Here is a 72,089-nt window from a genome sequence, read left to right on the forward strand (position 1 = left end):
ACTTCTGCGTTGGGTTGTCACAAATAAAAAGTTATTACATTCACACAGATGAGTTTTCCATCACGATGTTGACCTCAGAAGTCCTCATTGCTTCGCTTGCCATTGAACATCACTTTGTAAAAGACAATCAGAGGAGGATTCAGAGATGCATCGAAACCCGATGCTGTGTTTCTTTTGAGAGGGAAGCAGTGTGGGGTGAAAATCAGCAGCAGCCTAGAATATCCATCTGTGCATGCTGGGCAGATAGGAGGCTGTCAGGATTCTTTAGCCACAATAGTTTTACCATTTGTATTTCCAACAGAGAGATCAACAGCATGACTTTGAGCTGACAGAGCAAAGGTGCAAGAGAAAGCTGCAGACGTGAGGGAGCCCACCTGTCACCTTCTCTTCTGCAGGACATAATAAATTTTACTTTATTGTATGAGACCTGGAAAAAAGCTCATCATGTGAAAAGCTATGAATCAACACGTGAAGTCTGAAGGGGAGTCCAGATGGTTGGGAACAAGAAATATAAGAAAGACAGTAAAGTAGCATGAAGTATGTTGCTGTTTAAAAGACGTAACAATTTGGGGATTTTTGTCACACAAATTGTGTTATTGTTGTCACACTGTGTGGTGCCTCATCCTACTGCTGTGGTTAGTAGCTGAGAGGAAGTAGTTTCAAATGTTATCTCCATGGCAGGCAACAACTTAGCTAGCTACATGTGGTTTATTTCCAGAGGCAGCACTAGTCTTGGACATGAAGAGCATTTGTCTGCACTTCCTTTGGTGCTGTCTGCCTCACACAGAGAATCTGAATGTGTCATTACCAGTAATGAACGTGAGGTCTGTACATTGCTCTCTCATTAAGATGCAGGGACACTGCACAGTAACTGTACTGTAAGACTCTTCTCTTTGCAGTAAAACCACAAAAATCCATATCTAGAAACAATATGGGTAAAACTAAAGAGAAGTTGAAATGAGATGATCCACTACAGGATACATGTGGATCTCTGTAGGTTACAGTGTAAGCCCATCCTCCTTTTCTCCCTATTTCTCTGTGACTTGCACTGTCACTTGCACTCTTATGCTCACCATGGCCTGGCTGCTCATCTTGAAAACAGCTCTGGCCCTGGATGGGAAAGCGGGGCAAGGTCATAACCACTGAAGTATTTTGTCTTGTAGAATGCATCTCTTTTAGGATGAAGCTGCTGTAAGTGGTGACAGAAAATTTTGAGACAGGAAAATCAAAAGACAAAGAGTGCTGAGATAGAGGGATGACATGGGCAGACTCACAGCTGTCTGCTGACCTGAGACAGGTGTGTGGACTCAGTGGTTGGCTGATTCTGTGGTGTGCAGATATAGCCAGTCTATAGGCTGATGCAATTTACAGCAGATGTTAAAGAATGCAACATAAATCTTTATAATTAATGGTTCCATGAAATGATGTGTATTAATTGCAATCAACTGAGCAACCCCAGTTGCCTCTTTCATTCTGCATGTGGTTTGACTGTAAAGATACACCAGACCTTATCTAAAGAAACAAAAAGGTGAGGACTTTAGGAATCTTGCTTACATTTCTTAAGACTTTATTAATTAGTTGGTCATCTGTGTGAAAGGGTAAAGTCAGATAAATCTTCCCTTATAAAGGTGAGATGTCAAAGGATGTTTTTACTCTTGAGACATTTGCATTATAATGGCCTTGAAATTCTGTTCCTTTACTCTCTTTCTGGATACAGTACACACTGGAGCACCCTTGGAGACATGCGTGTAAGGAGCTGGCCAGTTTGCTTTGCCTCTATCACTCAATCCAATCCCTGCTGGATTGCATGTGTGTTTCCTGGGAGTGGGGCCCCCCATTTTCCTTCTTTGTAGCAGCAGGTGTCCCAGGGGAGCTCTTAGCCTCGAGGTATTCCACCGCTCCGTAGGTCAGCATGGACAGCACAAGCACAGACAGTACAATGTAGGCTTTGATGTAGACTTGCAGTTTGGTGCTGTAAGCAAAGGCGATGACAAATCCAACTGATTCCCAGAGACGGTAATTTGCAAAGGCAGCCTCCTTGTTTTTCTCAAATAAAATGCCATAAAGTGCTGGAAGGAAGGAAGAAAGGAAGGAAAAACATGTCTTGTGAAGATTAAATCTGCAACCACATATTTTCTGCAAAGGGAATAAATAGAGCACAATGGGGAAGACAGACACTCCCTCATAAATGTCAGAGAAAGGAAAATACAAGCCTTGTCTTAAAAAGTTGTTGTGCTTCTGTGAATTGTAACAAATGAACTAGCAAAACAAACACAACAAAATAGAGAACATGGAAGAAAAGGGGAACAGAAATGTGAATAAGGAAGAAAGGATGTGAGCTAATGAAGATGGCATGACTTCTTTTTTCAAATTATTAGCTACAAAAATCAAGGGTTTTGCACTGATGAACAAGTAAGTAAGGAGAAAAAGCAGACATTGACATTGTAGAGTCTCTATGTATAACTATTGATAAGCTCATACCAAATCCCTACAAGCTTTCACAACATAGGCCCAGATTAAGTGTGCAAGTAAGACATGTCTCTCTTAATCAACCAGTTTTTCAAATTTTCATCTCATGGATGGGTTAGCCTTAGAATAGAATAGAATAGAAATCCTTGATGCATACAGAATCCTTGATAGAATAGAATATCCTTGATGCATACAGAACTTCGATGCAGCAACTGGAAAACTTACTTGATATTGAGACTCAGTTCAAGTGATCGTCCTAATGCAGTTGGGAAGGTCCCAATGAGCTCAGTCAGTTGCACACCCACCACTGGGATCCAGGGAGGGATTCCAGCCTCCAGGTCTGACTAGTGAAGCACACAGGGAAGGGCAGAGAGTTTGCTTTCCTCTGGCTGCTGAGCTAGCATCAGCAGTGACAAAGAACAGGACATTTACTCTCATTCAGACATGGTGTGTGCAGAGGGAAGAAGAATATAATGAACTTTGACTCTTTTCACCCACTTGTCTAACAACACATCTGTTTGAAATATGTCCATTCAGCCAAAAGGCAAAGAGGAATGCAAAGTTCTTTGAAAAATCTGAGTAGATTTGGCTACCCCTTCAGTTTTGTTAAGTAGGGGGAGACTTCATCTGTATGAAAAGCTTATGTGTCCTGATGACTGCAAGATGACATTTACTGAATTGTTTCAATTTAGGCATGATGGAAAATCTGGACAAGTGCATCACAAGATGCACTTAGTTCATTAAACTGGTTGAGTGGAGTGTAGATATTATAACCCTTCATAGTTTTGCCTAATAAATAAAAAAAGTACAAATTGTTCGTATTAATTTCCTGATATGCCCAGTGTTATCTTCTAGAAAGATATTAGGAAGGTTTCTAATGCCATGGCAGTTCTATGTCAAAAGGTTCTCTGGTTTTCAGCTGGTACATGTTTGCTATTTTGAAGCAAATTGCCTGGATGATCTTCAGCAGGACCTGCTGGGCTGAGTGAGTGAAGAGACTGCTAGTTCTGAATTTTCAGATTTCACTTCCATGGAAATTTTCCTGGGTTTTTGCCACTGCCTGTTCTCCTACTCATTCCCCTGGTACTAGTAGGCATGAGTATATAACAGGACTGCTAGAAATTATTTGAGTCCGGGTTTATAAACTCTTTAGACTAATATTCTTTCTAAAGACACAAATCAGCCTGGAAAGAACTTGGTTTTACTGTAGTCCACCTGATAGTTCCATGCTACACAATTGTTATGTCCCAGGTACAATTTTTGTCAGTGGGCAATATCAGCATCTGTGCTCAAGTTAGGTAAGAAAGAGCACTACATGCTCTGAAATGAAGTTGCTTTCATTGGAAATAAGTGAGAGCCCCCCCACACAAACAAAAACATGTCAGGAAAACTTTCTAAGATGAAGTGACTCATCCACTGTGAGCCTACATCTCCTCTAGGGGGTACTCGAGTATCAAATATCCACAGGAGCACAAAGCAAACCAAAGAATGCCTGAAGTACGTGGCACTGTGCCATTTATGTATTCACTGGTTCATCTACTGGCGCCCAAGCAGCACTCATGGGACTTCAGCAAAGGAAGGACCACAGACCTTGTAACCCAATGTTATTTTGGAGGTCTTATCTCACCTCATAGTCTTTGGTGCTGGGAATTTCTTATGTGAGGCATATCTCTATAAAACTTTTGAAGGCGAGAAGACATTCAGTCCTATGTGGGTATGTAAAACTGAAGATCCTATTCTGGGATGCAGCATTGTGGGGTAGTGTCGCTGCACCTCTCTATTCATCACTTTCATGTCATCACTTGATGTTTCATTGTGACAATGTGACAAAGTGAACTTTGTGTAATTTTATAAATGGGAGCTGTGAAACAGCTGAGTAAGGTACAGACCAAAAAAAAAATCACTACGCAAGACAAAAAGAACATTTGGGTGTTTTCCAAATGTGAAAGTTTTCACACAAATGTGAAATTTTCACAAGTATCTCGCAGGAATCTGGGAATGGAGATGACCTGAAACAGTGCTGTAAATAGAGATTAATCCAGTCACATAGCTGCAGAGCTCACTCAGCATCAAGTAAGCATGAAGCATTGTCCATTGTTTTTGCCTCATTTGGGGGTTTGGATTCTACAGTCACTTTTCAGCCACCTTCTCTAATACTCAAGTCCTCTGTACTTACCTCTTTCTTCCCTAATGTGGGCATCAGCTGCTTTTTTGTCAGTCATGCAGGGACCTTACTGAGGAAGCATGCTCCTCAAGGACATTTCAAATGTATGTAAATGCTAGAAGAGGGGGTACAAAGCCCAGCTCTTTTCAGTGGTGTCCAAGAAAAGTGGGCAAGAGGAGATGGGCATAAATTGAAATACATGTGGTTTCCTCTGAACATCAGGAATTTTTTTTACTATGAGGGTGACTGAGCACTGCCACAGGTTTCCCAGAGAGGATGTGGAGTGTCCTTCTCTAGAAAATATCAAAGGGTCCCTGGGCATGGTCCTGAGAGAGTGGCTGTGCCCAGATGGCCCTGCTTGAGCAAGGCAGATGAAGTCCAGAGGTCCTTTCCATCCCTAACCCCACTGTGATTCTGAAAGAAGCACAATATCCAAGGACAAGGCTTTCTGGATAAGATGGAAGCAGGACAAAGGACAGGTCCTTTATCCCAGTGGAAGACTAAGATGAGTTCTCAAAAGTGTTAGGAAAAAACTCACAGAGCAGTCAAAATGACTGTGGCTGAAGAAGCAGGAAATGAATGAACAGCTTTGCTTAAGAGAGAGCAAATCCCCACTGATGTTCTCCTTCCATGGCTCTAAGTATTACTAAGAGCACTGGTTTAAAATTTTTATCTAAGGCACAAGCCTCTGGTAAGGATGTGAGATAGTGAGACGGTGTCCCTTGATGTGTGTACTAGCTCTCCTCTAGGGGATATGAGCTGGAGCTGCTGGAGGGGCAGAGAAGGATGCTGGCCCCTGTGTGCTAGAGGCAGGGACATGTGTTTGAAAGGAGATCACTACCAGTGCCAGGCAATGGACTGCCATGTTTTCCATCTGGCTGTCTAGTAGGAACATGCCACTTTATCTAGTGGGTGAAATCTTCTAAGGCCCTAAAACAACCAAAGGGATCAGAGGAAGGAAGGCCAAGACACATAACCTCATGTGTGTCCAGAGGAGCACTTTCCCCTGAAGTGATTTTGTAACAATGTGATATAATTCCAGCTTAAAGTTTTGGCAATGAATTCCATACTTTGTTTTTGCATTGCGTGAGAAATAATATTCATTTTGATTTCTATACAGGCTTCTGCCTGATAGCTTTATCTAGTGCCACTAGTCCTGCTTTTAGGAGATATCATTAATGTCAAGTCACCTTCTCCATAAAATTAATTACCTTACTGACTGCTTTCCATACTTACCTCTTGTCCAGGCTAAAGATTTCTAGCTTTTTAGTCTTCCTTCAAGGAAAAGTGCCCCATGACCTTGCTCCTTTTTATTGCCTACTTATGCGTTATCACACTGGATTATGAGTTTTGAAATGAAGTAAATCAGAGCTGTATGAAGTTACTTGGCTACATAATATTGCTTTCTGTGGTTTTCTCCTACATTTTTTCCAATATCTCCTAACAGACAATTTTCTGCTTCTTTTGTTGCTGAGCTTTGAGTTAATTTTTATCCAGAGTGCTCTCCTTTATTGCGAAAGACAGACTAAATGTATAGTTCTTCTTAGTTTCTAAATTACTTTGAAATACTTGTACTCCTCCAGAATATTTATTCTGAATATCCATTACCATCCTCTGCAGTATTCTTCTCTCTTCATCTTGGAAAAATTGGCTCAATGAGTATTTGCATTCTTACTCCCAACTTTTTCTATTTCTTCTGCTTTCCAATGAGTCAACACTTTTTTAGCTGCTCTCTGAAAGCATTATCATTGTTATGCAGCATTTTTTCATAGATTCAAACATGCAGACTTTTATATCTTGAGAGAATACATTTCATTGCCACCAGGACTTACCATTAGTTTGTGTTTGCCAAACAGCATCAGATACACCCCAAAGACCAGGGATTACAAAAAACACAGCAAGCTGCTTGGGATCAGGTTTCCAGAGCAGTACTGTTATTATACAGCTTGTGTTCAGAACTGCAGCTGTTGATTTAGAAGGAAATAAAGAAGAGAAATATAGATGCAATTTTAATCAGGACAGATTGTGGTAGATAACACTTTTTTATTCCACCCTCACCAAAGCACAAGGCAATCTTAAAATCTTTCTGGTTCATTGAGCTTTGTGCTGACTGAGCTGATATCACATGAAACACAAGACAATGCAGGCCTTTGACAGTGTCTAATTCATAATTCTGAGCAGGGTCCTGAGCTGAGAGATGCTCAGTGCTGGTATGGTTGCAGCCCAAAGGACACGAACCACTGAGTAGGAGAAGGAGCTTCTGAAAGGCTTGCAGTCACCATGTGAGGCGTGTGGGAAGGCGGAGCAAACACCCTTCTGCTCTCCGTGTCTTAAATGAAGTTTTCATTTAGAAAACCTCATTTAAGACAAGGAGAGTAGAAGGGGGACAGAGGGGACAATTAAGGACTTCTAGAAGGTGGCTTTGGGTCTTTATTTTGAAAAGTGGTTTGTAAATGAGTCACAGATTTTTTTCCCCCACAGGTGCACATTCACAGGTTGAGTAAAATGACCACTAAACAGAATTGAGAGGTTCAGAGGTGTTCCATTTCTACCACTACAGTTCTGGGGGAGATTTAATTGTTTATTGCTACTATATAGTGGTTTTGGTTTTTGATTTTTTGGGGTTTTTTTATATCTGAGTTTTATAGACTGAGACACGCACCTAGAACAGACAGAAGAATCTTTGAGCTAGTGACCATAACAGAAAGTGCTCTAAATTTCTTCTTCCTTGTCCAGGTTTAAAATTTCCTGTGGACAAAATGGCTAGAATGTCTTGATGCATATTGATCTATCAGTGATGTTACTAATAATACAAATTATTGCATAGTGGAAAAAGGGTATTAGTCCACTTCCGTATGCATAATGCATACAGAGCCACAAAAGATATATTTCTTGGTATTTTTTTAACGCCTCCATTACTCATTAGAACAATGTTCTCTGGAGGGGGAGATGTTCTTAAATATGCAAATCTTTTCTCAAGGCAACATGAAAATTACTGTCCCATACACAAGCCCTTAAGTTATTCTAGCCTGATACATGGCTTTCTTCTACTTTTCTCCCTATAGAACAAGTACTAAAAAGGACAACAGGCCAACTTTTAAAAAGCTTCCTGAAATTTCACTGAAATTTCCAAGTTTGTAATTTCCTGAGACTCAGGTCAACAGTGACTTGCTTTCACTCCATAAGGGTGAGGAGGTTTCAGCCCAGTGGAGAAATCCTACTTATGATAGTGCAAGTCTCAACATCTGCATGGTAAGATCATTTGTCATTGGCTGCATCAAAGCTATAGGACACTTTCTGCCCAGATAGAGCCCTCCAAAGCAGGCTGAACTTACATCACCAGCAAAGTGATGTAAGGCAAAGACAGCAATACAATGCTTAACTGTGAGCTGAGCTGCCTCTCTTCTCATGAGTGAAGTTTGTGAAGCCTGCCTCTAGACTGACTTTGGCTTTAATTGATAGCTGACAGCAAGCTATCCCTTTGTACATGCAAAAGAGGGAGTAGAGGATTTGATTACATGTGGTGATCAGTCATTCAAGAAATGTTTACATACCTAATGCAAATAGAAGTTTTCTACCTGTGAACTGGGAGATCTTTCCAAAGAGCAGAGAGCAGAGGGAATTTATACCTGCAAAGCAGATCATCATATAGCCAACATACTGTATCCCCAGGGCACAGGTCACAAAACTCTGGAAGAGAAGGGATAGTGGTGTCACATTTTCTTTGATAAAAATAAACGGCTAAAGTTCAGGTATCTTAGCCTGAGTGTTTGGTAAATAGCCAGCATGGATGAGATAAAAGGAGCACTGCTAGAGAGTTTGCTGACAAGTCTCTGCTGCATTGACATAGCTGGCCTTCAGGGGCAACTTTGCTATCCCAGTTCCCAATCAGACTGATGCCATGCAAACAGGGGAATAACAAGCAGAACAAATCTGAGCACTGCTTCCTGTACAAATACAAATTTAATTGTACAAATAAAAGTCCTGGAAGTAGCACTAAGAATTTTCTGCCCTTCCCATGGTAGCCCAAGAGATGAAAATTGATGATTGACACTATGGTCATGACAGAGCAGCTCCCAAAAAATAAGAGAGCCTCTTCTATAAGAGCATATAACCAGTGGAGGTTGCTATGGAGTGCCCCTTTCAGTCTGTTCCAGCACAGCAACAAGTGCACCGTTCCATCTGATTTATTTACAAGGTTTGAAAGCCTTAAGCATGAAAGAAGCAGCTCAGGAAGGTTGTCCTCTTTCTTTTGAGGCTTTCTCAACAAATGCCAGGAGAACACACCTGCTGCATGTCTAGGTTTGTTGAGAAACTGGAGGATCAGAGGTGGTTTGAATCCCTTCAATCTGTCAGGCTCTGGACCTGCTGCAGGAGTGAGTGGTGAGGGCTTTCAGCCAGCCATGCTGAGGACTTGCCCTCTTACTGTAAAGGTTGTCAAAATAAAATATGTGGAATGTGTGCTGACTTGCATTTATACAGGCTCTAGGGAAACCAGAAGAGGAAGGAAGATATGAAAGCTTTGCTGGCTTCTGGCTTTTCTCCCAGTTTGTTATTTACCACAAGATGAAGAGTTTGGACCTGTAGCTCTCTGCTGCGGCCTCCACTGGTGAGTTAAGCTCTCTACTGCATTATTTTTGAGGCTGTTCCAAGGGACATATTTACTGATGTTTGAAGATGTCACTCAGAGGTCATTAATGTAGAAGCAAGCAGTAATTTTATAATCCACAAATCATCATTAAAAACATCTTCATTTGACAAGTAAATATTGATCAGATGTAATAATAAGATGCAACAGCACAAAAAAATGAGACAGAAATATATTTTCATTTACATGCATACCTTTGAGAAGTCACCACTAAGAAATGCCTGTTCAAACCCACTGTACATTGTCAGAGGGATTAGAAGACACTGTCTTTTATCTTTAAGATGCCGTAAAGTTGCTAGGAACGTAGACCAAAAGGGTGTTTTTTCTTTCTCAGTCTCTGCTTGGTCAGATTTGATCTGGTCCAGAAATATAATAACCAGCAACACGGCTAGCACACCACTAGCTGCAAAAAAAAGCAAAACAAAAAGTTCATGAAAAACTGAGGAATGCTGAAAGAATGATGGGAAGTTGCTTGCTGCTGTTACTGCTCTGACTTGGTGCTTAGCTCTCTGTGGGGTATTTTGGCAGCTGCCTCAGATTCCGCTTCAGTGTAAAGGCCATTTCTGTATAAACAAGAAGGCCTGATCTACATTCACATCTTCTGCATACAGCTGTGCACTGGCAAATCCCCTCAGCTCAGCTGTGGCTGGGCTGTTGTGACAGCCGCCGGTGCACGGCCGCAGAGGGTGACGGCTCACCCTGCCAGGGCGGCCAGGGCCACGGCCATGGGAGCTGGCCAGAAACAGCTCCCTCCCTCAGGAGCTATCAGAAGGCTTTAAATCAACAAGAGAGAGGAGTGCTCACTTCCAGTGCCAAGGTTTTCATGGCTAGCAGGGCTCTTCTTTCAAATACATGGAAAGAATAATAAATGCTCTCTTGAAACCCAGTATATGTTGTGCCTTTTTTTTTTTTTTTTTTTTTGGCTCAGAACCATGCTTTGAGTATGGAATATATGCTGTTTTGAAGGTGATAGCGAACAGCTCTAGTTAACTTGAAAAGATGGAAGTTACAGCTTCAAACCTATAATTTCCAAGCAGAAGCAGCATATAAAAGAATATATGGAGTAGTTAATCAGAAAATGATCATGCCTGTATCAGTCTAGATTTATTGCTTGTGTAGTGAATCAAAACAATTTTTTTCATGTTATCGAGAAGGCAACCATGCCTCATAATACACATGAGACAACCACAGATTCACAACTGATTGCTTCATTAAGGATGCAGGGCATGATAATGTTTCCTCACTTATGCTGACTAGAATTCCATCCATGGAAAGAGCTACAGTTCAGAGTAAGATGAGAACTGGACACCTCTTTCCACCCACTTTGCTTATTTAATGTGCTCCTATAATATGTTTATGGATATTGTCTCTACTGTGAACTTTTAATATCCAAATACATCAGCGGATTTACAATAAATTGCCTCATTTTTTTATTGCTTATTATTTTTCATCCATGTCTCCTAGAATTTCTCTAGTGTACTGGTTCCCCACTCTGGCTGAGCTGTAAATCCTTTGTGATTCAAGTCATTAGTGGTTCTGCCAGTGTTTATTAGTATTTATGGACTATTTGCTGGACTTATATGGATGAGAGCAGGACATCCACATTTTCAGGAAAAATATATATAACAAATATGTTAAATGAATCAAGAACAATTGTAGGAGATAATGGCATGGCTTAACAGTGGTTGGTATGACCATAACTAGAAACATTCACAGACCTTGAGAAAGTAAAACAGCAGAAGAGTTATCCATTATTGTCTCCCCCCAAGCTGGGTAAAACAAGCATTCAGCCATCAAATAGAGGACACATTTTAAAAATGTCTGTGAATGAAATATTTAGCCAGTTACTCTCCCTTGAGGTAAGAAAAGACATCTCTTTTATTAAGAGCTTCAAAGAAAAACGAAACCCCAGTGACGCAGGGTCAGGAGGAAGCAGGGTTGCATTCACTTTGCATGCACAAAGCCTAAGGAAGTGCTGTATATGTTAGTCATCAAATTTAAATTTAAACTTTACAGACAAACATGCCTTGAGCAGAAAGTCATCAGCTCCAGTATATTCTGGGAGAAGAGTGGGGGCATATCTTTTACACTTTCTCACCAATTAGGAATGGAGGATGGGGACAGAGGAAGAGTTTTCTGCAATGCCCTTGTGCACTGAGACCTGGCCCTGCCTGGATCACATACACTCTATTGGAGTGTATGGCAAATTCTATGTTTTTGTCTCAGCACAGAGACTACCTCTACGTTCAGAGACTAAAAATATTTTGACAGAGCTAAGGTGCACATTGCCTTACCAGATACTTTCCTTTATCCAGAGAATAACTTCTTTTGAGTGGGATACTTTTTGGAACTTTTCCTCACTCAGTTAATCCTTGCACATCTATTTTCTCTTTTAATGGCATCAGCTTCCCTGTATTTAATTCTTTTCTAGTCTTGTGCAAGGAAGGTCTATAGCAGCTGTAGTTACTAAATGGGAGATATGCCAATTTGCCTGGTTGAATCTGAGTTACCACACTGGACTTCAGCTTTATTCCAGGTGAAAAATGTAGAGAATATCTTTCTCCTTTAGATAAAAATGATACAGCTCTGGCATAAAGCATTAGAACTATTTAGGAAGGAATTGTTTATAGGTCTCACATATCTCATTTTCCTTTAGCAAATTGGATTGAAGGAGAAAGTCAGAATCTTCATTTGTAAAGCCATACTAGATTCCACTAGTACTAGGCTTTCCACCAGTGATAGTGATTAAAGATTGTGTGGATCACTCACCACTATAGACCCCTAACAGTGTGTAGATTAAGGAGTCGGAGGGTCTTTCTGACCCAGTGCTGTTAGTGGTATCAGTCAGGCAGTCATACGCTCCACAGCATTCCAGGTCTTCTTCTGAGATCTCCCCTAATTAAGAACCAAATGAAAGGCAGGTCAGTGAAGAGATCAGCTAAGTCCACACTATGTGTCAGGATATGAGAATGTAAGGAATCCAGTGCTTAGTGATTGGTCCTGGTTTCAAGTCTTTCCTGAGTAGAGATATTTAACTTCAGAATCCCCATTTAACACACACAAATTTTGGTTTAAGAGAAACAAAGGAGACACTGAACACTGAATTAATGGTTACATGAGGACAGGGACTAAAGTTAGAGCTGAAATTTGAATCCAAGCTCAATTTGCAGTATTCAAAGTTTGAGTATATATTTTTACATCTTATTCATAATACTTCATGAGATAGGTCTCTAAGTTTACACCAGCAAAGGACTGATGGACTTCAGTTCTTACAGCCACCCTGCATTTTCCTCTCCAGATAATTTCTGTATATGTTAAAGGAACAGAAACCACCTCAAAACATTTTTTTAATATAAATTCAAATTATTATTACACAGTATTGCAGTCTTCCAAGCAGCCTACTTTTCCTGACTTTATTGTTTTACTACTGCCTTTATGACTTTCTAAGAACACACTTGAAACTAACAGTTCAGCAGGGTTTGCAGTAAGACCTTTGCTTTGTGCAGTCCTATCACTTTTGTGCAGGGCATATGTCAGAGCCACAAACACACATGTACTCACACTGTCACAAGCACACTGTGCCCACTTCCTCCAGTACCCTCTTAGTAAAGAATGAAGGCTAACCCAAAGTGTAAGCCTGAATAAACTGTCTCCTGGAGGAGGAAGATCCAAAGCCCACACAATAATTTTAGTGCTTTCACTGCAGAATTTGTCTGTGGTCCAAGCACTATAAAGGGCAATACAGCTGTACCTTGGCTGATTCCTTAAGGAAGAGCTGATCCATAATTTTTCAATTAAGCTTATTGTGTAACTACTTTTAGTGTGTTTTTCCTCATTGCTTCCCATCAAAGTTGCTGTGATGTGAATCAGCTGTCTGACCAGCTTCATAAACAACTTTAGGTTCAACATAAAATAAAATGTAGTAATGTAAAGAAAATCATTACCTACTATAGTCTACTACTACTACAGACCTTCAGCAAAAAACAGACAAACAGACCTTCAGCAAATTGCCACATGCAAAAGGTGAGTCACATGAATGAAGTGTGGAAATGTGTAAAAGAAGTTTTTTATCTGTTCCTGCATCATCTGAAGATGAAGCTGCACATGTAATTAGTCATATGCAAGTGCAAGGCAGGGTTTGCACTGTTTCTTTTGAATTAAAACTGTAATATTCGTGAGTGAGGAAGGATGACTCTTGAAATCTACACTGATTACTGTCTTTGGTTTTGGTATTACCATATGGTGTAACTTTGCCTTGCTGTGCCTGGATGCAGTGATGCAGGCAATGTGTCTACAGTAGGTACATGTCTGAATTTTATCCATTTTTATTCTCCAAATACATACTATATCTTTCCTACTGCTCAGCGAAACAGCACATTTTAAGTACATGAAAATATGAATGGGTGCCTTTGCACAAGCCACAGAGGAGAGAAAAAGAATTGCATGAGCTTCTTACCCCCTTGCCCCAGCAAAGAAGTTCCCTCTAGATTAAAGCTGTGTACCACTGAGAAGGCACAGTAGAGAAACTTATGTTATAACTGCTCATCACTGCCGTGAAGATGTGCAAAGCCTTTGGCTTTGAGAGCTGCTCACAGGAACACAGATTTTTCTGAGATTCCATGCAATAGATAAAAAAATAAGCATCTTTTAAATTTGGAGGAACATCCTCAAAAGTAAAACTAGGAAGGGATTTACAAGACCAAAAAACCAGAGGAGAGTCAAATGGTTGGAGTCTGTACAGACCCCACAGCTGCACCACTGCCTCTACCCTGCAAGTGAAATCAGAACAGACATTCCCTCCAGAGATATTGTGTGGCTCTGGGATCAGGTCAGCAGGGCTCCACTGCACTTGAAAAGGTCTGCCAGCATTCTGCTTTAATGGTGCTTCACCTACAGTTACTGAGGTTTAAAGGAAGGATGATTCTAGGTAAGTATCACACCTTGTGACAACTACTTTGCCATAAATCCAAGGATTCAAAGATTAAAACCTGATGCCAGCTTCCTGACATTTAGCTTTAACCTAGTAGCTATTTCAGAACTCTTCAGAGGACATACTGCTTAACTGAGACAGGAAAGAGGTAACTTCTTGCTACTCATAGTAGCAGTGTATATGGAAAGTTCTCTCCATGTCTGGAGAACAACCCTGTTTTGATTTTGACAGGATGTGGAATATGCAGGAGACTGCAATGATAAGACACCACAGCATTTTGAATCTGTAAGGTGGCATCCAAATATTAATTTATCTTCACAACTACCCTTTTAAAATTGACACCAATTATATGCATGGGAAATGAGGGCACTGCTGCTGAGTGATTTCTTCAAGCTACATTGGCATCTGCTGTCTGAGCCTGAAATACAGCAGAGGAGCCCTGGCACACAGGCTCCTGCCAACAGCTACTGCTATTTCTTCTTGACAGCTCTGTACAGCACTCATTTTCAGCAAGCCCAGCAACCAGTCTGACTAATTTTGAATGCATAACAGCAAATTAACCCAATACTACAAGCTTTGCAAAAAGGTTGGTCCAGTATTTTGCCTTTTGTTTTAAACCACTTTTAACAGAAGTCAGATGTGAAGTACTGTCACTGCCTGCAGCCTATCTATGCTTTGCAATCCAGGAGTAGAATTCAAACAGAATTCAATAGAGTTCTATTTTTTAGCTATTTGTCTGAACTCTCTTTATGGCTGATTTTTGATAGAAAATAGTCACTTTCAGAGAGAAATTTATCTCATCTATTTCACATATCTATCCTCAGATGGGCTAACTCTCATCTGAAGTGCCTGTTTCCACTGACTATGAAAGCTCAGCTGCAGGAACCTACCTCTCATCTATCTAGAACTAGTTGATGTTTATAGAAAGAAGTGCCAAAATTTTAAATACATTTTACCTTGGTTTGAAGATTGGCTAAGTATCAAGGATGAGATAAGATTTCCCCAGACGCCGGAAGTCTGAAACACCAGAAAGAAGATCCCAAAGTATTGGTTGATAATGTCTCTAGCACTTTTTCCTGCTTTCTCAGCATACAAAGTACCAGCAATAGTGAGGTAAGTGCATTTGGCAGACCAGAGTGGTGCTCCTCCTAAACCCAGGATCATAGAGGTAGGGATAAGTGTGTACCTGCCAAAGAACACTTTATTTAGCATAGCTGTTGCCATTAGCATAATAATCATTTGCCCAAAGATCCAGCAGCAAAAATAGACATCAAAGAAATAGATTTATCCTTTTTATGATATAATAAATCTGTTACATGGAATCAAGAGAAGGCTAACCTTGTGAAGTTTAGGCTGTGCAAGCATATGCAGGTCTGGGCAGGGACCAGGCCTAGGCCAGGCTGGCTGGGTCTGTGCTCATGTGCCATAACTTCTCATAAGTTAAACTATGTTAAACTGAGAACTAAATTGCACATGCACTTCAGAAGATGGATATTGACAACTTTCCCCTACAGACTTGCAGCCCTTGTCACTGGAGAGCAGAAGTTGGTCATCCACCCTTAGAAAGAGCTAGGCAGGAGTTAGCCTTCTCTTGTAGTCCTCTTCTCCCAGAGCTACTGGCTGGAAGACAGTCCTCCCTTCAACCTTTTCAAAAACAACCCTAAAAGTCTTTTGACTTTTAAATTAAACTCCTGATTTTTTTCCCCCAAAGGGGAATCTCTGCTACAAACATGAGTTAGAGAAGCAACTTCAGGTGAGTAGATGGATGTATTCATTCTGACTCTTTGCAACTTTTCACCTCTCTGGTCCACCTAAAACTGGATTTATTTATATCAATTTGTTCCAAGTAGCACCTTTGGCATCCAACTTTCTACTCTGCAACACAGAGTTAGAGTAGGAATGGAGAAGAAAAAGAAGAAAGAACTTTGCCCTTACATATTTTGTTTGAACACAACAGAGAGGGTTAAAGGATTTCAATCCTACCAGCTAGCATAGAAGTTCCCTAAGGAGTAGGCGACATAGCAGCACATAGAGACTGCAATGGTCCACTTGCAGCCCAGCTTCTTGATGATGATTGGAGGCAGGAACATGGATGATAAGGTGAGTGCAGCATACAGAACACTTAGGGAAGCAACACCCAGGCCTTCTTCTGCGTTGAGACTGCTCTGCAGGGACAAAAACAGCAACTGAGACAAATTTTACCACAGGTACATATTACTAGACAGTGTACAGAGAGTGGCTTTGGGCAGAAATAAAGAGACATAGCATCTGGGGCTGGGTATTGCTGTCTCATTTCCCCAAAACAGCCTTATTATGGACTTGGAAATTTCTTCAAAATGTTAGACCATTTATGAAAACATGATACAATACCAGGTGAGGATTGCCCAGATTCAAAGCTTTGGTAAGTCATTCTTTAGATTATTTAATGTTATTTGTTTGAGTTTCTCTTTGAAAGCAAGTTGAATTAAAGATAACCTCTTTTCTTGGCCTTCATTTGTTGTCTCGGGCAGGAATATTCTCAGATCTGCACTACAAGGGCTGGCATAGCAATACTGGGAGATTCTTTGCTTTAAGAAAGATTTCTAAAAAAAAATTTCTAAAATTTTCAGAGGTCAAGGTCCAAATATCCTACTAGGCTTGCAGTGGCCCTTAGTAGTTGGAAGTAACTGATTCACATACATTTTCACAAAGAAGGAATAGATTTTACTGATTTAACCAGGTTTTATAGTTTTATGCTCAAAATAGTTATCCTCTTGTCTTGATGCTCTGAAAGTTGAAATGAGAAGATCAGTTTGGGAGACCTGGACAAGCCTGAAAAATGGGTCCATGCGAACCTAATGAGGATCAAGAAGTCCAAATTCAAGGTGCTACCCCTGGGTCAAGGCAATCCCAGACATGAGTACAGACTGGGAGGAGAACACATTGAGAGTAGCCCTACAGGGGAGGACTTGAGAATTCTGTGCATGAGAACCTGGACAAGAGCAACAGTGTGTGCTCACAGCCCAGAAGGCCAGCTGCATCCTGGGCTGCATCAAAATTAGTGTGACCAGCAGGGCAAGGGAAGTGATCTCCCCCTCTACTCTGCTCTGGTGAGTCCGCATCTGAAGCACTGCATCCAGTTTTGGGGTCCCTGGCACAGGAAGGACATGCACCTGTTGGAGAGGAGGGCCATGAAGATGATCAGAGGGATGGGCCACCTCTCCTAGACAGGCTGAGAGAGTTGGGATTGTTCAGCCAGGAGAAGAGAAGACTCCAGGAAGACCTCACTGCAGCCTTTCAGTACTCAAAGGGGACCTTAAATAGGGAGGATGTGACTTTTCACAAGGGCAGATAGTCAGAGGCCAAGAAAGGGCAATAGTTTTAAACTAAAAGAGAGATTTATGGTAGATATTAGAAAGAAAATCTTTACTGTGAGGGTGGTGAGGCATTGGAGGAGGTTGTCCAGAAAATCTGTGGATACTCCATCCTTGGAGATGTTCAAGCCCAGACTGGATGGAGCTTTGAGCAACCTGGTTTAGTGGAAGGTGTCCTTGCCCATGGTGGAGGGTTGGAATGAGATGATCTTTAAGGTCCTTTCCAGCCAAATAATTCTGCAATTCTGTGCTGCTTAGCAATGTTTTCTTGATTGTTTTGATTAATAGGTGATATGCTTCAGCATGATTTTGGAAGGGGGACTGGATGCTGAGGGGGTGGCACTGGAGAGCGTTGTAGGGGAATGAAGCTGTTGGTGGCTTCATGGAACACTTTCCAAGCCTGCAGTGGCTGTGCAATCTGGCCATGCAGGACCTTGGTGGCAGTCATGCAGCACGCTTGGAGATAGCCAGGTACCAGGACAGTGAGGTGAGGACAGTCTCTGTTAGAGCAGGGCCAAGGCATTTGATAATTGGAATAGTTGTTTTGTAAACAGGCAAAGAGGCTTCCTGATCTCAGAGGTCTTATTCTTGAAATATCACATGCCTGGTTTTGTCATCTACAATTTCCAAAAATTAAAAGCCAGGCTTCCACAATCATATGATTTTTACTGTCTGGGGTTTTTTGGTTTTGTTTTGGTCTTGTTTTGGTTTGGGTTTGGGTTTTTTTTTTGTGGTTTTTGTTTGTTTGTTTGTTTTTTAGGTTTTTTGTGGGTTTTTGTTGTTGTTATTGTTGGGGCGAGGGGGGTCTGAGTAGTGAAATATTGAAATTAATTATGAAAATTTTTAATATTCCAGTTACAGATGCACAGGTTCACAGAATATTCTGAGTTGGAAGGGACCCACAGGATCATCAAGTCCCACTCTGAAGTAAATGGCTGTATGGGCACTGAACTCACAGCCTTGCTGTTATCAGCACCAGCTGTTTCTGATGGAGGGACTGACTTGCAGCTTCAAGGGTTTATCTTCCTCTGCATTATCAGTCTCCCCAACTCACAATACCTCCAACCAGTTTTGGGACTGTTTTTGCAGAACAGTCCTGAGTTCAGAATCTGACAATGCCAGCAAAGAAAAGCTGTTCAAGGAAAGAAGAGAGATGTACAGAACAAGGACAGACCTCCTCCTGAAATGAGGTCAAGCTGTCATTATTGCAAACAAGTTCATCCTGTTATGTATCAAGTTCCACCTTTAAGGCATAGAGATTCCCACTCCAGTTGGAAAATTCAATACAGGTGATCATGGTCATACATTAATATCTTGCCTAAAGTTGCTTGTCAATTTCTTCTATTCATTTATCAGCCACTAGACCAGCAGAGCCTTTTAGGCTGAGAAGTTTCTCCTTGTGTTTATCTACTCAGAAGCATTCATAGACAGCAACAGAAACCCTCAGTCTTTTATTTTGAATGAGCAAGAGAGCTCTAATGGTAACCTGAGTATTCAAGTCATTCTAGTAACCCATCTCTGCTACTATGTTTTAGGATGTTAATGCCAGTAAAGCTACAATTGCTTTATTAAAAAATAATATGTTTTACTCTTATGTTATATCATGAGCCTAGAAATTACTATATTATTTTATGCTTAAACTATTTAATGGTTTGGGCATAATTTTTAATAATTTCACATTGCTGTGCAATAATAATTATTATAAAATCTCAGCAATTTAGAAATATTCAAAACAAATCATTTCCAGAAACTGAATTGTTTTCCATTTGGCAATATCTTTTTTTGAGAAAAGTCATCTCAGGTTAATTTTGTTTTCTGTTTCCATTGAAACAAATTTTGTGGATCTAGAGTAGTAGCATGACACAAGTATGCAAGCTATTTGAGAAATACTAGAATGAAATATTTAGTAAATGCTGCAGATCTGGGTGAAGAATAGTAACCTGCAGCAAGTTAATGTTCTAACCCACCTTATAAAAAATACTGTGCATGCCTTCCTCACAGACAGCATGGAAAGACTGATGTATTTCACACTACCAGTTGGCCTGATGCCCTTCCAGACCAGCTGTCCTGATAGCCTATGGGAGATGCCCCTCTTACCTGTAGGCTCTGGAGTCCTGAGTAAGCAGTAAAGAGAAGTAAAAATCCAAAAGAAATGACCAAAACATTCTTAAGATTCCTTTCCATGTTGATTCATAGAAGATAAAAGGTCTGCCGGTGGGCAAAGCTGATCCAATTATTCCAGGGGATGATTTGAGGTGGAGAAAAACAGCTTATGCCTTGTTGGAAAAGGTCACTTTTTTCTGCGTTTGTAGAGAAGAGAGTTGCTAATTATTTGAAGACTGACCAGTGAACTTTACTTTTAAGTAATACTGAAAACTTGTTGTTACTCATTCACTTGTTACTCATGCAAAGACCAGCAGTCCCAAGGGCACCTATCATGTTTTTTTTACAGAGGTATATAAGGTTGTGTCCCTTGCAACACTTGCACCTATTTGAGTATTGAAGTAATATATTATATGGCTCTCCACTATGATCAGCACAGAAGAAAAAAATTGCAAGCTGTGAAATCATTTTCCATCATAAAGATACACAAGGCCATAAGGGACAAAGATTAAACTCTGTGCTGAAATCTATACCAAGCCTCTTGCTTAACTATTGACAAAAGCATGCTAGGAAATGAGAGTGTGCTACAGCTCGCTCTGCATACACCAGCTCCATGACTGGGCAGCACAGAATCCCAAAGCTGCTGTCTGCTTGGCAACTGGGACACCCTTCATTCATGGGGAACCTTGGGGCTTTGGTCCCTCAAGTTTACCAAATTGTACTCATGAAAATTATTTTTCCTCATCTTTCTCATCAATGCAGAAGCCAAAAAGAAGAAAGGTGGATTGAGCAGATAACTGAAAAAGCAAGTTCCCCTCCCCTTCTCTGGCCCTAAGACTGGCAGGGTGAATGGACCCTTCCTGCATCTGTAGCAGAGGAGGGATTTGAACTTGGAAGCAAAGGGGAATCCAAAAACGTCCATGCTAAAATGTAAACAGGTCTGTAGGGTGTCCACAGTGTCCATTGGCAATGCACAACTAGGACTTGGTCTAAATCCCACTAGATGGCACAATTTTGCTTCCCACAGGGACATTCATGGATAAGGGGAGGAAGATTTAATGCATAAATTCACTTATAACATTTAAGAGGTCACAGCCAGTTTCTGTTTTGGAGAACATTGCAGTATGTGCCTTTTCATTTTCTTCTTTTGCCTTATAATCTTCTCAAATGAAATAATGCAGAAAACATAATCTTTTAATTCTCTATTGTTACTGGTACTTCTATGTTGCAAGTCTAGAGAATGGCTTTTTATTTTACAGGCTACTATGCTCAGCATGCAAACTCCTTGAATGAGATCATAATGCTGCTCTTGTTTGGCAGTGTTTTTAAGCCTTTACAAGGAGCCTAGACCAAACTGGTGGTACTTTCCCCATCTTTTCAGGTTTATGGATCCTTGCAATTTTCACGTGACAATATTTCAGAAGAAATTTACACCTGGTGATAATATGCTTGTTTCTGTTTTGGACCCCTTAGAAAAGGTCTGCAAAATTCTAGGAATTTGCAGTCACGGGTCTAAAACAACTGAAAAAAAAATATTGAGAATATGTAAGAAGAATGCTTATCCTAAACAAAAGCACAATTATCACCCACTCTACCACAGGTAGGAACCAGGAATAGTGCAAAGAGCACTATAAATTTTAGTTCACTTTCTTGACATTAGCAGTAATGTCAAGAAAGCTTTAAAAATCATAATTAACTAGACACTATTTTCAAAATGCAGTGTTGGACAGGTTATCTGATCAGCACTTCTGCTCTGGAGGAATTCCTGACTCTTAATACATCACAACTTCTCACCAGCATAGTATTGGAGAGCATATGGGGCATAGTGGTAATTTGTGTGTGTAGGGTTTTTTTTCTCTTCCTTCCACTGATCAAAGGCATTCAGCCTGCTCCACATCCCTTGCCCAGAGCTTTGGGTTATCCAACCGACTGGTCCCAAGCCCCTCCTTAGGAATGTGCAGAGTCTTTACCAAAGGGATCTGATAAGGCCAAGGATCTTTTCCTTTGGTACCAGGCAGCTAAAGCTCCAGCAGGCCTGCTGTGTATCACCCTTGACACACTTTCATTCTTTCTGCCAGCCCAAGATTAAGTGAGCCTCAGGAGCTGTGGGCTGTATTTGGGGATTAGGTTTCACACAGAAGACTGCAACCACCAAATGAAAACTACTTGCAGAGCACAATCATAAACACGGGAGATGGAAGAGGCTGGTTAAATTCATTACTCCCTCCCACAGATGATTACATTTGTTTTCACCTGTTTATTTTCTCAGGGTAAATGAGGGCAGTCTTTGCACAAAAGATTATAGCACCAGAGGCTAATCTTTGGAGGCTTTTGTGCTTCTTAATTATCATTTCCCTATTTACTCTAGTCAAATTTATTGTTTAGGCAGTAATTTTAACTATAATAGAAGAAAGCCTCACAACACCCAGGACACTCATCATAGGATTTTCTGTCTTAGGAGGCTTTTAATTGGTTATTTCCTTGGTGGTACTCAGTTCCCCTTGAATCTATCTGTGGAAAGGATGACTGCCTACACAGCATTTCCTCTCTTGCTGTGAAAGCCTGGCCATGTTACTTCCTTATTCTCCTCCTCCTTCACCAGTGTTTGTGCCCTACTCATTTTGGATTTGAAGCAGGAGTGAATAAATATGATGTGTCTTGCAAAGCCCAGCCATTTCTGATGGGGGCATTGGAAAATATTTCCTGTTACATCTTGAGAGAAGGTCACAATCTGAAAGTGAGGTAACAGTGAACTGAACAGATCAAGCAAGAAAAGCTGATTTCTTCTGGGAAGGAAGTTGTAAGGGAGTTGCCAATCAGTGAACACATTTTGCCCACAAAGTTGGAGCAAAACAATTTTTGTAGTGTCAAAGGCTCAAGAATTGTAAGTAGCTCCTCTTTGTCTATGAATGTTTGAAGACCTCACCCTTCTTCAGTATTTCAGGTCTCATTTACAAATTTCCTGTATTTCCCATGTCCCCTTTCAAATACTTCTCTCCTACCATGCAAAGCATCCACAGATACCATCCTCTCATGTGTTCTCCCAGGATTCCCTCTGCATGCATAGCTGTATAGACATGAGTATGCCACTTCTGTCTGAACCCTATCTGCTGATGTCCTGTCTTTCTCTGGAGGAACCAAACTGTCTGTCTCAATCTTCCTTTATGTCCTTGATGTATGCCATCCTTCCTTCATTCCTGCTTTGCTGTTCCCTAGCCAGCACCCTGGCTCTGTCTCTCTGCTTCTCCCTTCTTGCCTCATCTCCTGAGTGCCAGCAGACTTTTTGATTCTTAAGGGAGTGGCCTGAACACTGCAGGTGGCGTTCTCGTTTCACAAGTTATTACACTACTCGTAGCCTCACTGGCTGTAGGTGTCTCTTCCTTTAACACCACTCTTAATTTCTCACAAGGTCCACTCCCTATTACTTAGGGAAGAGGAGAAGAGAAGACTTTGTCTTCTGGGTTGGGAGACAGGTCAAGGTAGAAAGGGAAAAAGATCCTAGAAGATACAGGCTTGAATGAAATTGACTTTTTTTTCCTTATGGCCATGTAGGGGACTTGCCCTGCAGGACACTTGTCTGCTCTGTTGAATGCAGCTCTCTAAATAACCAATATTGTCTTATAAAGAAAGAACTCAGTTTAGGATAGGATAATGTGATGCCAATCCAGACTCACTCATAAGTGCTGATGACCTGGAGAAACAGTTCCTTTAATTATTTGACTTCTTATAGCTGTTACTCACCTCCTGAGATTTGCATCACTTTTGGCTGGAGTTTTCAATGCATGAACCTGTGTATGAGAATGTTCACAGACACTAATTCTAGCCTGGGGGAAGTTCAAGCATTTTGAAGGTAAGACACTGCCCTGTAGAGCAGCCAGCCTCTCCACAGAGCACAGCCAAAGAGGTTGGACTCTCTGGGCTGACAGCTGCCTGTGAACAAGCCCCTGCTTCTCCACCAGAGTTGTCTTCCATTCATTCTCTTATAATAAAATGCTTTTATCTGGTTCAAACTCAACCCAGTAACATTCTACTTCCTTAAAAGTGTTGCCTGAGCACTGTAGTATTTAGGCCTTGTCCTGCATTTTAGGTGTTTCAGAATAGCTGCAGTAATCCCATTTCTAAGCCTAAACCAGCGTCTGTGACTCAGTTGGTTAGACTTAACACCCTGCTAAGATAAACATGCCACTGTTGTGATCTGTGCTTTTATAATGAATGGGTAGGGAGGCAGATCCTGCATATGAACAATGGACTTTTGTAGGGCAGTGGCTCTGAAGTCTTTAGAGCTATTTACTGGAAACTGCCTGACTGCATACTGGTTGTTCACATGAGCATGCATGAGAAATTCCTTGCACACAACCATGGTGTGGGCTGGGAGGATGGGACTCCATCAGCAACCTAAATTACATACATTTTTACCTTTTCTCTTTTATTCAGAGGTGGCAGCTCATGTTATTAATGACCTTTATCAAGCTAGCTCAAAAAAAGGTCTATAGTGATCAGTCAGGATGCCCCTATTGTTGAAAGGCTATCACTAAGATTTGGGATGAATTTATCAGCCAGTGGAAATAAAAAGAAGAGAAAAGAATGGGGCTTGATCCCAGAGAGCAGGGCTGTTCAAGGGCATGCTGGCGTATATGTCCTGGAATGTGGAGATTCTTACCCCTGATGCCTCCCATCTTTCTTTTGTCCATTGGTTACACCCGTGACTGGACACTGACATAAGGGGAATATTTACAGGCTATTTACCACTCACTTGCCATCAGTGTAAATATCTATATAAAGATATCTAAGATAAAAGGAAAAGTAGCCTGAGTCTCTTCTAAAAGCCTTGCTTTTGCTTTCTTTACCTGAATATACCACAACTACCCATAAGAGCCAGAGCTACCAAACAGAAGTGCAAGCTCAAGTGCAAGGGGCTCTTGAGAGAGAAATATTAGAAAAAGCAGCTGTACAGGCTGGTATGAGAGAAAGGTGTTGTTATGGACAAAACAGAGCATCTATTATTCAGAACAGGCAATCCTGCAGAAAATTTTGATGATAAAATTTCTTCCCTATTCCAGTAGATATGATCAGGTGCTTGGGGCCGATGATAACCTGGTTTACATGGCCTTTTCTGTGGCACAAAACAAGAGGAAACTACATAACCTTCCCCTAGAGTGACAGGGAGTCTCTCCCAGGTCTGAACAACAGACACTTTCCCTTGCTAGTATTGGTAAATCATGCAGCCATCCAGGGCACTGTTTCTCTACCAGCTGTCCCTGACCCCTTTTCCCCCCATCTGCAGCCCTGCCTTCTCCCTCCAATCACTGGCCCATTAGTCTGCATATCCTTGCATTCAAACAAATCAAATTACCTTTTCCAGTGGCTTCCTGTACTTTGAAATTATGAAGCTATGATAGAATTCCCTGGAAAGAGGTACCAGGGTCCAGCTGGAAACGTCTTGATGGTTGCTGCTCTGAACAAGCTGTGTGCTTCTAAACGTGCACTTATCTTTACAGAAACTGCCCCAATATGCTCAAGAGTGTTGCAAAACTCCTGCCCCATCCTCGTTTTGAAATTCTTCATCAGTTTTGTCAGTCCTTATGTGAAACTTGAACCAAGAAGCAAACAGTATGTAGGAAGACAGGTTATATACGACTCCACCTCTGGCTTATTATCTGAAAAAAGAATAATTGCTATTTTATTTTCACTCTTGCTTGCATAATCACTCACTATGAAATGTTTTTTTTTCCACCAAACTGGTCCCACTTCCAGAGAAGTACTAAGATTCCTAATATGAGACTCCATCCATTTCACATAAGCTGTTCCATAACATCAGGATGGTGGGGACTATCAGTCACCCACACCACAGTATGATGGGCACACTATGAGGGCTTGAAGGTGAAAAGTGGCAGCCAATTACCACCAGTTCCTTTCTCATTTAGCAGTACCACAGCAATAGTCACTACATACAGAGAGTGTCAGCCTTCATTGTATTTGGAAAGTCATTCTTCTGGGGATTTTTCCTGGAGCATGTTCCAGTATTCACACTGCAATCACTGGAAGACTTCCTACTTTGACAACAGTTGCTTCATCTCTTCATACTCCCATGAATGGATGCCCCTGGCTTTCCCACGTGAGAGAGTTAAAGGTTGATGAAGCCAGCTTGAGCAGGAGGCTAAAGAGTTCTGAGCATTGTAGGACAGCTCTGAAGAAATGTGGAGGAAAAGCTTTCAGAGCAGTGGGCAGGAAATCTAGAACCAATATCTAGCTCCTAACAGACTGCTGACTTCAATAGGCTATTTGTGAAAAAAGACATTTCTATTCTGTTTGCTGGATTCCCTAAGGCCATCAGACAGATCAGAGTGGACTAAATATATCTGTAGCTGCTTTTTAAAAAATCAATATGATTAACTTCCAGAAATTACAAAAGTTATGCTAAACATAGATTCCTCCATGCCAGACCTTTGGAGGTACAGTAGTTTTAATTATTCAGCATTAAAGTTGGGCTTAATTAAGTTTTATCTGAAACATTCTTTTCCAGAGGTAGCTTTTTAAGTGACTGTAAATGTTTTTCTTAAACAGACAAATAGAAGGAAATCCAGAGTATACTACAGAAAATTCCAGCGTCTTTTTATTGTGAGATCTCTTCTCTGCAAGGGAGGAGGAAATAAGGGAGTAAAACTATACCATATGGAGAAGAAGCACAGGGAGTTTACTGGAGCAGTTAGAGAAAAGCAAATAAACTAGTGGCCTGCTCTTCTGATTACCAAATACTTAACTATCAAAATCTTCATATCCTCTTTAAATCTTCTAAGGAGGATACACTTTCACACCTCTCTATTAAAAGAGCAGAATGCACATGAAAAGGCCTTCAGTAAATGTACAAAATCCATGCTACAAAAACGTGCAATGAATGGCAATTAATTTTGACTTTCATAATGAGTTACTTTTGTTTTGTTTGTAAATATGCCCAATTCCCCCTGCTACTGTCACTTTCTTGAAGCTGAACCTTTGTTGAATCTTGAGGCTATTTCAAGCTGTTGCCCCTGGGACAGCTGTGGTGCCTTTGATCAGCACAGAATTTAGGCAGTGCAGGGTGCATGGGCCCTTTCTCCAGAAGGCATTCCTACAGTGGAGAGAAATGGTAATAACAAGTGGGTCTTTAGCACAAATCCAGCTGTTCATGGTGGCTTTTTCAGGAACTAGAGCATGAGACACGGTTTGGTAGGTAATGGTGCAGATTATAACCTAGCTATCTGTTCTGCAGAATCCCTCTGCAGAGATAAAAACCCAGCCAGGAGAAGTAATCTGTTTCTTGTCCTTAGCATTGCTATTGGAGAATCACCAGGACCTTAATCCCAGGGGCTCAGTTTTGCAACAAGAAGAGCTCAAACCCATCTTTTGGTTGTAAGCATTCTTTTACCCTTTAGAAGTCAAGGTCCTGATATGGGCTTTTGATTAATTATACTTTTAAATCTTTCTCCTTTCTACTTATGTTTTGAGTGTAGGTGCAGAATTTCAATGGAGATTGGCTTCTGCTAAGAGCTCTTTGGCAGCATAAGTAATGCAAACCTCAGAGAAATAGATTAAATATTGCAGCCTAAAGAGTTAGCTGAAATTACAATTCAAAATAAGTAAAAGTCCTTTAATTTCAGCTTTTAAACAGAAGTAGGGCTCTCCAAAGATGTAATCTATGAGGCATGTCAAAGGTTTCTGACATTTGAAATTATAGCTCCAGTACCAAAGAGAGTCTGTCAGTTTGTAGCTTTGTGCTTTTCCTCCCTGCAAATGTGAGTTATTTCTTTTATCCCTCCATACATCACCAGTATATTGTTGTTTGTGGAGCTGCTTGAGTTTAGTAGATGAGAATCAATAAATGAACCATTTACTGACTGTGAAATTGACTTTTATAATTGAGAGACTGCTGGAAATACATGTATATCTGAAGCAAAAATCAAGCTGCATTGTATCGTTTGTTCACAGCAGATCCAAAAGCAGTTCTTTTGGATAAAAGTTATAGAATCACATGAATCTTGGAGGAATGTACCACTAGACATCAGCTAATGCTGCCTCCTGCTCCAAGGTGTTCTGCCATCAGCACTAAGTCAGATCAGCCATGTGGCCTGGTGCAACACAGCCTGGACTGGAGCTGGTGCTCCTGTTCCAAGGACTACCAAAACCTTCTCTCCAATGCCATAACACAGGACAGTGGGAGTTTCCCATGGACAGTTCTGCGAATGAAACTTATTCCTAAGGCAGGAAGTCCTGCTGCTGAGACATTTCCTAGAGACACAAGTGACCATCTTGCTCAGACACTAGATGCTTACAGAGAGAGCCTGCTGTTTCACAGACTGCATGGGTACCCTTTGCAGCCTTACACACTTGGTAGTGCAGAGTTATTCTACTTGTTAGGATTGACTATAGTGCAAAATTAGGCTTATAGCCATAAATTGTGCCTTAGTCTTCATTTTGAGTTCACACCTTCAATTATTTTGCAAGTAATGGGTAGTGCAAATTACTATGTTAAAATAACTTGTTCTTGAGAATTCTGATATAGATTGAGATTTAGAAAACCTATTGTTAGTTTTTGTGGGGTTTATGTACTTTTTTAATACAGTAGAAAACAGACCCTTTTCTCTTGAGTAGAGTAGTCTGATGCTCCAAACACTACAGGATTTTATGACTCCTTTAAGAATTCAGAGGCTTTGTTTGACTTGTTACTCAGGTGTGCTCCTTCTGTGGCTGAGCTCCTTCCACTGGATCAAATCTCAGGTATCAAACTTATTTGACACCTTGTCTCAGTAACTTCCCTGGACTTGCTCAGTGTACTAATTTTCCTCAGTGATTGTTTCCATATTTATTCAGAGGTTGCCAGTCTCACCTCTGTCATGGCTGATCTCTCTTTTACCCTGCTTATTTTACCATCTTTGCCCCTCCAGTCTCTGAGCCATGAGTTGATAAAGAGAAAAACTGAACACAGCAACGCAGTTGACCTGGCAACCTGAACCTGGAAACCTGCTTCTTCAGCATCTGACTCTGTTTAACAAAAATCAGGCATTGCAAATTACCAAAGGGAGCTCTGCCTCTGACTTTCTGCTTTCACTAAGAACTTTCTCTGAAGATTTATTTAGTATCACAAAGTGTATAAAATGAGAGGGAGAAAAAAAATGCTGCCTTCTAAAGGCTCAAAGGCTCCCTTAGAAGTTCATTGGCAGATACTTTGTGAAAAAGGAAGCCAGACATCATGTTAAAAACTGCAAAGTCAGCACAAGTACCCACGAGGTTCAACATAGCTTTTAAAGGATGGGGGTTTGTGGGTGGCTAACATGTGGGTACTGTGTCACAAGATTCTGTTTATATGCATTTACTGCCTCTTTGGCATCTAATACAGAAAACCCTTTATAAACTGCTGCCACAGCAATCAAGTGACCTATTTTTTATCTAATGTGGATTAGCCACTGAGTTTAAAAATCCAGGCAGATATTTGGCAATTTGGAAACATGAAATACTACTTTATTTGTATGACTGCTAAAATTGGACTGTATTTAGAAAATAGGTGATCAAACAGCATTTTTTGAGTCTGCTCTTCCCCAGGAGAGAGAATGTGAGTACCAAGGAGAATAGTGGAAAGAGAAAAAGAAATATGACCCATGACATAAAGAGCTCCTCTAGTTCATCTGTCTACCCCATGGCAGTAACATTTTTACCATAGTAATTTTTTAAACATTTGTCTAATCTCTCCCTAAAGATGACCAAGTAGGAAGCTGGTATGGACCTCCCTTGGCAAGCTATTTCAGACCTTTTACTCTTACAACCTTCTTTTAATAGATAATCTTTGTCATTCTTCCTTCTGCAGGAATCAAATACTGGGGCCTCACAAATGCCAGGCAGAACTGAGAGGTAATTTTGTACGACCTGCAGATGACACTCCTGTCTATAAAGTCTTGAATAACATTTGTAAAATAATCTCAAATTCTAATCCTGTTTTACTTGTGGTCTCTTCCAGTGTCTTCTGAAGATGTTGTCAGCTCCTTCTGTGTTCAGGCCTCTGGATGTTGTCTGAAACCAGCATGCAGGAGGAGGTCCAGGATAGACGCCAACAAAACCTCACTCAGTTTCTCTTTCCACTCCAGTTGTGAAACAGGGTATGTGTTCACTGAGTGCAGCTGTGAGCTTGCACACAACCTGCACTTGTTTCATCAACACTCTACCTGGCTTATGAAAGTGTCATGTGAACCAGGGACAGGAACACAACAAAATGAAGATAAATGACTCCTTCTCCTCTAGGTATTAGAGGCCTGTTACCCATTATAGGAAGGAAATTCGACCAGTGGGGCATAATGTTTTGTTCTTAACAAATCCATTCTGGCCGTTACTCTTTTCCATTTTCCCTTCAACAAATATTTGGTAACAAATAGATCTATTTTTTCTTTCTTTTTTTTTCCCTGAAAATTGAAGTTTTGGTGAGAGACAATTGTACAAATTTCCCCTAATTTTTCCCCATCAGTTTCTGCAGACAAATGTGATCTTTACTCTTCCCTTGTCTCCAGGAAGAACTAGAAAGAGAGATGGTAATATGCAAAATTTAAGGACAGATAACTAAATAGACAGGTGGAAAGAACTGTCTTAGTGGAACAAACCATGTGAAATAAGGGTTATTGGAAAAATCACTTAACAGACCTGCATATTGAAGCAAGAAAAGAAGTACTAAGAGCATTTCTTGTCATGAAATGTCAGTGCTAAATTAGGAATATAGAAGTTACTGTTCTTGATGTTGTATAGAAGTTACTGCTATTGATGTTGGCAAACACACCTTCATCTAGAAAAACAGGTTTTATTTTTCCTTGTTTAAACATAATTTCTCTCTTCTTATCAGGACAGCCAAACTTCAGAATAAAAATATGCAGAAAATGCAGTTTAACCTGTCAGTTTTCAGATGAACCTTTGAAAAGCAGTTTAGTCTGCATTGAAAAGATACACAGGATTCCCACAATCCAACCTTCAACATGTGTTTGCTCTATAAGCAAATCCTCCTCCATGGCAGGTTGAAGTTTTCCATATGTTGCCTAGTTTTCTGCACCATGTAGTGTCTCATGTGTTATCATGTATTTGCACCACATTGCCAATCTCCAGGAGAGCTGCAGGGAGCAACTGCAGAGGAAGTCCCAAGACTCAGTGCTGGGTAGAAAGGACTACAATGCTGCCCTGCTTTGTAGTACTGACCATTTCCAGGCACTGAACTTCCCTCTGCAGATAAGGGCACTCGGGGCCAGAGAGAAGCTGATGAGGTCTGAACCCTGAACATGGGCAGCAATGGCTTGGCACAGCACAATCAGTACTGTCTCAAATACATCCTCATACAAATCTCTCCTCTCTAGGAACAGGCACTTACCCATGTATCTGTTGCATTGGGCAGCCCTGCCTACCTAGACAGCACTGGGCCTTTTGTGGTTCACAAGAAAGTCACTGCTCAACAAAGTCAGCAAATTTGTTTGTTTTCTCCAAATGGAGATCTTCAAATATCAAAGGAGTGTTTAACACCCAGTGTTAAAAGCAGAAATTGTTGTATGACTTCTGCTTATCCTTGGCTTCTGACAAAACAGTGGGGAAAGCTCTACAAGTAATTGTGTTCATCAATACTCAAGGTCTACTTTATCTAAATTTCCTGCTCTCAGACATCTAAGATTGCTTTGTAAGCAAATAAAATACAAATGATTTCTTCATCCCACATACATTAAATCCTTCTGGGAATTAAACACTGTAATCTTTCTCATATGCTTACTCAGATGCTCCCCAATGTCAATTTTTACTGATTGCCGAGAACAGCCATTTGCACAGACCTGCACACACATTTTGGGTGTTTGTGCTGTGCAGCCCTGTAGATCCAGTGAGGTTAAATTAAGTGAGTTGTACACCACCAAGTGCACAAAGTCATGTGTGGTGCTTCCTCTCTGTTTCTCCGGAAAGTTAACAGATGGATGGGAAGCTGTATTGCTGACTGATGAGCTGTTACTGTCTGTGAGATAGGCACTGGTTTCAGAGGGAAATCTAGGTGATTTCAGTAAGTCTGTAATAAGAGGAAAGTAATCTAGGACTGTTTCAGTCTCTAAGTTCACATCTGTACCCATGTGAACTTTTGTACTTTCACTGAAGTCAGTGAGTCTAGGCTGATTTACCATAGCTGAGCACTGCCTGGATGTAATTAATCTGGGGGGTTTGGGGTTTTTTTTTCTGCCTAATCTGGAATCCATTGCAAGCCAAAGCACATTAATGAGGCTGTATGAATTGCCTGTAAAAACAAGCATATCTTCTTGCCTTGTTGATGAGTGCATTGGAGTGCTGTATTCCTAGTCTAGCCAAAATGTTTCAAAGGGTAAACAGTTCTCTCTTTATATATTTGATAGGAAAACATAGGACAGGTAAAATGGCATATTACAAACCCCTTTTTTAAAAATTTCTGGTGACTTAGAAGCAGATCCACAGAACAACAAAAGGCTTTGCAAGTCTCTGGAATCACTCTTACAGTGCTTGGCAGAGAAAACATAGAGGTGGTCCTTGTTCCATGTTTTGCTTTTTCATATTAACCACCACACATCATAAAACACTGGATCCAGCGTCCAGTCTGCCTCTTTTTTCCTTCCCCAAGGAGTGAATATCTGCATCACTGTTTACAAAACCATCCATGTATTTACTGCTTTTCCCCCATGTAATGCGTGGCAGGGGTGGATCCCAGGGCCCGTGAACTAGCAGGCTGGGCCCCCTTCTAGCAGGAGGTGAGTGATACAGGCTTGAGTCTGCAGAAGGAAGAGCAAATGGAATTTGTTTCTCACAGACAGTCCTGGAGAGGTGTATTAGGCACATCTCAGCATACCTGGGTAAAGTCCCTCTGAGGAGACAGGCCCTATGGGAAGAATTCCCTAGCCTCTTACTGCTAATTACACATGTAATCTACTAAATGCAGCCATCTGGGAAGTGAGGCTATTTACAGTACTTTAAGACTCTCCAGCTCTGTAAGGTACTGTGTAAAATCAGGTGTTACCCTGGTTGACAAAGACTGTGCTACGTTATCCATACATTTCATTGACTGTTGCGTGGGACTTAGGTTTTTAAAATTCCTGGAGTCCTTTTACACATGGATGCTTTGGAATCTGAAATTATTGCTTCTTCTCTTCTACTTTGCTTCACTACACCACTGAATTATCAAATATCTGAGTGCTGTCAACTGGGATTACTTTTCTTTCCCCATCCTAAAACCCCCAGAACTCCAATGTGCTGAATTTGAAGAATGTTGATTGTCAACACGGGAAAAAAAACCAAACCCCTCTTTTGGAGACATCATATGCAATCCCAGCCAACCATGCCGAAGAAAAAGGCAAGATGATGAGGTGGGGAGGGAAGAGAGGGTTAGATGGGAAGATACACAGAGACAGCAAAATAAATAATTTTTATTTTTAAAGGCTGAGAAGACATGTGCTTGCTATCTACAAATAATCATGCTGCAGAGAAAGTTTTATGAAGGTTAAAGGACAAAGATGGTGCAAGATCAAATAACTATGCCACAGTTAAAAAGAGGCTGCATATAAGCAAGCTGTCAAATCATCTGGGAGAAAAACATTCTGGGGTATTTTTCAGAGCAAGTGACTAGGGAGAAGCCCAGATAATTTAAAAAATAATGGTGTCAATTTACCAAAGTGACAAATGGCACCTGTCAGACTGAATCCAGTAACCCAAGATGTCCTGCTTAGTCCTGTATCAGCTTTTCAGTAAAAGCGTTGTGAGGTTTATTTTCTCCTAGGGACAAAATATGCATTCTGATTGCTCAAGGTGCAAACTAAAACATGCAGGTTCAATGTATGTTATTCATTCAGGAATGCACATTCATGCAGGAAGATACTGTCCTAGCAGCTGATAAGACAGAGGAGAGTCTGTACTGCTTTGAGCCCCAGGATGTCTGAAATTATTTTTCAGTGCCCTCCATTTTCAGTGCTCATGAAAACCCAAAGACAGCACTACTGATTCTGTATATTCAAAATTATGACCAGAATCCTTGCTATAATTGCTAATATCATCATTTTGTTTTCAAGGCAGTAAGATTTAAAGAACCAGAAATATAAGATGTCATTTGACACCTAGTTTTGGAGATGCAAGCTTCACTTTTTATAGTTATGAGGGTAACAGCTCACTGTGTTTTTCAAAATAAGAGCTGAGATCCTTGTACATAATTCTGGAAACTGGGACTTCACAAAAATACCAAATAGCATGACAGAAAAAGAGAGAGAGAAAGAGAGAGTAAAAAAAGCCTCTATCAGCATGCCACTTCTTTTTCCAGACAAATTCATAAACCAAACCAATCTCTCCAGGAAGTATTCTGGTGTCATGTGTGTTTTTACAACCCATCCTTGCTAGCACTGGATATGGAGGAAAAAGCATGAACATGGAGGTGAAAAGTCAAAGGAGTACTGGTTCCTCGTGGGACCAGGGATCAGGAAGGGCACAAAGGGTGAGAGGTTTCCACATGCAATCTCCATTCCTGGAGGCACCCAGCTCTGATTTTGCCTGAAGAAGAGAGGGGACTATTCTTTAAGAAACCAGGAAAACTTGGGTCTGGAGGAAGTATAATGAAGAAGGCAAGTTTTTTGCAGCCACCTATGGCTTTAAGTATTTGTTTTTAATAAAACAGACCCAACTGCCACCAGCACAGTCTGGAAACAAAGGCATTTCTATTTCCAAGTAGCCTGGCCAGGCTGACACTCCTCAGCTACTTGGAAAACCAAAAGTAGCAATGCTGGAAGTTCCCCAGTTCTGGACATCATGTTCCAGTTAACAAAAATCAGCCTGACACTCCTGGCCATGTCCAAAGAACTGGGGGGCCTGAACACATAAGTTAAGTGGTCAATTAGTGAAACATAACATTGCATGGCTTCTTGACCTTTCAGAACTGGAGTGAATTTGCCAAACAGGAAAGAGGAGGAATGAAACAGAACAAGTAATTCAGAAACCCTCTGGGTATAATTTGCTGATGCCTTGCACCTCCAGACTCATTTCAGGTCTCTTGGCAGAGGAATTCGTGAGTGTCAGCACATTTCCAGGGGTGAGAGCAGAATCCTGCATAACCTGTTCCACCACTTCTGCCTGTGTGAATTAAAAGAATGTGGTGTTTCATCCCCAGTCTACACTGACAGAAATGTCTATCCCTATGTACCTCTGACACTTGCCTGTCCTGGCTAGGTTAGTAACCAAAAACCATTGCTTGTGAGTGATGCACCAAAGTAAGGACACCAGAACAGCAGCACAGGTTCAGGCCTTGGGCCCCTCTGCCTCATGATTTGTTTTCTGACTGTGCCATAGGCAGTGAAAGGTGGAGGAATAAGGCTGGAGCAAGAGCATTCAATGCTCCTTTCTTCCAGTATTGAGTGGTTTTCAGATTATTTTTGAGTCTGACAAACTACTTTTTTTGTAATTCCCCTCTGGTGATCTCACTGATCTCTTTTAGCCCCCCCAAAAAGGAAAAAAAAATGTTTTGGGTCCCCAAAACTATGTCAACATAATGATGTTTGGGATTTTTATTCTCTATGTTTTTCCTGATAATTCCTAATACCAGATTTACTTTTGTTGCTGCTAACCCAGCACTGAGTTTATAAAATACACCTGGATCAGCTGTCCCAGCCATGCTCCCTCCCACTTCTTGTGGACCTGCTGACTGGCAGAGCATGGGAAACTGAAAAGTCTTTGACCTAGAGGAAACAGTACTCAACAACAACAAAAACATCAGTGTGTCACTAACATTTTTCTCATTCTGAACCAAAATCCCAGCACTGTATCAGCTACTAGGAATAAAATTGACACTATCCCAAATGAAACTAGGACAGGATGAAAACTCATGGCTGAGGAGCACAGATTTTACCTTCATGTTCTTTGAATTCATGTGGTCCCCCTTCAAGCTTTCCTCTAGCAAGGAATACTTGCCTGAATTAAAGGAGGGATGCAAGACCTGGGGAAGCCATGGGAAAAAAAGGAGAAGCAGTTGTGCCTGGAGGTGGGAATGCAGCTATTGCTGTGCAAGCTGGAGGGCAGCATCCAGTTTTCCTTCCAGCTGCCTGTCCTGTGACTGCATGCCAGCTGGGGTTAAACCATGACACTGCCTCTCTTTCCTCCCAGAAGAAGGCTCTTGAGGAAACATGGGCAGTGAAATGTAGAGTGAGGTACATGAATAGTACATGAGGTAATCTGATGGTTGCTGAGGGCAGGATGACTTTTCCCAGCACCTGCTGACAGCTGCTGCCATGGCAGCTTACCCCTGGCCTGGGCACAGCACCCTGCACAGAGCTTGCACAAAGCTGCCAGCAGATCTGTCCCTCGGGAACAGACACAGTCAGTGCAGCCTATGCCAGTGAGACAGCAGCTGTCTGGATCTGTTCTCCTTTTTTTTTTTTCTCACTGTGTTTTGCATGTTCTTCCTTGATAGCTGTTACCTTCTGCTCTGGAAATTGTGTTGCAGTGTATTTCCCTGTGTGTTATACTTTGGGAGCATTTTCAGGGATGTGTCCAGAGCTGCCCACAATGGCCCCACCACCCCATCCCTCCTTTGTCCCCCTAGGTCCCAGCCACACCCCCTTGGCAACCCTGAGGGCATCCCCAGGTACAGAGAAAAGATTTGCAATAAGGAAGAAAGCAGAAGTTGCTCATGAATAAAGAGAGCTACATCCACTTTAATCTGACAGCCATACAACTGCGTTCCCTGGCTTCTGACCAAGCTCCAAATTATTTTTGCCAGTCTGCCCCTGGAGCAAGCCTGCACAAGGAGTCAATGAGGGCACCCTGAGCACTGAAACTAACTCCCCATGCCAGATCAGATCAGTGACTCAATATGAAGAGTTTTTCTTGGTGGGTTACCAGCAGTGCTATGAATGACACCATGATCAGACAGGGGGTTTCCTAGGGAAGATTTCTCACTGACACTGTCATTGTGTCAGACCTTCTTTGAATACCCCAAACTTTGGAAGCTTGTCTATATAATGTGTGGTAATGAAGGACTACATTTGTGCTGCTCCCAGGGAAAAATAAATTATAAAATAAACTTTTAAAACAGAACAAAAGCTGGAGATTGATTTATATTGAAAAGAAAAGAAAAACAAACAAACAGGCCTGGGCACTAATTTCAGAAGATTTGAACTGGGAAACAATGCCACTGTGAGAAGAATGAGATTAAATGAGAACAATGAACATTAAATCAAAACCCTGTCAAAATTTGTCTGTTAATGCTCAGTGATATGGGCCCTTCTGTGTAATTATTTACTATATTCTTGCTCATCATGAAAGCTCATCGTGGGCACTGCAGCTTTTGGGCTGTGGAGAGGTGTGTGCATCCAACACTGGCATCAGCAGTGTGACTGGAGAACATCCAGCTTTTCTGAACCTGCCGCTGTTCACACACTGCACTGACCTTGTGCAGCTCCTAATATTTTGCTGCTCTAGGCAACCGCCTGTTATGCTTTTTTGTTGCAGAGCCAGTCTGCCATGGAAACACTTCCAGTCCACCAGCAATTGCCATGCATTAGGTCAATGCAGAGATGTTAAATTGTGGCTTGTAGGTGTCTGTGTTGGGATCCAAACATGAAGTACAGTATTGCTTTGGGATTAGACTGCCTTCACTCTTGTTCATGACAACAGAGCCTGATGTGAATTCCTCCACATCACCTGAGCTTCTGTTTATGCTATGACAGGTAGAATCATGCACCCAAACCCTGACTTCAATAACTGTTATTGTCTTACATGCAACACAGTACTAAACACTGTACAAACCAGAAAAGCAATCACCCCCACACCAACAGCAGCTGCCCAGGAGCTCAGGATGAGTGAACTGCATGAGCTGCTGTCCCCAAGATGGCCAGGAGTGGGGAGTGAAGTGTGCAAGGTGTCATTGCATGGTAGGCACTGACACAGTGGGATTGTTTCACAGGACTGCAAGCCTTGCTCATGAGCAGCAGCGGAAGGATGACGAGGATTTGTCCCACTTGTTCTGCACACACACAACTTGTAGCCCTTTAAAGCCATCCTGTCTGAGCTCAGTGACTCCTCAAGAAGACACTGGAGAGGCAGAAAGGAAATAGGAAGCAGCACACGATTGTTTCCAAGCGAGAGGGTTCCTGGTAGAGAGCCAGGTGCTGATGCCCTGGCTGCGTGGCAGTCGATGGAGCTGTGTGGGCCCGAGTGCTTCTCCCTGCGTGGGTATAAGAAGGGTGCCTGTCCTCAAGCAAACCAAAATAGGCTGTACTTATCTCCAAGTGGAGGTCTGCTATTCCACTTGCGTGCAGGATACGCAATACATCTGGAATAATTAATTTCTTAGCCTATTGTTACTTTCTTGCCTATCAGATGTTCGCTGCTTCTGAAGCCTGTTGACTGTATTCAATATCTCTTCCTGTTTAACTTCGTTATTCCGGTCTTAAAACTTTTTTTTTTCTTTTAGGGAATGTCTTTTTATTTTCCCTTGAACTAGAGAATTTGCCTGAAGTATGGATGAGTCACAGATACCATATTTCCTCTTCTCTGAAGCACATTTACATTTTTGAAAAATGACAACCGACAACGATCAGCCATACTTCCAAAATATCCTTTCAGGGAGGAGAAAGGAGGAACAGTGATGCTGAAATCAGCCTGAAAGGTAAATGACTGAAAAGGGAGGGAGAGGGAGAAAACACAGAGCCTTTGAAGGGCAGCCGGATGCAGGCATTCTCTGCGCAGGCAGCGTTTGATGGTGGTGCCTCAGCTGATAACGCTCCTGCAATCAGAGACACTCTGTCATTCCTGTCAGCAGCCATTCAAGCATATCACCAGCAGCTCTGATTACAAACATCAGAAGCAAAAGGAATACATATTGAGAAAGTAAATGCATTTCCTTGGCTCCTGGCCCAGCATTTTCTGAAGTGAGGGAAGGTTAGTTTATACTTGGGTGTAACACGTGCTGCCAAACCTGCATTACCCTGTCTAAGCCATTGTACTGGTTTTAGCTGGAAGAGAGTTCTAATTCTCCTCATCACAGCTGCTGTTTTGGATTTGTCATGATGACAATGTTGATAACACAAGAATGTTTTAGTTATTGCTAAGCACTGCTCAACATCCAGGTCTTTTCTGCTTCTCACCTGTTCTCCCAGCAAGTGGACTGAGGGTACACAGGGGGCTGGGAGGAGCTGACCCCAGCTAATCAAAGGGATGTTCTGTACCATATGGTGCAATGCCCAGCAATCAAAGTTAGGGGGAAAAGTTAGCCAGAGCTGCTGTTGCTCAGACTGGCTGGGCATCAGTCGGCTGGTGGCAAGCAGTTATGGAGGACTTTTTTTACTTCACTTATTTTTTCCTGGTTTCCTTTTATTTTTACTTTTTAAACTGTTGCTATCTCAGCCCATGAGTTTTCTGGTTTTTGCCCTTCCCATTCTCTTCCCATTCCCTCTATGAGAAGGATGTGAATGAGTGGCCGGGTCATGCTTAGCTGCCTGACAAGTCTAACTCACAACAGCCTTACAGGTCCAGAGCTGCTCCATGTTGTGGCTCTCATTTGAAGTATTACACTAATGTATTTTTAAAGCCTTTCATTTTTGTCTCAAAACCAACAGAAAATGGTGGTTCCCAGCTTGTTGTGTGTCTTAAGCTGTTTCCAAATCAGGTCTTGTGGGTTTATTCCTGACATTCTATGGGATTTTTTTTTTTTTGTTGAAGTTTGTTTGGTTTGCTTTGGTTTTTTTGCATAAAGCTGTAACAAGTACTTGCCTCATAAAGAAATCTGCTACTGAGGTCATTAAGGGCTAAAGTTTAAAGGGCCGCTATTGTCTCTGTCTTTTCATTCCCAAATTGTAAGGCTGTAAGGAGTTCAGTAATGGAAGTCCTTTCTATGAGTATCAGAGTGAAAATCAGGCTTCTCATATGCAGGCATTGACAAGACAGGCTAATTCCAGCTGTCTCTTTCTGTGCATTAGAGTGCCTTACATAAAAGCCCATCAAGCACTCACCCCTATTAGAGAGTCCTTGTGTAGTGATTGGTGATGGCACACTGCAGAGGGCTGGAGCCCCACAAAGGCTCCCCCTGACCTTCACTCACGACTGGAAAATCATGTTACAATCTCACTGCACTGAACTAGTTATTCCAGCAAATCTTTTGTATTGTCCTTCAGGACGAGGCAGGCTCTGTAGCTGCTCTTGTGAAGAATCATGGGTTGGGAGGGGTCTGCTCTTTTCTTCTGCTTCTGTGAGACTTCACTGCAGAGTTGAAAGGTGCACATAACCATTCTGCTTCCTGGTTATCTCCTCCTTCCATGTCCTACCTTTCCTCACCTGAAGTAACCAAAACATTATTAATTGCTCTTATTACCTATAGGCAGCACATAGGATTGATAGGACAGGAAAGTGTGAGCACTCAGGTGCTACATTGTGGCAGGCTGGTTCCCTGGAAGTTTGCTTGGTGGGACACAGTCTGGGATGGAAGGGACACTGGACAGCAGGACAGAGTGAGATATTCACTATCCATTAAAAAAAAAAAATCTCTGTGTACTTGCTTACTTGGCTGAAGATCTGATAAATTCTGATAAATTTCAGAATACTGAGAAAGCAGTAACGGAATGATAAACACTGACTAATTAATTTTCTTTTTTTTCAGGAGTTATCAGTGACCATTCATGGGTCCTGATGTCAGTGATAGTTTTTTCCCCAGGATTTAGCAATAAAGCACGATCCCTAGCCTCTGTTCAAGAGCCAGGAATAGTGGAAATGCAAGTGAGTACCAGCAATCAGCTGTCCAACCACCTCTGACCATAAGCTTGTTCAAAGTGGCACATGGTTGAAAAGCAGCAGGCAGTGTCTTATCTACACTACATTTTCTTCTTGACAATGCTGGAGTTATAATGTGGGAAGTTTGAAGAAGATAAAACCAAAACAGACAAGGGAAATTAGTTTTTCTCCTGGGATTTAAACCAAGAGGATCTACTACTGCCAATTACTGTTGTCATGCCAGAGTAACTTGATGTAAACCAGTGGGGTGACAGACAGTCCAAACAGATTGTTACAGAGGAAAGGAGAGAGAGGAGAGAGGAGAGAGGAGAGAGGAGAGAGGAGAGAGGAGAGAGGAGAGAGGAGAGAGGCCTAGGACTGTCCTGTTCACAAAGTCTTTGTCACAACCACTAGTCTATTGTCTTTGTCATCTCACTTGCACTAGTGCTGTTAAAACCAGTAAGGTGTTGGGACAGGAAGGATAGGACCCTGGTAGTCAGACATGAGAGAGGTAGAGTTGGAACAAAGGCTGCTGCAATGCAGCACAGCAAGGCTGGAGGTAGAGATGGTCACATCAGCACAGAGGAATGCCAAACTCCCAGGAGTTACAGCCAAGCTGCTTGACAGGGCTCACTTTCAGGTACTGAGGAGGTCAAGATAAAAGTGGGCTTCAATGTACCCTGCTTCATTGCTCTCAGCCTCTTTGATGCTGATATATTCTGCGTCCTGTACCTCTAGTTTCTCCTGCCTTGGTTCCTTGGAGAACACCATGCCTTCTCCCAGAAGGCACACCAGGTAGCTTAGCAGCTGGGATAAACTTTTGTGCCTGAGGTTGCTTTGCATGACACCCTGTCAAGGGGTGGTATTTACCACTGCATCCCTCTGTAAACAGTGTAACCCTGACAGGTGGTTTTCCTGCAGTGCTTTTTGGAGCACCTACAGCCCTGAGGTGTCAGCTTGCAATCTGGTCAGTTCTTACTTTTACAGCAGGGCTCACCTGTGGTGCACTGCTGTTCTGCAATTGCTGGCCAGATCCACAATAGGATTCTTTACAAAGTAGAATGAGGGATGTGTTCCATTTGGCTCCTTTAATTAGGTCTACCACTTCTGATACACGTGTACAAGCGTCTCTGTGTGTATATACAATCCTGAAAGAATTCTTGGTGATAATGTGCACCAAAGGTGTCCTTTTTCACTAGGGGACAGCCTCCACTCAAGACCACAAATCTTCAGAACAATTTTTGAAGTGTTAAATTCTGTCTCCAATTCTGCTTTGGAATAAATTCAAAGCCTTTCAAAGGAAAAGATGAGGTTTTTCAGTTCATGCTGTCTCTGAAGAAATGGCTAGATTCCACCTTAAAGCTTCAAGACCTTCTGTTACAATTTTTATCAAAATCTGTATATTTTGATGAAGTATTCTTGCTTTGACTTAATCAGCATTTTTAATAAAATGGCTGAAAACTGAAAATCTTTTTATTCATGGTGCACATCAATCAAAGTATGTTTAGGATATCTGTTTACACTCTGTGTAAATCTGTGTTTGTTATGAGTTTAAAGATAACAAAGATGGTCAAATGTTTTAACATTTCAGATTGAGACACTTTTTGAACTTCCTGCTCTGCACAAATCCTGCTCTTCCCCTTCAAGTGGAAAAATTAATGCAGTGATTAACAAAGGTACATCTGAAACTGGGATATCTCCCTACAGATGGCAAAGGTTTCAGGAAGTGTTGTTTCCAGTAATTGAATATGGTGATATAATTTATAACTGCTCAGCCACAACTTTGCACAAATCAGACAAAATGCTCCTGATTACTTAGCTTATCTGTTTATCACAACACCACAATCTTCTGACCAAAGATGATATTTCCCCTTTTATTTACAGCCTTCCAGGAGGCAAAAGGTTTCCGAGAACTGGAATTGCTCAGCTTCTTACATCACTGCCAGTCTGATGGGCTGCCCTTCAGGCTGCAGCACTTGCAGCACCAAACATCCTGTTGCTAAATCAACTGTCCTGTGATACATGCAATTTTTGCAGGTGTATGCACATGAGGATGTGCCCACACATACAAGACAATAATTTGATGGTGTTCTCTGTTTGAAAGAGATACTGTTTTCTTTTTCGTTTGAGTTTGTGAGGTTTTTTTAGTCTGAATTGAGAAAGCAACTCCTATAGAATAAGAGCAGGGGCTTTTTGTAAATGACTCAAAGATTGGTTTGTGGTTTGCTGGTTTGGGGATTGGTTAGTTTCTGGGGTTTTTTTCCCAGCATTTAATGTCCTCGGGTAATATAATCCCCATGCAAAATTATATTGCTTGTTCTAAAGCAGGTCTGATTAGCTCCAGTGAAGCAGAACATTGATATGATAGTCTATTACATCTACTTTCTGTGTTTTAAAGCACTAGCACTGTGTTTAGCATTGACTGAAACACAGGAGATAATGGGCTGCCCTTTGACTGTCTCAGCTCGCTGCTCAGAGCGAGCTTGGGGTGCAGAAGGCAATCTGTTCAGTTCCTCACATAACACTGCAGCAGCTCTGCTGCTGAGCACTGTAGCTCCTTTCCTGTGTCATAGGTGCAGCTGTCAAGACCATCCCTGCATTTGTCCTTTGTCATTTGGGTTCGGGGGAAGGGAAAAAATTGGAATGCGATAACTCTGGGATTTTTCCTTTAGTAAAGCAACACCATGTGAAGTGCCCTGAAATGGCTTTGTAGTCCCAACATACAAAACACTGTTAAAAAACCTGAACAGGAATCCTGATTTTCATACAAAATCAAAGAAGCATGAAGTCTGTGCAGAGATTTAGGAGAGAGTGAGCTGCCTTCCCAGGAGCAAGGCTGCCCTCCAGCTTCACAAGACACACAGAATTTCAGTGCAGGTGAATTTCAGTGCAGGTGAAGCAGTGGTTAGTGTGGAGTGCCAGGAGCATGCCTTCCTCACTGTGCAGCTTGGTGGCCTGCTCCTTCCCACTCCATGGCAGTCCTGGATGTTCCCAGAAGAGGGGAGTGCTCTCTGCTTTGCTTTGTGGGAGCAAGAGGCAATCACAACTAAGCTGCAGCACTGAAAAATAACCAGGTGATATCAGCCTTTTTTCGAAGCAGGGAAACAAAAGAAAAGGGGGGGGAGGGGGAAAGCTGGCTGCATGGGAAAGTTTACCAGCATGTGTAGAAAAGGCGGAACTCAGTTCCATAAAGGAAATAAACTAAGATGTACAGCATTCTCTGCAACATTTCACTTTGCCATTCAGGCAGGGCCTTTTTGAAGTCAGTGGGAGTCCTTCCACTGCTTTCAGGAGATTTTGGAACAGGACCATCCAATTGTTTGGGTTGCTGACACATAACTGGCCCTTTCCCTGTTGCTTTAAATGAATACTGCAAGGGAAAAGTATTGAATTCTCCTCTGCTCAGAAGGCACCTAATGTGCTGTAGCTGCACCCAAATGTGTTGAAGCAAACGGGTGGGCCCAGCTGCTCAGTGTTTATTTACCTATCCTGGTGCTGCGTTTACATCAGCACAGGAGATTGTGCAGAGGATGTGGCTATGGAAACTGGACAGCAGGAAGGAATGACCTACCCTGCTGAGCAAGGACTGCTTTGGAGCAACCTATTGCACTGGGAGCAGAGGCATTCCTTAATCCTACCCCTTCCAAAAGAGGCTCCTTTTCAACACCTGCAGCTTTGGCAGAAGATTCTGATCTGTGACCAGCATAGGGTTAGAGGGGGCTAGAGGTATTTGCATGGTTTGGGTTGAAGTTGTGCTAATCTGTAGCTTAGAGGTCACAAATCTTCAGAGAAAAAAGTTGCTCAGCTACAAACTCAGGGAAATGCTATTCTTTTCTCTGTCCATCTACAGAGCTGAGGGGGAGAAGAAAGGAGATGGTCACATATTAGGTTAGCAGCAAGGTCAAGCCTGCAGATTTCTATCACACTGCCTGTTCGCAGTTTTCCACATAGACTTCTATGACTCTGAGTATCCTAACAGGAAAAAAACAAAACAACTCTGTTTTGGAATGCTATTAATTATTTAAAAAATAAAACAAATAACTGAGCTTTTATTTTGAATGTATAAGTGAAAAGTGAGAGAATTTATAAGTGAGAGGCCCAATGTCCATCTAAATGTAGAATCATTCAGTATGCCCAAAGTTAGAAGTGGACATTTGTTTTTCTTTAAGATACAGTAAGCCACAGAATGTGTTGCTGGGTGTTGGGTGTTACAGGCCTGCTGCTTCAGACTATCCAGTGCTAAAGTACTCTGCTGTAGTGCTCTGCTGCACACTGATTGTTCTGTTTTTGCAATGTCCCTAGTTTGGGATTCTTCATGCTTATATTTTAGTGTGTCCTTTCTGAAATGCTGTTACTTTGGATTTTACTAGATGCTACTCAGTTCAGGCCAGCCCAGCTGCCACTGAAATAAAGACCACCTCTCTTTTGGGTCCACTGTTCTGACAAAACACAGGGGATTGGTGTCACAGCTGAAGAAAACCATTATGACTTCTTAGGGCTTACAGGTAATAAGTATGGAACTGTTTTTGATAAAGTGCTTAGCTGTGCAGAGTGTCAAGCAGAACACCCCTTTCTCTCACTACATAAGCAATAAAAAAAGCACAGAAGGTTTTAGAACTAATGGCTGTGCTGTGACTGGGACAGGCTAAGAACATCAGACTGGCAGGACAAGAAGAAAAGCCCTTGTCCTCAGAGGGGAGTGGCTTGGTTCCCTAGAAGAGACTCCAGGAAAAGTTCTGGGGTAGGAGTTCTGGAGTCCTTCTCAGTAGGAGGACTGAATTACTTAAAGGGTATGGGATGAACCTCAATGACCCAAAGGTGACTGAGAATTGCATACAGTCATGCTTACTTTGAATGACTGTGAGGGCCACAAGCAGGCTAAGCACAGGTCTGCCCTCCAGAATGGCTTAAACACATCCTGATGAAGAAGGATGCCAGAAGTGAAGGACAAAACTGTTACAGCAGCCTCCACTTGGTCTGACAAGAAATGTGCTGAATGTCCAGCAAAGGATTTCTACAGCTGTGGTCACAGCTCCACTGGGAGCATGATGTAGAGTGGTGGATGTGCATTCGGGCACAGCATCCTGGTAGCCGAATTAAGGAGCAGTGTTTCACTCAACACAAGTGTTGAGTGAAAACCTACAAACCTACAGAGGTTTGTAGCCAGGCAGGCTCCTCTTTTAGCTACCATGCTGCTTGTCTGGTGAGCCAAAATGTTGTGGTGCAGAAAGGGAAAAGTTGCCTTTTGATGTGACACCTATCTAGGAGTTTTAATGTATTCATCTCTCTATTATCTGAGCACACATTTTCCAACCACGGCCCTGTGAACTCTCTTCTCTCACAAGGTGTGGTTGTGTTTTACAAGTAACCTTGTGCTGGCTAGCTGAAATATGAACCCACAGCCTTTAGACCAATAATACCATACAAGTTGTAATGTTTTCCTCAGACTCTGGGGTATTGGTTAGCTGCAAAGCTGCCAAAGGACATTCCAGTCAGAGGAAATTGAGTGTAGGTGGGCAGCCCAGAGCCCAAGTGCATACTTAATAAACTCTCCATTATTATGCTTAAAGGGGTGAGTCACACAATAATCATTCTGCAATCAAATTCACTGTTGAGTGTGTTGTTTTTTTTCCTTTTAAGTCAAATGTCATGTAACAGCTGCCAATGCCTCCCAGAAGTTTAATTTCTGAAAGTAGAAGAAAATGAAGCAAAGCTAGCTAGCTGACACATCTACATGTGTGCAAATGCTACCTTAGCTGTGCACTGCTTGGTTTGGTTTTGTTTTTTTTTCTTTATGTATCATAAATAAAATATTCTTTTGTTGTCTGAGGCTGAGGTACTCTGGCAGAAAAAAAAGGAGCTTGGACGTCTCTCTTCCCTGATGCCAATCAGAGCTCTTCAGTATTAAGCAGGCCTTCAGTGCTGGGGAAGCATGCATAATATGCTTATAACAGGCCAGCACCACCCACTGGGTAAGTAGGCAGTCACTCACAGGAGGCACAAATAAAATATCTATATATTGTGTATATACAAAGTGTATACACAGTATATACAAGTATTGTATATATAAAGTATTTTCCCCCCAAGGATTAATCCAGTCTGGTGTAAAATAGAAATTGTTGAGGTTTTGTTATGCCTAAGTCAAGTTTTTAAAGTAGAGAGCCTTTTCCAAGAGACCTCCTAGGACAGTGCCTGGTGCAACCAGCACAGATTATGACAAACTCCAGGTGACTGGCCCGTGGTTGCCGGTGCCAAGTGCCTCTGATCTCATGCTGATGATCAGCTACCCCTCTGCTGTTTTGGTGGGGTATGATGACACCACAAGCAAATGGGCATGGGAAGAGCTCCTCAGAGTTTTTGAAGGCTTTGTGTGATCATTGAGGTTCACTGTCTGCCCAATACTCATGCCAGTCCTTTTCCAGAGCTTGCTATCCATGTGGCACACAAGAAAACCCCATCCCCCACAATGAACAGTCCCAAGGAGGGTCTTCTGCCCAGGGATGCTCAGGGTTTCTCTTTCTCCTGGGTTTGTCTCCTGTGGTATTTTGGGCAGGGGAAGGGTGGAGCAGTGCTTTGCTCAGGAATGTCTTCCAGCTCTTTTCTTCTCCTGTAATGGAAGAATTTTAACTTAGTGAAGCCACTGAGGTCTTGCCCAGCCCAGTGCAGTCCCCATGAGTCATAGACCAGCATCAGCTGACACTTCTCCTTCAGCTATCAGGAAACAGCTTGTAGTCACAGAGGCAGAAATAGGAGAATACAAGGAGTATTCAGCAATGACAGTCCTCCCTTTTTACTTGGTTATTTATTGGATTAATCCATTTAAAAAGTCATTAATAGCCTGATAGCATAAATGAGGAGAAGCTTGTTTCATTTAGATGATGTTAGGAATTCATTTTCTACTTTGAAGCCATTTTTCCTGCTCTCTGCTTTGTCCTTCAAAGACATCCTAGAAAAGCCAAACCTCTTCATTCCATTGCAGAGTCTCCATGTTGTCCTGCTTCATCTTTTGTCCTAAACTACACCCCAAGGGAGCAGTAAGGCTATAAAAATGCTACCTAGCCCTGAGACAAGCAGAAAACAGGTGCCCTTCTCAGCCAAGTGCCATTCTCCATTCATCCTGGGGACACTCAGTATTTTTATTGTTGGAACCAAGTGGTTTGCTGACAACATGAATGCTGAGGTGTGGGGAGCTAATGGCTCTTTTGCTGAATATAGAAATAATTTCTGATAAGTGCAATGTGCTAATTATGAAGAAGGAGACAATCACTGCCTTTGTGTTGTGCACATAAACATTACAGCAGACCTTGACCACACATTGGAGTCCCTTGAGAAGCACTTATTCTGGTTTGGCAATCCCAGATTCTGTACCTGCATGCTTCTTAAGCCTGTCTCTCATTCTTATCCTCCTAGTGCTTAGGAGCTATATCAGCAGGAAAGAGCTATTTTCAGAAGAAAATGCCTTTAATTTTTTGTGACTCAACCCCCCTCCTCCACAGGGAAGCTGAGGCTGGTGGTGTATTGTGCAGGTGTCTTCTGGATGCTGGCTTAGGTGAAGGGGCCTCCCAGTCCTGTGCAGCCACAGGGCACTTCCTGACATTGCTCATTGGAACAGCAATTTGTTTCATCATCTTTTCACCAAACCCACTTTTTCCCTCTTCCACTTCAAACAACATTATTCTTGTGGAGGCTGCATTTCAGTGTTTCAGTGACCACTGTATAAATTATCCTTTGTACCAAAATGTTTAAATGTCTCTTTTTAACTTGAAATGAGCAGCGCCACAAAAACTCCAAACATTATCAGTTGCTGTTTTTACTTCCTTCCTTTGGAACAGGAATGAATGAAACAGTTGGGATAAATAAGACCATATTATTACTCATGCCTTGTGTTCTTAACTAATCTGAATCTCAGATTAATGTTTTCCCCCTGCAGGACTGATACTGCTCTCTCTCTGGCCAGTCTGCAGCTTGAGTATCACATTCTATTTGTTGCTTCTCCCCATGGATGCAAACTGATCTGCTGTTGTCCTTTGATTGCCTCTCCACCCCCTGCACAATGCCTTGTCTTACATGCTGCACCCAGGCAGTGCTTTAGGGCATTACCTTTTGGGTTTTCCTGTCTCAGAGCACCTGGCAAAGCTGGCTCAGCTAGGACTGTCCATACTAGTGAAGATAATAAAAGCTTTTCCATTAACATTAATGGAAGTTCAGTCTTCCTTTAACATGCTGCTGCATATCCTGAAATCCTAGAAGCTAGTCCATCTTCCAGCCACCTGGGTTATAGTAGCTAGTAATAGCTCACCAGTGCAGTGAGGCTTGCAGATGTACACATTTTTTTAATACTCTTGCATCACTTCTGAGAGCTGAAAATTCTGGTGCCAGTTGTTCTTGGTTGTCGTGTCAGCGGCCGATGCTTTTGCCTTGGCAATGTTTGCGGGGCCTTTAAGTTGTGCCACTCAAATGTGTCCCAGTAAAAAAACACTCACTGCTGGCACAAAGCACAATGTTCCCCTCTGATCTCAAAGTGATCCCCACTGTCACAACCTGACAGACAAAGTGAGGGCTGTTAAATGGTGAGCAGAAAGGTTTTCAGGGAACCACGTTTCAATTTCAGTCTTCCATGAGCTGACTTGTAAAAACAGTAAACAGAGATGGCTATTTTAGGAATTTTGAAAGACTTCTTGTCTGCATCCTTTTAAATTAATGTTGTTTATTTCCATGTCTCATGTAATAATCCCAGCCAACTTCTGCTGTGCTTGCTAAGCCTGCTTCCTCTTCACTGGGTGATGTTTACCTATTAGTGCAGCTTGCACTAGAGGTTATTCTGTGCAGCTGAATCCCAGGGTCTGCTCATTTTGTGACACACAGCTCATTAGTCAATAGGAATGATGATGTCTCTGTTTAGAAGACCAGGTCAGTGCTGTCTCATTTTCAGACATCCAGTTGTTGTGGTCACTGAGATTCCCTTGTTCGTTACCTTTCCTCTTAGTGTTGTCTTCTTTTAAGGGTGCGATAGTCACCTCTGCAGGGCAAAGGATCTCAGTAGGTAGGTTGTTTTGGTGATGAAAAGCACAGACATAGTGTACCACGTGGTGAATAGACTCTGAAGAGGTGCTTTTACATCAGCACTCAGTGCTGAGGGGATGTGAAGAAAGAAAGATAAAATGTTGTCACTAGTGACAAAAGAACTTATATGAAGTAAGGACAGAAAGATACACTTGTAATCACAGAGCTAAAATGCTTAGGGTTTTTTGTGGGTCAGATTGATGAAATACAAGATGAGACTCTGTAGCCCTAATGTTGGATGCAGGTGTGGTAGGGAGGTGTGACAGGGTATGACTGTTCCCTCTTTATGTAAGGGAAACGTAGAGCTGTGTTGAGTGGGGGAAGTATTTTCCACAGGATAATGGGATGAGAAAGGCACTGCAGCTATAGCCTGCTTATAATCACATAGAGAACAGCTGATGACTAGGATTTGTTATTCCTCCTTCTCACTGTCATATCTTAGTCTCTCTGCCAGTGGCCATTTCGTTGCTAATAAATATCCATGGTTCCTTCCTGTGCCATATCCTACCTGCACACTGCTCTTTAACCTCTTGAAAATCCCATTTATAGAAGCTGCACTGCCTATCCTGGAGCTGCATGTTCTTTCAGGCATGAGGAGCCTCTTTCCTATATCAAAATTTCTCATTTTCCTTCTGAATTGAGGAAGTCATAGCCAACTCTACTTCAAGGAGGCAGTTGTGGCTGTTGTGATGCAATTTATCTCCTTTTATGTCAGGAGGTCAAAACCACTAATGATGTTGCTTGCCTTTCTAAAGCACCCCTTACCATCAGGAGCTGAGAGCTCATGCATTTCAGGAAAGCAGGTTCCACTAAGGTACAGTAGGTCATCCTCAAAATGATGTACTCCAAATTGTCAAGTGCATGCTGTGCCCCTCAATAAACAAACAAACTGACTTCACTACTTCCTGTCACTCTTTATTTGCTCCCTTACCTTCTTTTGCAGAGACTTTTTCTCCTTTCCACGTGTCTATCCTTCTTCATGCAAACTAGAGGTCTGTGTACCATCCTCCTTCCTCTGAGCACTATTTTCTCATGACAGCTTTTATATATTTTGACTCTCCTGGCCTGGGTGACTTAGTTCTTATCTCACCACTTTGTCAAAAAATATTTCTCTTTTTCTTCTAGATGTTCCCCTCTTGGTCGTGACTGACTTTGTTTCCTCTCCTCCTCCCACAGAAGTGACTGTTTTTGCAGTTCCTCAAAATTAAAGTTTTAAATACCTGTAAATGATCCAGGAATCAGACTCTGTAACCATCAGGTCTTATTCACAGTATTCCCCAGTAGGAGGAATCACTCTTGAACATAAAAAGTTTAACTCAAACACAGGCCCAAATCCAATGTCATACTGGCACATCAATATAGGTTGAGTGACAGTCAGTTTCTGAGCTGATCCATTGTCCATGGGTCCATCCCTGTCATGAGCTGGTCCAGATCTGCTGGTTTAAAAGCCTACAACAATTGAGAAGCATCAAAATCAGGATCCAATTCTGCATTTTAGAGGTTAGGTGTGTTTCTTTCCAGGCTCCTGGAATCAAGGAAAATTTCAGATGTTCCCACTTTGCAGTGTACTTTCATTCTTCTCCACTCTTTCAGTAGCATGCAGAAACCAGTTTCCCTTCTGGACTATCCTTCAGGAACAAGGATCAAGTTAAGTAGTAAGCTAACAGGCAGGAAGAGAGAATTGACTGTTTATTCTCCAGGTGGCTTTTTATAACCCCCTCTAACTCAGACAGGCTAAACCATCCTTGAATTAGCACATAGCTGTTCCTGCAGGGACAACAAAAATGTGAAAGCAGAGTTCTTTTACAGAACAGGACCCCCAGGAATGGATGGACAATTATTTTCACCAATGTTCAGTGTTATAACTTAGATATCTGTGAACACTTTGAAGAGCATCTTTGTCATGGCTTTGCACACTCATGCTGTGTTGCTTAGTGCAGATGAGATAAACATTACAGTAATGTTACATTCATATTAGAAAACAAATGCAGTGGAGATAAGTAAGGAAATCTGTCCAAAATGCCTTTTCTATCATGTGAGAAGAAAGGGAAGAGGCAAGGGAGGAACCCCTGTGCAATGAAAATACATTTTACCAAGCTGACTACGGATAGAAAGAAGACAGACATTTAAAAGCCTACTGCAATGTGCATTTGAGATGAATCGAAGAACAGTTCAAATTCATTTTTCAAGGTTAATTGAACACAGTGAGTCCTTTTTCTTCTTTTTTTTTTCTTTTACAAAAGCTGTTTTATCTCTTATATTTGAATCTTCTCAAAATGTGATGTGCAAATCCAGTGCATTTCCTGCCTTTAAGGAGAAGGGCTATTGGACTCCACACTGGAGGAAGGTTTTCCTTAAGTTCATGTTCATTCCATTCTTTCCACTGGGCTTTTATCTGTGTATGTGGGTGCACTGAAGCACATGTGCTGCGAAGAGGGAACATGCTCCCACTTCTTTGATTCCTCCTGATCACACTGGAGCTGAGAGCTGTGTAAAGTGGCAGCAGATTTTAATTTCCCACTGCCCTTGCCAGTACAGTAAAATAACAGCCAAGCTGTGTATCTCTGGTCTCCCACTGCAACTCCTGCTGAGATGAAGAAAAGGGGCTACCTCAGCAATTACACTGGAAGTCATCTCAAAAATGAGTAACATCTCCATGGCTCCCAGCCCCAGAGGCTCCATATGGACTCATCCAGCTGAGCATCTGTGGAGCTTTGGCTCTAGTTCAAGAGGCAGAACTGCTATTCACATGTGTGTTTCTGTATCTCCATTTCCCCCCCTTCTCCCATGCCCATGAGCCATCCCAGCATCCATGTCCATGAAGTTTTAACATGGGCTTGCTACAGATGAAAGATGGATGTCAGCTCCAGCAGGTCAATATAATCCCCTAAAAAAAATCCACTGATATTGGCAAGAAAGCCCCTAGGGAATATATCTTCTGGAAATACAACAATTAAAAGAGATGGTTGGTATAACTGCACTTGATTGAAGGGAGAAATACTTTTTGTAGCACAAAAATGAGCACTTAAAAAAAAATGTTTGGTCAGCCAAGAACAATTAACCAGTTGGTCATGTGCAAGTACAGAGGGCAGTTAATCCATTTTAAATCATTCTTTTAAATCACTCAGTCACAAGAGCGATGGGGAAATGCCACCAGGATGGCTCTTGCTCGGGGCACAGTTGGGGGATTTCAGTGGTGGTTGGGATCAGGCTTGTCCGGACTAACCCCTCCTTCCTTGTCCTGACTTCTCACCAAGAATCTTCACTTGGTAACAAGGTGCTGTCTCCAACTCTTACAAGTCTGCAGATGCAGCCTGGGGCCTGAGTGTGAAGAGGGGAATCACTGCCTTCCTCCCAAAATGTTGTCTGTAATACGCAATCTGCTTCCAAGGTTTAGGTGACAGTGCTCTGTTGTTTCAGGAGCAGAGCCCACCCCATCCACCGACTGCACATGGTGGCAGCACTGGCCTCAACAGGAGGAGCTGTTCCTCCTGTCAAAGGAAATACTCAGGCGTGACTGAAATGCATGCAGAAAACACCCGCTGAGGAAAACAAAGCTGTTTCTGTGGTCTTTCCCTCGCTGATATGTTTTAAACATTGAGTCACAATTTTTTAAAATTTTTTTTTACCTTGGTTCCATTGGGATGATGAAAGGAAAGAGAACTGGTTTGTGAGTGTTATAAAAATTGCAGTTTTCTAAATTTACTCAGAAGCCTTCAGAACCAATCCATCCTGGGATTTGTCTACAGCAGGAACCAAAACACCTGCTCAGATTTTGTTTAACTTGCATGAGTAAAACACTTCAAACTCGCTTATGTGTTACAAAAGACAGAAGGGAAGGAAAGCTTGAGCACTGGCACACTTCCCCACTGCCCCCCTTTCCCTGTAACTGTAAAGATATGAATTTAAATGCTCATTTGCAGAAGCAGAACAGGCAGGGAAGCCTCCCAGTTTTGTCTCCTTTAAGGAGAATTACAAACCACCGAAGCGCCGCCTGGAGCATTGAATGCAAGCTTTACCTCATCAGCACGCAGCCTTATTGGCTGGAGATAACGGGAGGTGGGGTGGTGGTACTACCCCCTCGGAGAGAGCTGGGCTTTCTCATTATCTCTTTCTCTTTATTTCAAAACAACTGACCCTTTTTAATGGATGTCACCTACAGGGACAGCCTGGTCTTTATGGAAGCATCCTATAAAAGAAGGAAGGACCAGCCCAAGTGTGATCATAACAAGATTGAATGAGATCAATAGAAACAATTTTAAAATAAACACCCTTTAAATGCAATAAGCAATTGTGTATTCAGTATGGCAGTTTTAACCATCCTTTTAAAATTACTATTAAATCCCACAGAGCAGCTCTAAAAATTATGCAGTCATTAGAATCCATAGGGTTTCTTGATTTTAATTTTTTATCATGTCTCTCTATGTTTCCTAAGGCTAAATCATGTAATTTTTATTCAGGACCACCCTATGTCATTGGTTTTCAGAAAAGTCATCACTGATTGCAGACAGCGGGGAAAGTCTGGTGATGATATTACTTACCTCTTGTGAGGAGCTGGCTTTTCAGTCACTGAGAACATATTGCCCTGTTGGGACACATCAGGAAATTAGAATTTCAGTGATAAGGTAAATCTCAAAATACTTCTTGAGGGACAAAGTTACCATTCCTTTTACAAACAAGGAGAGCAAGAGCAGTTAAAGTCACCTGCAGATGTGATAGCTGCATGAAAGTGGCAGAATCAGGACTAGAGGCATTGTGTGATTCCAAGCAATGTTCTTGCCGCTGGCCTCGGTTTTCACTAAGATCTCACTGCTGTGAAATTCCTTTTGGCATTACAGCAATGCAGTGTAAATTAAGCAAGAATCTCAAGGTTTATCTTTTGATGAATAACATGGCCAGGTGCTGACACAGTTCCAAGGACCTCTTCAACATCTGTGCCAAACAAAGCTGTATGCCATGTGTGCTGCAAAAGGCCTTTAATCCTTTATTTCCTTTATGGGGGTTATTAATAGGGGACTGAGTTCTGTCTTTGTCGCTCTGATGTTGTTTCCTTTGTTTCCTTTTAGGAGCAGCACAAGAGGATAGAGAGCAGACAAACTGCAATATCCTGGTAATTAACTACCTCAGCAAAATAGTGGCATCACAGCAGTGGAAATGCTGTGTAAAAATTTGCATACATTAGTTTTCATGTTCCAGGAAAGCAATTTCTGTAGCATTTGAGAGAAAAATAAGGTGGAAAAGAGAGAGAGAAGGAAGGTTGAGCTGGGGTCAGTATAGGACTGTAATTGAGATTGCATTCTGAGAGAGAATGAGTGAGGCTCTGAAAATGCTTAGACCCTTGTTAACTGGGTGTAATTCTATCTGTAAATAGGTGTAATTCTACCTGAAGCAGCTAGCTGACAAAGCTAACCCAGTTTGGAGAGATATTTCAGCACCTTTAGGACCTGCTGATTTCAACCAGAGCTGTAGGTGCAGACTGTCTCAGCTGTACCCAAAGTCATGGACCTGCATTTGCAGAACTTGTGATGCTGCACAGGCACTGCACCCTCCCTGCACTGATGCCTGGCTTGTGAGTTCGATTCCTGAGCAGAAGAGAAGACCCCCAAAACCTGCCATTGTGTCAGATGATCATGTACGAGCAGTGTTTTCATTGGAGAAACAGAATCTTTGGCAGTGAAAATGTATCTGTCTCTGCCAAGTTCCATTGCATTCTGGGGTCCTTTACACTTCAGGGCTGACATAAAATCACAGAATATTAAGATATAAAATCACAGAATCATAGACAGGTTTGGAGTGGAGAGGGCATTAAAGACCATCTAGTTTCGACCCCTCCATGGGCAAAGATGCCATCCATTGCAGCAGGTTGCTCAAAGCCCCATTCAGCCTGTTCTTGAACACTTCCAGGAATGGGGCACCCACAGATCTTCTAGGCACTCTTGGATCTGGGGTACAGTGAAATAATCCATTGCCAGGGCTGGTTGTAGGTGGGGAGAGAGGCTCTAGCTGCAGCTGGTGTGCTGCTGCAGCCACCGAGTCTCTCCTGCTCCTGTGCTCCAGCTCATCATGGGGATGAGCCTCACCAGAGAAAAAAAAAGATCCTGCACAAGCAAACCCAAAAGTTTTATTTTCTTTTCATCTAAACTTCTGTGTGGTGGCAGTGATGCCACCCTATGGATGTCACAGCAGTTTGGTTGAAACACTCAGATCAGATCAGGAGGAGGAGTCCATAGTCTGGTAGGCAGTGTGGGATGGGGTACCTCAAGCTAGGTTCAGATCAGGGGCAACCTGTAACCACAGTGTTAGCTATGAAGATCTTTCTCCATATTTATATTTGTGTGACCTGGCAGCATGTGTCCCTTAAATTCTCTTTTTGTTCTTTTTTGTTGATTTACTCTGTGAGTTTGGGAAAATTACTTAATATCTGTGCCAGAATTGATGTATCCATAACACGGATGTATTGTTAAACAGCTTTCTCAGAGGGACATTGTGAGGTTTAATGAATTCATGCTTGCAAAGTAATTTATGATTTCAGATGAAAATTGTTAGAGATGAGCAAAGCGCATTAGAGTTAAATCTGAGAGGATACAAAATAATAATAATCAAAAGGCCCTGAAGAAGCTGATCACTCTAAGGAGGAATATTTATGATTGAAGTTACTAATAAAAACATCAATCACTGTGTTACAAAGTAAGATTTTTCAGCTGTATAACATTAGTTAATAATATGCTATTTATTATTCTGCTTAGTATTTCCATTCTCATTGCATGGAAAGAAAATCTATTAAAGTGATCTATCCTGGATTCATATAAAAAGGACATCAGTGTTTGCCCAAAATACATCAGAAGAGTGAAAAGCCATGGCATGCTTGTTTATATGGTTACCTTTGCTCTCAGCACTAGTCTATAGGATGACTTACCTGAGTGAGTCCAGAAGCTTTTGTGAAATCAGGGCTTTGGTGTGAAGGAACAAGGGCTTGAAAAATTGTCTTCTTGCCACAAACAATAAAGCCCACAAAGAATAAAGTCCACACAGTGTACCAAATCCTTGGAAAGAAATTGTGTGGCATGTGCCAAAGCCTTTTCAGCAACAAAGATTTCATTCTGTAACACAGAAAACAGGGATTAGTGTGACATTCCACACCTCTGTCAAACAGAGGTTGCCTCTGCACATGTCCAGGCAAAAGCTGAGGAGAGGAAGACAATAACTCTTGTGAGGTGTTTCAAAGATAGCTGTTGGAAAAAGGCAGAGCAAAACCACAGAAAACCAAGAAAGAATAGAATTTGCATTCTGTCCATCGGGATACAATCCTTTTGTGTTTGTAAACATTTGGGGTTTGGTCAAGATACAATCCTTTTTTGTCTTGAGCCAAAATCCCAAAAGTTTTGGATGCCAACAGCAAGACCAAGACTATTTAGGGTTTGCACCAATTTGTTCAACTGTAAACCCTATAAAACCTAACTTTTGCTGTGTAGCCTGTGTCCCCCTTCAGGCAGCTGGTCCCTTGGCAAGGAGGGTGCCTGCTGGTAGGTCAGTGCAAGTTGGGTAGGAGGTATAAACTCACCTAACTTACAGATGGGGACAAATCCTCAGACAATAGAAGTGGTCATTGGTTTCTGCGCTTCATGTATAGCTAATATCAAATGAAGGGCTGGGCAAGCTTTTAAATAAAGATGGTTTTCCTGTTACGGGACAAATTATGAATGATTTGCCTTCAGAAGTCAATGCTGAACCAGGGGAGAAGAGACAAGAGAGTATTTTGACTATTTGGAAATGGAAGGCCAAAAGTTGGATTTTGAATTTCAGTTTCCAAGACATATCTATGATGGCTCTCATTCATGTGGAGGAAAAAATGAAGAACCATTTTTACTGTACTTTAGAAACTAAACTTTAGAATTTATTTTCATGAAGCTGTACTTGATCTCTGCTGAGATGATTCTCAGAAGTTGCCTGTACTGAGCATGGCAAGCCTGATGGGCCTCTGGGTAACCATTAGGATTCTGGCTGACACCAGACTCTGAATTTTGTGAGCACTCTGGCCTCAGCTTCCCATTCTGCAGCAGGGGAACTCAAGCAGTGCTGGTCTTGGGACAACAAGCATACAAAGCCTTGTTCCTGTAAGCTGATTCCTGGTTCATCCTCACATGAGGATGAGCTCCCAGAAAAGCAGATTACACAGACTGTCCAGTTTAGGGAAGACTGTAGATGCTCTGTGGCTCTTAACATCCTTGGACATTGTGTTTTGATGAAGTATACATTTTAGGGACTTAACAGGGAATGAGAAAGAAAGGGATAATCCGTCTCTATTGAAAAGACAAAAGGGGAAATGTGGGAAGTATTCCAGCCCTCAGCCACAAAAATACTCAATGTATTAGTCATCTGAGTGACTGAAATATATTCTGACAGTTCTAATGCCAAATATGTGACTGAAATACCGAGGAAAACCAGGTGTCCATAGTCTTTTTAGAAATGAGTAACACCTCAGATATATACTTTGAAAAAGCCCATTTTTTGTTAGATAGTTTGGGGTTTAAATGTTTACAAACCCAAACTCTGACTTTATCTGCACTCTGGGCAGCATTTGTGAGTCTTAACAGTGTCTGCATTTCTGGAGTGGTACAGAAAGCCTCAGCCTCAGTGCTGTGAAAGTAAATGTGTGGGTGCCTTCACTCAGAGCAACTTCACAAAATAAGAGGTTTTCTTAGTGCTGTGGGCAGGTCTGATCCAGCTGTGAAGCTGGGACTGTGTTACATGAAGTAGTTCATGCTTTCAAACAAATGAAATTATCTGAGAGAAATAAGGAATTATCTTCCCATTAAATCTGTTCCTGCCTAGTGTATTTCAGATATTTAGCACTCAGATTTCTTCTTTTGCTGTAGTATGGACAGATAGAAAAAAAAAAAAAAAAAAAAAAAAAACTCCCCCAAACAAACAAACAAACCAAAAACAAAAGTAAAAACAAAACAAAAGTTGTGTGGCAACCGGATATAATTCTTCACTTAAATTATGCAAAGTATATTGCAAAGGTGAGAAAATGTTCCTTTCCCCTATTGCCAAAAATGTAAAAGGTATAAAGGCAGAAGTCCTTCAGGTGGCTGAAGAGAGTGATGGAAGAGATGTTGCTATTCAGTTCTTATGTTCTCTGTGTCTCAGCTTGGTTCCCTGCTAAGTGTGCCAAAGGAGGGAACTTTGGAAAAGACACCAAAGTACGTTATGAGATGTGATCATAAATATCTTTATAGTGTTAGACATAGCTCTTGCTTGGAGACATCTGAATTATTACAAGTTAGTGATCACTACATTGAATGTTTACTTCCTTTTAGCATTTCGAGTTGCCAATAAAACACTTAAAAATATATATATATATATAAAATATGCTGGCTGTAAGGAACTACAAATGTTAAACCAAAAAGGACCATGAAATATTCAGGGTTTTACTTCTTCCCTATAAAAGGCCCCTAAACCTTATCCAGTTACTTGCATACTGATTTCAGTAACTTCTATTTGGTTAAAGCAAATTTGATCCTCATCTGAGGATGTCAAATATGCAGGAGTTGCTATTTCCTTTGGTAGTTCATTCCATGCATTTGTGTCCCCTACTGGAGAGACTAGGGATGAGGTTGGTAAGAGGAAAGATGAAAATAAGGTTTATTTATACCTAACTACATAAAATTTTAATGTTCGTTTGTTTACTCTAGAGTTTTTCTAGCTTCTCATTTATCCCAGGAAAATAAATTCTGTATATTTTTTCAAATAAGTTCTTAATGTTTGTGCCTTTATCTGGACTTCCTTGTTCTAAGAAAGCTGATCTTCATTTTCCCAGTGTAAGAAATTTTCCCTGGCCAACTGAAAACTTTTATGTCTCCTTTATACCTCTTTTTTCAATTTCAAGTATCTTTTTTTAAAACTTAGATAACAGATTTGACTATGATATTCTAGTATTGGTCTTGCCAGTCTCATATGCTCAAAAAAATTGTTCATCTGCTCACTCCACTCTTCTTGTACAGGGTGAAGAACAATGGAAATGAAAGTGAAAAATTTTAATTCCAAATACAGCTGACTGTTTGGAATTATGTGTTGTGGATTTCTCAAAGTAGAAAATGAAAATATAGTAGATAAGTAAAGGAAACAAGACAAGAGCCTGAAAATGGCCAACTGTTCTAGAATAGCTTGGAGAATAGCTTGTTTCCCATATCTCTAAAGCTATTCTTAGGCTGGTCATTTACTGCATGAACTCTTAGTGTACTTCTCTAGACAATGTCTCAGTTAAGGAGGTCTAAGTGAAGTTTGGCTAAAACAAAGACTGCCCCTGTTGTAGCTCTGTGCTTTCTGTATCTGCAACTCCATTGGGATTTATGCTCATGTGCATGTCAGAGCAGAGCTGCTGGTTGTTCCATTTATCCAATCTTTCATCTTCCCACTGATCTGTGAAGTACATGGGTGGAGCTTTCCTTTTCACTGGGAGGAGATGTTGAGCCATGAATGTGTCTTACTAATTTTACAATGGCATTGCATGAAACTAAACCCTATTATTTCATCACACTCTATAGTGATCCACCTATGTTACTCTTCTAAGTGTGGAAAACAAAGAACTCAACTTCAGGATTACAAGCAACAGCTACAAGCAGATGTTTGAAGACATTTTAAAAAGTTGAATTTCTTCTGTCAGAAAATAGGACTGGCCAAACTGATATTAATCAGCCAAATTTCCAGCAGAAATTTTGGCAAAACCCTGAGACTCTGGTAACTTCACTGAGATGCTGAAAGAGAAGCAGAGATCTTCTGAGTCAAAAAACCTCAGAGACACTGAAGAGACTATTTCATTACTTAGTTAAAAGTGGGGTAAAACAAAGCTGAATTATGAAAATCAGAAGGCAAAAAAAATTCTAAAAAGTCTGAAAAAGGCAAAATTATAGAGTCTGAAATTGAATACATACCCCATTATAAATCCTTAGTTTTATAAAAGTAGAGTGGATTTTTTATAATTGGCTGGTGGACTATCCCTTCTCCCACTGTGGTCAATAGAAAAGATTTCAGGGAAAATTAAAACTGGAGTCATTTTAATATCTCCACAGTTTATACATATATATATATATATATATATATATATACATACATACATTATATATATATTTATATTCATGCAGATAGGTAGAGAGATAGAGAGATAGAGAGATAGATAGATATACACACACACATATATACATGTATATGCCTACCCACTTTTTTTTTTTAAGATGGTTTTCAAGGCTGGGCAAAACACCGCTCCAACAAAGTAAAATCAAGCACGAAGTTCAAGCCATCTTTTCTTGTCTCTCAATTTCACTGATTCCTTGCAGACTCCCCAGCTATATCCCTATCTTTAGAGGAGGAGAATGAGGGCTATTAGCCAAATGGGCTGTTGTTTATTACAATCTGTAGTGGGAGTGATGGCAGCTGTTGATGGTAGTTTTTCATTAACAGTTAAGTAAAGCCAATAAGTGTTATAATAACCCATGGAATGGCAGATGGAGAACTGCAGAAAGACTTTCTACCTCAACCAATGTTCATCTTCACTTTGAAATACTATTTTAAAAGAAAAGAGTTTTAAAATGGACCACCTCTTCAGCTGCCTTATTCCCACATACATTTTATGTGTCTGGAAATGTAGTACAAATACCAACTGCTAGGATAAAACAGGCTGCTTGCAATAAAAAAGGAGGAAAATATCCCTTTCCATGTACAATTTGACTCCTACCAACAGTGCCATTTCCAACCTATTTTATGCTCTTTTCCTTTGCAGGATTGAGTGGGTGCCTATGTCCAGAAAAAAGCATCATCCCATGCTGAACCTCAAACTTTTACAGCTTTCTATTCCAGAATCAGCAGTGTAGGTTAGGACAGAATGTCCTTCATGTCCCTCTTGGCAATTCTTCTGAACATTTGCTCATGTTCCTGGTGAGTTATCTTTATGCTCTGGTTACACCATAGGTGAAAGGGTGACCTCACATAGAGAAGCCTAAGCCTGACTGTTTGAACTGCAATATCTGAAGAAGAAAAGCAATATTTTATTCTTGAATGTCTGGTATGAACCTCTAGGAAAATGTCTTTTTTTATACCAGCATTGGTTTTTACATGGTCTATGATTACTGGCAGAAAGTTCTTGCTAGTATCAACAAATGCACTGTTTTGGATACTGTCATGGATATTGTACAGCATCTAGAGAGGTGTTATAAATGGTTTCCTAGGCATTTGTAGTGTCTTGCATATCTAATGATGCTTATGCTATTCTAGCATTTTAGTTTTTACATTGAAGAAAAAAGAATATAAATAATGGATTGGACCAGAGTACTAAACCTTTAAGTAGCTCCTGAGTCTGCCAGAGGTCCCTGCTGTATTCTGAGTCAGGAGCCAGTGAAATAGCAAGTTTAGGCTCTCCCTGCCAGTAAATAGGTTATCTGATGCCTGAAGCATCAGTGCAGTTTCTGTACATTATTGCTGTTGTAGAGTGAGAGTGATGCAGCACCGTATTTCCAAGTGAATGCACGAACTTCGTGAGTCATAGCTATGCTCTGAAGGGAGGGACAGAAACTTCTTTTTGGTTTATCTGTTCTACTGTGACTAGAAAGTTAAAGCAAAACAATAAAAATATAAAGTTACGGTCTGGTAAATCAATATATCTGGTTAATCATAAACTCTTCTTATTTATTATTTTGTGTGAAGGGAAGTTATGAGAAATCTGAAGGGAGTTTTCCACAGGGGATACTACAATGCATATTTTCCATTCCAAGTGGTTGCAGCATCAGTGGTAGCATAACAGTATGTGTCTTTGCATGTAATTGCAAACAAAATACCTGCAATCCCAAACCAGAAGGGACCTCACACAGACACTTTAAACATATCTTTGGGAGCTACCTATGCTGCATGGGCAAGCAGTTATGAGCATCTGCATTCAATCATCAGGAGATCTGTGCCTGCAGCCCAGGGCACTGTAGAGAAGCTCTGAAATACAGCACTTGGACCCAGACTGCAGAACAGCCCAGGCTATAGGAGGTTCCCATCTTTGATTCAGATCTAGACTTCTCACTCTTTTTAAATTGAAGAAACACTGGCAGATCTATAATTTCCTATGGGCCTACATGTGGCCCTCCTATGTGAAGAACTCCTTACAACTGACATTGGTGGAATGGATCTTAAGGAACGATTACTGTCCTCTGCAGCGCCATTGCTTCCTTCTCCTGTGGAGCTTGTGGGCTCCTCCTCAGGGGGAACTTCTCAGTTAAATCTTGGAAACAGCACCAGAGACATCGTCAGCAGGTGCAACAGCTCTCCCAGCCTCTTCTGTGTGTCCAGGCCCACACAAGGGGAACAGCTCACATCTGCCCAGGCCTGTGAAGCCAGAGGATGCTCCAGTCCCTGCCAGTGCAGCCATCCTCTCGCAGCTCACCAGCGTGTGGAAGGAGCTGTGCTGCTCTGAGCCCATGCAGAGCTCTGAGCTTTATAAAGAGCCTCGGCGCAATTCCTCTTCCCTGGCTTTTGATTTGGCTGGGAGTGATGGGGGAAGGGGAAGGGGCTGCCCCTTTTTTTGTTTCCTCAACTGGGGACTTCCAGTGTGTCATTTTCTTCTGTGCATCGTAAGCCTCCAATCAGGATCAATTATGATAGCACACTATGTAAATATTAAAGACAATTGCAGAGCTTTAATTAAAGCCAACTCTGTTTCTTCTCCCCCCTCCCTTCCTCACTCCTCTCGACTTAGTCAGGAACACAATAAACTTAATCAGCTGCCTCAAATTATGCATGCATTAGCCCGTGAGATTCAGCAGGGCCAGGCCTCTCAAGGACAAAGAAATATACTGAGCTCCAGCACCTCACTTTGTTTTCTCCAGCCATCTTTTGTGGTGTGTCATGGGAAAAATTCTAATGAGTCTCTCCGTGCTGCTGGAGAAATTCCTGTCAGGCACAAGCCAGTTGCACTCTTTCTACTCTTTATTTTTCAGATACAAATTTTCTGTCACCCTGCCCTCTCATGAAGAAGAAAAGTTGCATCAGGACAGACTGGACTAGCACTGACTGCTGACAATATGTAACCGTTTTGTTTTTCTGGAGTTGATTTTCCTCCCTCCTCACACAACTTGAAGCTTTTTGGCACTGCAGCACACTGATGAACACATTTGCATCTACAAAACAGTTTCTCTGCATCAGCTGGCACTGTGCATGGATTTGATTGTGTTTGCCACATAATATTTTTTAAAATATGTTATCAAGCTGAGGATATGGTACAAAGTCTTCTGCTTCTAGGAAAATTTCTGGCACAGTGAAGATGCAGAATTTGCTAACTCTCCCTACCTCCAAATCTTCCAGTTAGCAAAACTGCTCAAATTAGCAAAGCTTCAGGAGGAGATGCACTCTGTCCTGACTTATCTTTAGGAGGGGAGGCTGAACACTAATACAGGGGCTTTTTCTAGTTGGGTTTTTTTTTTCATCTCTATGCTGCGGATTTGAAGTCAAAATTATTTTCATCCCTGGGTTTGGGAGGGTCTTTCTTCTATGACCCGTATGCTCTGCTTTGTGCTCCCTGATAGTTTCAAAGGTGAGCATGCTTCAGATTAGCCTGGTTCTGTGTGTGTAAACAAAGGAATTGTTTCCTGGTGCCGGGTTCATAATTGGCTGCATGCCTGCTGTGCCTACCTGCAAGGAGAGAGGGATAAGGAGGGGTCGAGGAGAGGGGGCAGCTGGGGAGTGTGGCCATGGTGTCCTGCTGGGCTGCCTGAGCCACCTGGAAGCAGGAGCTGGTGCTCTGTTTGTGCATCCTCAAGCTCAGCTGTCGTTTTGAGCATGTGCTGCATGGTTGTGGCAGGAAGCTGTTCTGAACAAATGGCTGTGGGTGTTCTTGTTTGCTCATTGACAGGATAATAACTTGCCGCTCTTTGTATTAGGGGAAAAAGCCCTGAAAATGCAGCTTTCTGGAAATATTTGTGCTTATTTATGTTAGTGTGTCAGACTCGATTTAAGAAGGCAAAACAGAAATAGAAATTTTGCCTGGTCTCTGGCTGGCTTGCTCACCAGTCACAAGGAGCTTAACAATAGTCAGACTCAGTGTGTGCCTGGTCTGGGAAAGCACCAACAGGAAATGAGGATGTAATCTGAAGCATGACATCACCCCATCAAGAGAACCAGCACCCCTGCTTTATTTCTCTAGATCAAAGACAGATATTTACATATCTAAATTGACACTGTTTGCCAAGATAAGAATTAAATCTATACCACTCAACACTCTATCTAAGACATTATCCACTATTTTTTTAGAAAATAAATACATTGTCTTTGTTTTGACCTTTGCTTGATTCTGAGGAAGCTGTTCCTCCAGCACAGCCCTCTCTGCCCATGGATGATGGAATGCCCCTCCTCTGAGTGCAGAGAACCATCCAAGAGCTGGACAATTTCAAGACATCACATCAGGAAGGGAATCCAGCTGTGGAGCAGCCCAAGGGAGAAAGGAAAAAAAATCTTTTCTTGCCATCCAGGCAAATCAGTTTGTGTCCACCAAGATGCAATTCAGAGGGGCTCCCCATACAAATCTGAGAATTTGATGTCTTATTATCATTGTGTACTTCTCAGAGTTTTGTTTTCACTGCCAGCACGGTGTTAATTTTAATGTAGATTTCCTCACTTCAGTTTCCCAATGTCAGTTAGGTGTCAGGTGTGTTCCACTAGTTTGGGACACAATATTTACTTTATTTACCTTTCTAACAACAAAATCTAAAGATGCCTAGGCCCTATGCAGATTTTAAGTAATGTAGATGGGGCTTATTAACGATTTCCTTCTAACACTTCTGTTTTTTTCTAATGAAGGCACAATCTTTGGGTTCTTACTGCCTCAACCATGCAACAATATACTATGAATACGCTAATTACTGACAGTCAATGGATTTATTCTTTTAGTTGCACCTTAAGTCCCAACTTTCTGAGCCCATAAAATCTGTGTTCAGTAGGATAGGTATTGCCCTTCCTTGGCCATAATATACCAAAGTGTATTACATTCCTCAGCAGAAAATACTGGCAAATGAGAACAAGTGAAGAAATGAATTTTCTATCAGAAGTGAATTGAAACCTTAAAATTAGGGAGACTAAGATGATTTTAAACATAACATGAGTAGGAAATTTTGTATTAATTTACCCGACAAGTGACCTTCTTCCTCTTAAGCCTAGAACAAATAAAAATACAATAGCTACTAAGTCTTTTGACAATCTCCTCTCCATGTTTTAAGGATCTGCCATTCAGCATTTACATTTAATCTTCTGTTTCAGAGGAAAGGTACCCTTTGGTCTGGGTAGGTCCCTTTGTTTATAAAGAAGTCTTCAGAATTCAGTGATAAATAAGAGAAAGAAATTCTCAATAATAAAGTTGCAGACATTCTTCACTTTAGACCTTGGCAATGCCTGCTTGCCTGTTGTGTAATGTACTAAACTGTTATTTGTTTGGGGTTTTAATGCTCAGCTTTCCCTGGCAGGACTAATGCTCTGAAAACCCAAAGGATTTGACTTTGTTTTGATAAGCCAAACTCTCCACTGAAGGAAATGAAATGAATTTCCTGAATCTCTGGAGAAAAGTTACCACAAAAGCTGTAGTACCTTTTTGTTAAAGAGGCTTATTGAAAAAAGGCAATGGAGAATTGTCCAGTGTACTATTGCACCACTAGAAGATAAAAGTTCTCTGTGTGCTACTGAATATCCAGTCTTGTGGAGCAGATCTTCAGCATCCCAGGTGAAGGTGGTGGGAAGCAGCTGCCTCATAGGGAGATTGCAACAGCACTGCAGGTGTGAAGGGAGACCAGGGGCCTGAGCACTAGGGCTACAGAGAGGAAAGAAATGTTCTCTTAGGTGCCTATTAAAGGAATAAAGAAAACAAGCTGGTGTATAACAACCAAAATCCTCAAAACAGCTTAGTGGAAGGACAAAGATTGTTTAGGAAAAGGCAAGGTCGATGCCAGACCTGCATTTAACAGCCTTTGTTATGCACAGGGTCACTGAATACTAAACAATGATGCACCAGATACTAGTAAAATACTGTGTATATACAGTTAATGTATATGCAGTTAACTCTGATATATGGTTAACAAAATGACTACCACAAGACATTGTAATTTGCAGAAAAGCCCTCCAGAGTGGAAGAAATAGGGTAGCAGAAGGAGTGCAAGAGAGGTATAATTTTATTACTATGATCACAAGGCATAGGCTAGATGGTGAGGGAAGAAAGAGAGAAAGGAAAAGTGTCTGAAGCATTCAAGTAGTTCTTGTTAGGTCCTAACATCAAAACTCTATAAAACTAGGGTGAGATGCCCATTTATTCATCAAAGCACCTCCCCTTGCTGCTACACACTGGTGAGAAAACTTTGTAAAGTTAGTGGCACTGAAAATGAGGAATTGTCTTGTTTCTGTATTTCCACAAAAAAGAAGGCAGGAGACATATTAACAATTTATTTGGTGTTATTCCTAGTGTACTATTTCTGCTGGAGGGTATGTTGGGGATGGGAAAGAATTAAGAAAAAAGGGCAAAGGAAGGAAAAGAAAATGATCCTGCTTCACAAAGGAAAGAAGTGTGGGTTGAAGGTTTCACCAGGTGCTGGGCTCTCTGTCTTCCATACAATAGAAGAGATGGTCTGGCTAGGAGCCAGGTAAGACCCTTGGAACCAAAGGCACATTTCAATTGAACTTGAGGTTGAATTTTGCCAAAACTTCATGAAAAAGGAAGACTATTTCTGCAGAATGTAATGGTTTTGGAGAACTAGCAGATTTTGACAGCTCCATTTTCTCCATCTCCACACTCCTGTAGTTAGGTTTTAAACAAAAAACACTTCCTGAATTATCTGATACTACATCTCAACTTTTCCTCTACTCATCTGGAGCTGATAATACAACTCCATCACCTTCACTTTTAAGCTGATAGGATTGCAAATAGTATCATGCCACCAGCCATGGTGAAGCACAGCTTGAAGAGCCTTCCTTTTCAGCCACCACAAACTTGGAGCTCCAGATATGGTCTGCCTTTAAGTAAAGACTTTCTGTTCTTTTTGGACTGTTCACATATCTATAGTCAAAAAAAAATTACCAATGACCTCATGCGAAGTTTCAGCCTCTTACTGTTTTTAATTTCTCTATTGAGGACATAAATGCAAATTTTAATGGTCTCTCAGACTCATGTGGTGGATATATAACATTGCAGGTTGTGAATTAGTTTTCCTAATGTTATGTTGCAGTTTTACAGAATGGGAAGAAAATTTTAGCTCTTCCTTTGGCCACAAACCACCCTTTTTTCTCTTTTTCCATTCTTTTATTTGTTCGGCTTTGACTTCTATATGATTTTTATGGATGGCATACAAAGGTACAAACCTGTGGACTATAATCCACTTGCAGTTGGACCTTGGAGAAGGACGTAAGGACCAATGGCTTCCAGAATCAAAAACTAAATGACAGTAGGGAGACATCAAGATTTCTAGGGGAAAGTAACCAATTTGAGCACTCATATATATTTATATTTTTAAAATGCAAATGATCTTGGTAAAGGTGTGACATGGAGTCGTAGGGAAGAGAAATTTGATTGTTGAGATTTGTCTTGATACTGATACTGCTTCTGTTGGGGAATTGCAACTACAGTCCTCCAGGCCACAAAGGGTGTCTTTTCTCATCCAGCTAGTTTCATTGTTGGCTAGGCTTTTTAGGTTTCTGATTCACAAATACTCTAGATGTGTACTGAGTAACCTAGCTGAACAGTTGGCTCATCAATATTTACACGGGAGACCTTTATAAATAACACATCAGATTTACACACAGAGCTTTGTTAAACTAACAATTATGACTTCCACCACCAGCCTCAAGAGCTTGCCTTTGCTTTGGAGATGGCTGATAGAGGCAAGTTTGTACACTGTTTGGAGGAAAATAAGACCCAAGAATCTTTATTGGTTTTTACATCTGTAAAATCTGCCTTCAGAATTACTCTATCATGTCACTGCTGTGCTACATGGTTTTCTGTTGCCATTTGGCTGTTTGGAACAAATGAAAATGAGCTAGTCAATGAAAAGGCTCCCTGGGTTTTAATGGTGTCAGTAAAACAAGATAATTATCTTCTGTTACCGTAGAATATTCCCAGACAGTACCCCAGTTGCTTATTCATAGAGAATAAATAATATATTGAATTTATTTCATTATTTTACTCAAGTTGATAAGAGCTCTTCTTTTTCTAATGATTTGCAGGTGATTGTAATCTGTTAATATAACCTTTTTTTTTTCTGTATTAAATGGGAGTTTCTAATCCCAGGCTGCAATTCTCCCTTTGGAAGAAGGGATGCAAAGAGCAGCATGGGTATAAATCTGAAGAGGCTGATTTGAAGGCAGCATCATTGTGCCACCTGCAATGGAGCCCTGCTTCTTGGAGTCTTTCCAGGGATGCTGAATTGAAATTTGTGTGTGTGGTGTATCATCTTTGCTGTCTCCCTGTCCCTGGTTTGAAACTGATGTGTTAATTCTTGATGACTGCACTAGCACCTCCTGCTGTGTGCAAAGCTGATCAACCTTGCCTGCCCTTCCTGCTGATTTCTATTTAAAGCCTGCTGAGGAACTCAGACATTTAGAGTGGAAATGGGGTAGAGGGAAGGGAAAGAAGAAAAAACTCCCTAAGAGTGACTCTAACCCAGGGAGACCTGTCTCACTAGACTCTCTTCACTGATGAAGAGAAGGGGGTCTTTTTTTCTTGAAAACTCCTCAGGAAGCTTCAGGCACTGAGGGAGGCTGGTGGGAGGGCAGGGTGCCTGATGGAGTCACAGTGACCTGATGAGCACTTAACTTGCTGAACCTTCTCCCTGACTGTGTTGTGAGTCGGGCTTCATAAGCATCACCACAAGACAGGATTTTAAAGAGGGATTCAAACTCTGTAGATGTTCACAGGGAACTCCTCAGAGGTAGCAATGTGAAGTGGAAAGAGAAATGCTGTCTCAGGATACTGCCTTCCTCTCATCGTGTCTCTGTGGCTTTCAGAACAGAGGCACATCACATGTGTCGTGAAACTGCAGCAGACTCATGTCCTGCCATGATAAAGGGGTGTGTGGTTTGGGAGACAGAGGAATTAGACCTCATGACAACCAGAATCACCAGGAAGGGGTGAATGCCACCACAGTCTGTATCAATGAGATCTCTGATGAAGTAAGAGTAATGATAACTTTGACATTTTAAGGAAATCTGCCTGCCCCTGGCAGCATTTCCACTGATGATAGAGCCTCTTCTAGGGCAGATATTGTAAACAACAAGCACAGTTAGCTTATTCAGTGCCATGTGTCTCACTGAGAACTTATCCCTTTGGAGCAAAAGATCCTACACAGCCAGGGTGCACTGCAGCAAATAACATTTGGTATCATGGGCAAAAAATGAACTGTCAGCTGAAGTAGCTTTGATCACTGCTGATTGCTGTGATGTTGAATGTTGCTTGCTCCAGATCAGAAGCAGCCAACCTTCCAGAGCCTGACAGGCAAGAAAATAAAATGTGTAAAGGCAGAGAGTCATTGATTTTATACGCTACTCAATTTAGCATTTGGCAGGTACTTTTACATAAAAACTAATACAGACCTACTATGCAGCACCCAGTATGTCTGACTTGCTCTTTCACAATTTTAGTAAGTGTCCAAACCTGCATTTTAGTATATTCTAATCTTGGTATATTGCTAATCTTAGTAGCATGCCTATGGCTTATTATAAAAAATAGTAACAATAGTAATTCAAAATTTTACTCATACATAGACCAGTTCTGGCCTAAATGGTTGTATCTCTGCCAGCAAATAAAGCAGGCCAGGACTCCTTCTGCAGTCCTTACTGTAAGTGGCACAGCTTACAATTGTATATGGAAGCTGTCCTCCCCCAAAATGGAAGGGACCTCATCAATGGTGAAAATTCCTCAGCATCAAAACGTGCCCTGGCATTGCCTGGAACTGTTGGCACAGATAAAACCTGTGCCAATAAACACATCAGCAGTTAAACAGAGCAGATGCTTCAGTGCCAGTGACAGGATCCACGCCCTGGACCATTTCAGCTTGCTACCGCAGTTGTAGCCACTGTGATGTAGAGGGCTGGTTATGTCTTGTGGTGATTTTCCCAAGAGGTGGCTCGTCTTCTGCTGTGCACACATAAAGATATGCAAAATGCAGCACCTTTTTGTAGTAAAAGAGTAAAAGAGTCCCAGTAAAGTTGTACTCCCCTGGCTAGCCATGGGAAAACAGAGCTGACTCTCCTCTTGCCTTTGCCAACTGGTCCCCAGTTCCTGTGGAGAGCCAGGCACCATGCGTTCCCTGCTCATTTATTTGGCAAGTCCCTGCACATCATGGTAACTGGAAGTTCCTGCCTTCCCTTCTCTGCCTCGTGGAGGCCATTTGCATCTTTGGAGGGACACAGCAAGTCCGTGGTGCTTCAGTTGCTCCTTGCCCCTGGCCAGGCTTCCCCAGCTGCCAGGCACTGGGTGCTGCTTCCACTGCAGCACAGAGAGGGATGGGGGCTGCTGCCCTGCAAGGCCCAGTCAACCCACCAGCTGGTCCAGCATGGACAAGCAGACACAGAAAAGGATGCCTGATATGCCAAAGAACTGCAGCAAGCTTGGGAAATACATTTTAGCCAAGTCCTGCTGATTCCCATCTACTCCATACTACCTGCCATATCATGTGAAGTGGGGCATAGGAAGCCAAAAAGCAGCAAGATCTTGCTGTGCTTATCTAACTGATCATTGCTTCCATTCAAATTACTTTTTTCATGTTTTACAGAAACTGCCTAGTAAGGTCTAAGGAGCAGCTCAGGGATTTTCTGAGGGATTGATTAAGCACAATTCATGTCAGGCTTCAGCAGACTTAGCTGCTGGCTCCAGTCATGCCCATTGCAGGAGGTGAGACCCCTTGGCAGGTGCTTGAGGATAACATTGCAGCACAAGCTGTCCAAGCACCTCCTGCTGCAAAGAATTTAAGGGACTGAAGGATTCAGTTTTGCAACTTCTGAAAAACAAGCTGCTTTCACAGAAGCTGCAATCTAAATTCACTGCTTTGAGACACTGATGAGGATGTGATTTAGAAGGCTGTTTGAGCAGGTACAGAGTAGGTTCTCTGCCAGTTCAAATCTGTATCTCTTTAATGGTCTGGGGAGAGAAGGCACTTCTGCTTTCAATCAAGTTAATGAACTCTCATACTGTGCTGGCTGGAGCAGACAAGGGGATACAAATATAGTCCTGTGTCTGCCTTTTCTGAGCACTCTACAAATGTTGCAGCATGTTGTATGAGAAGTGTCCAACTCTGAGACCAATATATGGGATTCATAATTTAGTTTCTTTTCAAAGGCCTATTAATAGTAAATCAAACATCAATTTAACATAAGCAGAGCGTGGGTGCCAGCTCTCCCTTTATAGCACAGCATATGCACATCTTCAGTCAGCTTACTTATTGCGAGGGTAGTATTGAAGCTTGAAAGAAAGCTTCCACCAGCATTATGAAGGTGGATGATCCTGTAAAAACTCACTTTTTGCTGAGCTATTTGGAGTTCACAAAAGACTTAAATTCCATAGAAAACCAAGACCCCTTTTGTTGCCCACTGAGACTTGATTGTTTGATGGCAAAA

General features: G+C 41.6%; 1 protein-coding gene across 1 annotated transcript; it reads right to left on the bottom strand.

Annotated features, from left to right (window-relative positions):
• Window positions 1-1,779: 1,779 nt before the first annotated feature.
• Window positions 1,780-19,748, bottom strand: UNC93A (unc-93 homolog A). The gene is made up of 8 exons (XM_066546108.1): window positions 19,662-19,748; window positions 16,195-16,376; window positions 15,168-15,397; window positions 12,051-12,176; window positions 9,476-9,684; window positions 8,188-8,323; window positions 6,466-6,597; window positions 1,780-2,069 (listed from the first exon to the last, which is right to left on the bottom strand). Exons 1-8 carry the CDS (start codon window positions 19,746-19,748, stop codon window positions 1,780-1,782), a joined length of 1,392 nt encoding a protein of 463 aa, XP_066402205.1.
• Window positions 19,749-72,089: the final 52,341 nt, after the last annotated feature.

Source organism: Molothrus aeneus, chromosome 3 (genome assembly GCF_037042795.1).
Source record: "Molothrus aeneus isolate 106 chromosome 3, BPBGC_Maene_1.0, whole genome shotgun sequence".
NCBI classification, from domain to species: Eukaryota; Metazoa; Chordata; class Aves; order Passeriformes; family Icteridae; genus Molothrus; species Molothrus aeneus.

Bases quoted from the DNA above. Each gene is read 5' to 3' on its own strand.
- UNC93A (XM_066546108.1), bottom strand. From the start codon at position 19,748: ATGGAAAGGAATCTTAAGAATGTTTTGGTCATTTCTTTTGGATTTTTA. The intron at 15,398-16,194 runs GTAGGATTGAAA...GTTCTTTGGCAG, and splicing joins GGGAACTTCTATGCTAGCTG to GTACACACTTATCCCTACCT. The intron at 6,598-8,187 runs GTATGTAAACAT...CTAAATCAACAG, and splicing joins AAAACTTCTATTTGCATTAG to CTGCAGTTCTGAACACAAGC.